This window comes from Lepus europaeus, unplaced genomic scaffold (assembly GCF_033115175.1).
Source record: "Lepus europaeus isolate LE1 unplaced genomic scaffold, mLepTim1.pri SCAFFOLD_129, whole genome shotgun sequence".
Lineage (NCBI taxonomy): Eukaryota > Metazoa > Chordata > Mammalia > Lagomorpha > Leporidae > Lepus > Lepus europaeus.
In genome coordinates, this window is record NW_026909036.1 from 34,800 (window position 1) to 106,888 (window position 72,089).

The following is a 72,089-nucleotide window of genomic DNA, read 5'->3' on the forward strand; positions in this document are numbered from 1 at the left end:
TGTTTACCAATTTAATTTCCTTTGGGTTAATTCCAAGGAGTGGGATGGCTGGGTTGTATGGTAGAGTTATATTCAGGTTTCTGAGCAATCTCAAAACTGACTTCTGTAATGGCTTTACCAGTTTGCATTCCACCAACAGTGGATTAGTGCCCCTTTTACCCCACATCCTCGCCAACATCTGTTGTTGGTAGATTTCTGTATGTGAGCCAATCTACCTGGGGTGAGGTGAAACCTCATTGTGGTTTGATTTGCATTTCCCTGATTGCTAGTGATCCTGAACATTTTTTCATGTGTCTGTTGGCTATTTGGATTTCCTCTTTTGAAAAATGTCTATTGAGGTCCTTGGCCCATTTCTTAAGTGGGTTGTTTGTTTTGTTGTTGTGGAGTTTCTTGATCTCTTTATAGATTCTGGTTATTAATCCTTTATCTGTTACATCGTTTGCAAATATTTTTCCCATTCTGTCGGTTGCCTCTTCACTTTCCTGTTACTTTTGCAGTACAGAAACTTCTCAATTTGATGTAATCCCAATTGTTAATTTGGTTTTGACTGCCTGTGCCTCCGGGGTCTTTTCCAAGAAGTCTTTGCTGCTGTCTATATCTTGCAGGGTTTTTCCAATGTTCTCTAATAATTTGATTGTATCAGGTCATAGATTTGGATCTTTTATCCATGTTTGAGTGGATTTTTGTGTAATGTGTAAGGCAGGGGTCTTGCTTCATGCTTCTGCACGTGGAAATCCAGTTTTCCAAGCACCGTTTATTGAATAGACTGTCCTTGTTCCAGGAGCTGGTTTTAGATCCTTGATCAAATATAAGTTGGCTGTAGATGTTTGGATTCATTTCTGATGTTTCTATTCTGTTCTATTGTGTAATCCATCTGTTTCTGTACCAGTACCATGCTGTTTTAATTACAACTGCCCTGTAGTATGTCCTGAAATCTGGTATTGTGATGCCTCTGGCTTTGTTTTTGTTGTACAAGATTACTGTAGCTATTCAAAGTCTCCTGTGCTTCCATATGAATTTCAGCATCATTTTTTCCAGATCTGAGAAGAATGTCTTTGGTATTTTGATTGGTATTGCATTGAATGTATAAATTGCTTTTGATGATATTGATTCTTCCAATCCATGAGCATGGAAGATTTTTCCAGTTTTTGGTATCCTCTTCTATTTCTTTCTTTAAGGTTTTGTAATTTTCATCATAGAGATCTTTTACGTCCTTGGATAAGTTTATTCCAAGGTATTTGATTGTTTTTGTAGCTTGTGAATGGGATTGATCTTAGAAGTTCTTTCTCAGCCATGGCATTGCCTGTGTATACAAAGGCTGTTGATTTTTGTGCATTGATTTTATATCCTGCTACTTTACCAAACTCCTCTATGAGTTCCAATAGTCTCTTAGTAGAGTTCTTTGGATCCCCTAAATAAAGAATCATATCATCTGCAAAGAGGGATAGTTTGAGTTCTTCCTTCCCAATTTGTATCCCTTTAATTTCTTTTTCTTGTCTAATGGCCCTGGCTCAAAATTCCAGTAATAATTTGAATAGCAGTGGTGAGAGTGGGCATCCCTGTCTGGTACCAGATCTCAGAGGAAATGCTTCCAACTTTTCCCCATTCAATAGGATGTTGGGCGTGGGTTTTTCATAAATTGCTTTGATTGTATTGAGGAATGTTCATTCTATACCCAATTTGCTTAGAGTTTTCATCATGAAAAGGTGTTGATTATATCAAATGCTTTTCTGAGTCTATTGAGATAATCATATTGTTTTTCTTATGCAGTTTGTTAATGTGGTGTATCATATTGATTGATTTGCAAATGTTGAACCATCCCTGCATACCAGGGATAAATTCCACTTGGTCTGGGTGGATGATCTTTCTGAGGTGTTGTTGCCAGAATTTTATTGAGGATTTTTGCATCTATGTTGATCCGGGAAATTGTTTTGTAATTCTCTTTTGATGCTGTATCTTTTTCACGTTTAGGAATTAAGGTGAGCCTGGCTTCATAGAAATAATTTCAGAGGATTCCCTCTTTTTTACTTGTTCTGAATAGTTTGAGAAGAATTGGAGTTAGTTCTTCTTTAAATGTCTGGTAGAATTCAGCAGTGAATCCATCCAATCCTGGACTTTGCTGGGAGGGCCTTTAATACTGATTCAATTTCTGTCTCAGTTATGAGTGTTTAGATTTTCTGTGTCTTCATGGTTCAATTTAGGTAGGTTGTATGTGTCCAGGAATCTATCCATTTCTGATAGATTACCCTGTTTGCTGGCAAGTCCTTGTAGTAATTTATGATGACTCTTTTTATTTCTGTGGTGTCTGTTGTTACATTCCCTTTTTCATCTCTGATTTTATTGATTTGGGTCTTTTTTTTTTAGTTAGTTGGGCCAATGGGGTGTCAATTTTCGTTTATTAAAAAAAAACAGCTCTTCATTTTGCTGATCGTTTGTATGTGTTTTGGGATTCAATTCTGTTGATTCCTTTTCTAATTTTAATTATTTCTCTTCTCCTACTAGTTTTGGGTCTGGTTTGCTGCAGTTTTTCTAGATCTTTGAGAAACATTGATAGCTCATCCACTTGGTGCCTTTCCAGTTTCTTGATGTAGGCTCCTATTGCTATAAAATTCCCTCTTAACACTGCTTTTGCTGTATCCCAGAAGTTTTGATATATTGTGTTGTTATCCTCATTTACTTCCAGAAAGTTTTTGATTTCTCTTTTGATTTCTTCTGTGACTCACTGTTCATTCAGGAGCATGTTGTTCAGTCTCCATTTGTTTGCATATGCTCTGGGGATTCCTGAGTTGCTAATTTCCAGCTTCATTCCACTGTGGTCTGAGAAGATGCATGGTATGATTTCAGTTATTTTGAGTTTGCTGAGACTTGCTTTATGGCCTAGTATGTGGTCAATCCTAGAGAAGGTTCCATTTACTGCTGAGAAAAATGTGTATTCTTCAAGTGTAGGATGAAAAGTTCTGTAGATATCTGTTAGATCCATTTGGGCAATAGTGTCGATTAAATCTGCTGTTTCCTTGTTGATCTTCTGTCAGGTTGATCTGTCTATTGCTGAAAGTGGAGTATTGAAGTCCCCCAGTACTATTGTATTGGAGTCTAAGTCTCCCTTTAAATTCCTTAATATATCTTTTAAATAACCCGGTGCCCTGTAATCAGGTGCATGTACATTTATAATAGTTACATCTTCTGTTGAATTGATCCCTTAATCATTATATAGTGACCCTCTTTATCTCTCTTAACAGTTTTTGTGTTAAAGTTTATTTTGTCTGATATTAATATGGTTATGCCAGCTCTTTTTTTGGTTTCTGTTGGCATGGAATATCTTTTTCCAACCTTTCACTTTCAGTCTGCATGCATCTTTGTTGGAAATACATGTTTCTTGTAAGCAGAAAATATATGGGTTTTGTTTTTTAATCCATTCAGCCAGTCTGTATCTTTTAACTGGAGAGTAGAGGCCATTACATTCAATGTGACTATGGATAAGTAGTGACTTTGCCCTGCAATTTTTCAAAGATATTTCTAATATGTGCTTTGAACTTCCTGTGATCTTTTATTGGAAGATTTTTTTCCTTTACCTTCTGTCATATTGATGGCCTTGTTTCTGTGTGTAACACATCTTTAAGCATCTTTTGCAGGGCTGGACAAGTGGTGACAAATTCTTTCAATTTCTGTTTGCTATGAAAGGTCTTTATTTTATCTTCATTCACAAATGAGAGCTTTGCAGGATATAATATTCTGGGCTGGCAGTTTTTTTCTCTTAGTACCTGGGCTATATCTTGCCATTCCCTCCTAGTCTGTAGGTTTCTGATGATAAGTCAGCTGTGAGTCTAATTGGAGATCCTGTGAGAGTAATCTGACATTTCTCTCTTGAACATTTTAGAATCTTTTCTTTCTGCTTCACTGTGGTTAGTTTAATTACAATGTGTCATGGTGAGGATCCTTTTGGGTCTTGTTTATTGGGGGTTCTATGTGCTTCTTGTACTTGGATGCTTTTTTCCTTCTCCAAACCCAGGGATATTTCTGCTAGTATCTCACTAAAAAGGCCTTCTAATCCTTTCTCTCTCTCCATTCCTTCAGGAACTCCTAGAACCAAAATGTTGGGTTTTTTAATAGTACCCTGTAGACTCCCAACAATATTTTTTAGATTTCTAATTTCCTCTTCTTTTCTTTGGTTTAACTGTATTCCTTCCTGTGCTCTGTCTTCTAGGTCTGATATTTTCTCTTCTACCTCACTGATTCTGTTTCTAAGGCTCTCAAATGTGTTTTTCATTTGTTCTATTGAATTCTTCATTTCATTTTGATTTCTCTTCAGTATCTCAATTTCATGTTCTATTAAATTCCTCATTTCATTTTGATTCCTCCTTAAGATTTCATTTTCATGAGAGAGATTTTCTGTCCTGTCCTGAATGAATTTCTGTAGTTCATGCATTTGTTTTTCATTTTTTTGACAGGCAGTGTGGACAGTAAGTGAGAGAGAGCGTCAGGGAGAAAATTCTTCCTTTGCCATTGGTTCACCCTCCAATGGCCACTGTGGCCTGTGAGCTACGGCCAGCACACCACACTGATCTGGCAGGAGCCAGGTGCTTATTCTTGTCTCCCATGGGGTGCAGGGCCCAAGCACTTGGGCCATCCTCTACTGCACTCCCGGGCCACAGCAGAGAGCTGGACTGGAAGAAGGGCAACTGGGACAGAATCCAGCACCCCGACTGGGACTATAACCCAGTGTGCTGGCACTTCAGGCAGAGGATTAGCCTATTGAGCCACAGTGCTGGCCACTGCATTTGTTTTTGATAACTTCTAAATGTTCTCATCATAAATTTTTTGAATTCTGTATATTCCATTTCTTCTATCTCATCATCTTCATATTCTTGTATTGAAGTGTCATGTTTTGGGAGCTTCATGATGTCTTCCTTTTTCTTATTTCCTTGGTTTTTGTGTTTGTTCTTTGGCATTGTGGATATATTCTTTGGTTTCTTCTTTTTTTTCTTGCTGTGGTGGCTTTTTTCATTATACTATGTCTAGTTTAAGTGGACTATCTGCTTTTCATAAATCTCTAGAGGCTTGTGATAGGTGTGGCCAGAGAGCACTGTTCAGTTCTTCAGGCTTAAGGGTGTGCCAAAGGTGACACACCCAGGTTTGGTGTGGTAAATCTTCTCTCCCTCTTTTTTTTTCTTTTTATTCAGAAGGGAAGTGATTCTGCTCAGCTGAGCTCTTCTCCTTGGTAGCAATCAGTGCCTGAGCACTAGCCCCTGTTGGTACAATATTCATCTGCTCTTTCCCAAGGACCACACAAAAGATCTGTGCAGTCCTCACTGTAAGCTCAGATTCCCCTGCAATGTCTTTCACCAGGTAGCCAGTGTGGTCCATGCTTGTGGCATCTCCCACTAAGACTACTCAAGTCTCAGCCACACTGTGAGTTATACCACACACACACAGGTTTTTTTCACTGTCCCAGCTCATAAGCTCCACACATTCACTAGGTCTTAGTCTCCTGTTATTAATCCCCACCAGAGTAAGGTTTTTTCTGTTTGGCTGATTGCTGGGTGCAGCCCCAAGCTGGCACAACTGTTACATATGTCCAACATGGTGCCTGCTCTATCGGCTCCTAGGCTTTTGTAAGGTGATTGGAGAGATAGAATCATGTCCATACTGTCCCTTTTATTTTTTCTCTCCTCTAGTTAAGCTGGTGTTTTTTTTCCCCATGTGGCTTCAAGCCTTGTTCCCTTTAGGCTCTTCCTGCCACTTTTCTGCCAGTGTCTCAGGCTACTGGTTTTATCTCACCTCTCTTTCCAGTGCTGGTGCAGAGCCTCTCAACAGCTAGAGTCCCAAGCTGTGGGTACTTGTGCCCTCCACGTAGGTTCACTGTGTCCCTCTAATTACACAAGTTTCCTCTGGCCGGCGCCGTGGCTCAACAGGCTAATCCTCCGCCTTGCGGCACCGGCACACCGGGTTCTAGTCCCGGTCGGGGCTCCGGATTCTGTCCCGGTTGCCCCTCTTCCAGGCCAGCTCTCTGCTGTGGCCAGGGAGTGCAGTGGAGGATGGCCCAAGTGCTTGGGCCCTGCACCCCATGGGAGACCAGGAGAAGCACCTGGATCCTGCCATTGGAACAGCGTGGTGCACCGGCCGCAGCGCGCCAACCGCGGCAGCTATTGGAGGGTGAACCAATGGCAAAGGAAGACCTTTCTCTCTGTCTCTCTCTTTCACTGTCCACTCTGCCTGTCAAAAAAATAAAGAAATAAAATTAAAAAAAAGAGTTTCCTCTGTTGTTTTTTTCCTAATTCTTCCCTGAGACTACACTATCTTCACTTTTATTAATCTGCCTTCTCCTGGACTGTCAGTAAGCTCCCTTCTTATTATGCCATCTTGGCTCCTACTGATTTTTTAATATTGAACCATCCATGCATACCAGAGATAAATACCACTTGGTTGGGGTAAATGATTTTTCTGATGTGTTGTTGGACTTGTTTGGCTAGAGTTTTGTACAGAATTTTTGCATTTGTGTTCATGGCAAATTGGTCTGTAGTTCTCTTTCTCAGTTGCGTCTTTTTCAGGTTTAGGGATTAAGGTGATGTTGGCTTCATAGAAAGAACTTGGGAGAATTCCCTCCTTTTCAATTATTTTGAATAGCTTGAGAAGAATTGGAATTATTTCTTTAAATGTCTGGTAGAATTCAGCAGTAAAGCCATCCAGTCCTAGGTTTTTCTTTTTTTGGAGAGCCTTTATTAATGATTCAATTTCTGTCTTCGTTATGGGTCTGATTAGGTTTTCTGTGTGTTCATGGCTCAATTTCAGTTGGTTGCATATGTCTAGGAATCTATCCATTTCTTCTAGGCTTCCTAGTTTGTTGGCATACAGCTCTTTGTAGTAATTTCTTAAGATTCCTTTTATTTCTATGGTATTTGTTACATTCCCTCTTTCATGTCTAATTTTATTAGTTAGGGTCTTCTTTTTTTTGCTAGTGCAGCCAATGATGTATCAGTTTTATTTTTTCAAAAAAACATCTCTTCATTTTGCTGATATTTTGTATTTTTGTTTCAATTTTGTTAATTTCTTCTCTAATTTTAATTATTTCTTTCTCCTACTGGTTTTGGGTTTGGTTTGCTGTGGGTTTTTTTTTTTAATCCTTGAGATGCATTGATAGCTCATTTATTTTTTGTCTTCCCAATTTCTTTATGTAGGCACCATTTGCAATGCCACAATGCTGGCCCCGGAAATGGAATTTTGAAATCCATGTATACAACAAATTTTTGAATTTCGTATGAAATATTTATGCTATTAAAATTATAAATGGATTTCAAAACACATCTTTAATTCCATTCTTCCATGAATTATCCAAAGTACAATCATATATATGTATTCTATTTTTTGCCATAATTTCAATATTGCATGCTGATCAGTGATTATAACATGCACAAAATTTGTTTTGAGGAACAACAGATTTTTTTCTTAGTACTTGAAGGTTAACTAGTAGAATCTTATTTTATAAAACTTTTTACCATGTTTGATCTGTTCATTCACAGTAAGAACATTCCACATTTATCTGTCATAGTATTGTTTTTGTAATATCAACTTGTTTTCATCAGATTAGTTCTTGTGAATATGAGACTGCTGTGAAAGTATATAAAAAATCACAGCTATTTTATCTTATTTGTGGACTGTAACTTTATGAATAAGGTATCACTCTTTTATTAAAGATTTATTTTATTTGTTTGAAAGACAGAGTTACAGAGAGAGGTAGAGACATAGAGAGAGGTCTTCCATCTGCTGGTTCACTCCCTAGATGGCTGCAACTGCTGGAGCTGAGCTGATCCAAAGCTAGGAGCCAGGAACTTCTTCTGGGTCTCCCACATGGGCACAGGGGCCCAAGCACTTGGGCCATCTTCTACTGATTTCCCAGGCCACAGCAGAGAGCTGGATCAGAAGAGGAGCAGCCGAAACTAGAATTGGCAACCATATGGGATGCCAGCACTTCAGGCCAGGGCTTTAAACTGCTGCACCACAGTGCCAGCCCCAGGTATCACTCTTTATACCTTTTGTCTCAGTTGAATTGAATTACATTTTATTTGAGATTTATAGCAATATAGTAGCATTTTTCTTTTTGTAGTGATCAGCTGACATAATGAATGACACAGTACTATTTGTACCAGGAAGTTCATGACTAACCAACCACTTCAGAGGGAACAAATGGTCATTGACATGCTCCACTCTGGGAAGGCATCTGTTCCACAGAGATTTGGGAAAAACTAGCCAAAATGTGCTAGACAACTCCTGATTTCATCTTTGTATTTGGTTTTAGAACCCATTTTGGCGGTGGCAAGACAATGGTCTTTGGTATGATTTATGATTCCTTGGATTATGTTAAAAAAATGAAATCAAACATTGACTTGCAAGACGTAGCCTGTATGAGAAGAAAAAGACTCAACACAACAGCAACAGGAGTGTAACAACACATTGAAGAAGTTCAGGGGAACTGCCAAATCCAATGTTAGTGCTGGCAAAAAGCTGAAGGAGTAAAGATTTTGTATTGACTTTATGGTGATTTTGTGAATTTTTCATAAGAATTAATAAACTGTACAACTTTAAAAAATAAATGTATGGAGTGAACTGTGGGATACTAGTGCTTTACTCAGTTAAATGATGCAGGAGAAACTACAAAGAAGAAATGATGACAGTCTACAGTGACTACTTTGTGCTGCAAATACTTGAGTGTGGGGCAATTATTAGCTCAATCTCAGGCACAGCCATGTTCTAGCTTTTCCTTTTCCTGCACTGTTTATTCTAGCAAATTGCACTTGGATGATGAAGTCCAACCAGTGGTTGGAATACTTTTTTTCTGTAACCCAATCATCCCCTCACAGCAGCAGTGCTTTAAAGAAAGTTTTCCAGGTTCTCTGCCGAGCATACCTTGAAGGATCTCATCAAATAATAAAACTTTTATACATTTCTTGTCAAAGTTGAGTCACTGATACCATTATTCTCATAAAAATATTACTAATCTTATCTTTGAATTTTATTTTGTATTTCTTCTTTTGGCACCACACTTTTTATTTGAATCTTCAAAGAATATAAAGACATGATGACATCTGATGCCAAACCATGCCAGTGATAATAAAGGAACAGCAAAACAATTAACAACAAAAAGAAAATTATTTAAAAAACAAATATTTCACATTTTGCAGTAGCGCTCTGACAGCATTGGCAAGTATTTCTGGCCAACTTCTTCAAAAATGAGGGATTTGAACAACTCCCTGATCTGAGCAAAGGTACTACCACATTTGCCCCTGAGAGTTTACATTCTGAGTCACTACATGTCACACTGCTCCACTCAGCAGACTTTGTAAACTTGATCTTCATAAGTAACTGTATTGTGCATGATTACAATGAGAACAGACTAAAAACACAACAGATAATGGCAGAAAAGTAAACAAAGCATCCTGTTAGGCATCAGGAGATCACTGCTGGCCAGGTCCTTCATGTTATCAGCTTCAAGAAAAACTCTGATATTCATTTCTCAGCAAACCCAATATTCAGAAGCTTACCCAGCAGGCTCAAGTCAAAGGTTTTAGAGATAGTCTTCCCCCTTTTTGCCCTATTATTTTTATTTTTATTTTTTGGTAAATATTTCAGACAAACCATGAAATCAAACTCTGCTTTATATAAAAACTGAATTTTTTTAGACTTTTATTTAATGAATATAAATTTCCAAAGTACAGCTTATGGATTACAATGGCTCCCCCATCCATAACTTCCCTCCCACCCGCAACCCTCCCCTTTCCCACTCCCTCTCCCCTTCCATTCACATCAAGATTCATTTTCAATTCTCTTTATATACAGAAGATCAGTTTAGTATATATTAAGTAAAGATTTCAACAATTTGCCCCCACATAGCAACACAAAGTGAAACATACTGTTGGAGTACTAGTTATAGCATTAAATCAAAATGTACAGCACATTAAGGACAGAGATCCTACATGATTTTTTTTAAAAAATTGATTAATTTTCTATGCAATTTCCAATTTAACACCAAGTTTTTTATTTCATTTTCAATTATCTTTATATAAAGAAGATTGATTCAGTATATACTAAGTAAAGATTTCATCAGTTTGCACGCACACAGAAACACAAGGTGTAATAATACTGTTTCAGTACTAGTTATAGCATTACTTCACATTGGACAACACATTAAGGACAGATCCCATATGAGACGTAAGTACACAGTGACTCCTGTTGTTGATTTAACAATTTGACACTCTTGTTTATGGCGTCAGTAATCTCCCTAGACTCTAGTCATGAGTTGCCAAGGCTATGGAAGCCTTTAGGGTTAGCTGACATCAATCTTATTTCAACAGGGTCATAGTCAAAGTGGAAGTTCTCTCCTCCCTTCAGAGAAAGGTACCTCCTTCTTTGATGGCCCTGTTCTTTCCACTGGGATCTCACTCATAGAGATCTTTCATTTAGGTCTTTTTTTTTTTTCAAAGTGCCTTGGCTTTCCATGCCTAAAATACTCTCATGGGCTCTTGAGCCAGATCCAAATGCCTTAAGGGCTGATTCTGAGGCCAGAGTGCTATTTAGGACATCTGCCATTCTATGAGTCTGCTGTGTCTCCCACTAAAACTGAATATTTTTAATAGTTAAATATGTATCTTTAAATTTCTGTTTATAAAGACATATAGTAACAGTACTACAGAAGATTGGATTTAGTCCCTCCACCCACACAAAGGCTCCAGGAAAGGCATGTCCATCCTGAATGTGGGCTGGAGATCGAGGTGAACACATCTGCTCCTCATGGGGTCAACAGAAGGGTTTCTCCCACACATTCACTTAGCCTCCTGCTTCCCAAAGAAGACTTTTTCAGCCATGTTGATGAACAGACCTGTGTCCACCATGCCTGGGATCATTTTGATAGCCATGTTCACTTGTTATGTTTGTGTACACAAACTTCCAGTCCAGGATAAAGTTTCTATTATCTGTCACCATAGGACCTGCCTGTGGACAGCTATTCTTAGTTGAACCCCACCCCAAACTTCTAGGTCACTGCTAGCCTCACATTTATAAATTGTCGAGGTTTAAAGTTATTTTACAGCCATATGCAATTCTAGAAATTACATGTCTGATAAGATTATTACATATAGCAATAAACATGTACTGTTACAGAACAGTGATATAAACTTGTAGACAAATACATATGAAGGTGTTAAATCTCCCATCTAAGACTACAAAAGTTATCAGTCATTAATTTACATTAAAAATATTATTTATGCACACAAAATCAGAACATTTACAAGTAAAAATTTCTGTTTTATAATAATTTGAGAAATATAGCACATCTACAACCACTGTCTAATCAAAATTTTATTTTCATTGACTCAATATTTGTTATTTACAGATTTAAAATAACATTTGATGGCAAAATGTTTATTCTGTGCAAAATAAATTGGTACAATACAGTTCTGGCTCAGAAGCTGACAGAAAAATCAATCAGATTGATGATAGAACAGCCTGGTAAGTGTTGTCAAAAAGATCTGCCCAGGGAATCACTGGTACAATGGAGAGAACAAAGGGGTCAATCCACTGAACTCTGGGCAAGGAATCCCTGGTTACATCCTAGCTCAAGGAAGTCACCAAACCATGTTTTAACTGAGTTCATCTGTACACATTGGAACAATTAAATATCGCTCATCATACAATGTCCTTGGGAAAAGCATTCATATCCGCTTCACACTCACTCTGCACCAGGTACTGTATTAAGGGTTCAGAGAAACAAAGCACATCCCATAGGGTTCCAGTATGGTTTGAGGGTAAAAGGGCTGAGGATTGTTGGATGTATCATCACTTAGCACTGACCTCTCTATCAATACATAATTTCCAAAAAGGATCAAAGATTTTAAAAGTTCCTCAGATGCATTTCAGAAGGTGAAACATCCAAAGTTTTGCTATCTTTTGTCATGGATGTTTGGAATGAGATCAGTGTGCATCAGAATTACCTGTGATGCTAAGAAGTGCACATGCACTGCCTCACCCAATGCTTACTGCTTTAGAAACCTCTAGGAGCCTGGCAGTTCTGAAGTAACTCCCTAGTCAAACTCTTTCATTTCAAAGACTGCTAACAAAAACTTGGATGATTCTTAGCAGGAACACACACATTGCCATACCACTTGTATTTTTTTTACCATAAAACAATAAGTGTCACAAACCTTTTTAAAGTTCTCATTAAAAAGACTTCTAATCAAAACACAAGAGCAACAACAAATGGCCCACAGCAGTGCTGACTTCAGCTGACACTATGCATAATCTGTGTGCATGCATACATGTGTATCTTCTTCCAGGGAAACAAGAGTTGGGCAAGCAAATAAAGGTTATGAATCCTTGACAATATTTTCAATATTAAACAACTAGTTTTTAAAAGAAAATCCGAACACTGTTACAAATGGGGTAAATTGATACAGCTGGTTGCCTGAACAGACATTTCCAAAGGGTTAGATCACAACCATGTTTTCACTTATTACACCTGTAACATGGGCACATTTCTCATCTGGGTCAGTTGCAGCACCTCAGTAAAATGGAAGTAACAGGACTTCATTCCCAGCTAGTATTGCATGAAAGAAATCAGAAACTTATAAGTAACACAAAAACATTATCTACTTAAAATCTAGTACAAGTGCAGTCTCAAAACCCCTTCATTCATATGTAAGTTTTACATTACGTCTGGAAGAATTACTTAATATTAAAAACTTAATTCTTTTGAATAAACAAGCACAATGCAATGCTGTTTTTAAGGATTCATGATACAAATATTGTGTTACCTTAGGCACCTTGCATATAAATTAGGGAAAACAATCTTACCAGAAAATGATTTGACAGTAACATCTGTTGACTCTCTTCAGTCTCAGGATATATGGTTCACCCTGAAGTTACACAAATCTAGTTTTTTTCCCTACTCTGCAAGGTTAGAAAAAGCAGGAAGAGAAAACAGGTGTGTTTCAAGCATTTCCTATCAAACAGAAATATTATAAGTTTATGGACAGGTTGGGTGGGGAAAGCTGATAAAAAGCTCCAATGGGAAGTGTTGAAGGAAAAAAAGTTAGTTCATCCGTCTTGGAGTCAGTACTTGTTCCTAATGTGGAAGAAAATACAGAGGGGAAATAATCTATTGGTATAGATTCTGTGACATACAAAGCATGAGGATGAAGGCAGGTGCGGCCTGCATGTCTAAGATCAAAACCTGCTGCACCTTTCCAGACAAGAGACAATCCTAATGAAGAGGGCAGAGATGTATAAGGAATACCTGTAACACAATATCGGGTCTTCGAAGATGAAATAAAAACCAGCAGCCAGGAAATGGGGCCAGCCCAGCATTGTGGTATAGTGGGTAAAGCCCCTGCAGTGCCAGCATTCCATATGGGCCCCAGTTCAAGACCCAGCTGCTCCACTTCTGATCCAGCTCTCTGCTATGGCCTGGGAAAGCATAGAAGATGGCCCAGGTCCTTGGGCTGCTGCACCCATGTGGGAGACCTGGAAGAAGCTCCTGGCTCCTGGCTTCATGTTGGTGAAGCTCAGGCTGTTGTGCCAAACTGGGGAGTGAATCAGCAGATGGAAGACCTCTCTCTCTCTCTCTCTGCCTCTCCTTCTCTCTGTGTGTAACTCTTTCAAACAATATAAATAAATCTTTAAAAAAAAAAAAAAAAAAAAACCTCGGCATTCAGGAACTAACAAAAAGTCCCCATACCTACCCAGGACGGCAACCACTGCCGATCTCAGGCGTTCTGTTCTGTGGCAAGGCTGCACAAATCAGCATGCGGGCGAGGGTCCCCGCTTCTTTTCTCAAGGCTTCCTTAGCGCCTGAGAAATCCATGCGATGGGAGGCCCAGTAGAGGCTCCCGGAGCCCAGCAGTCCCTCCTCGCTGCCCTCGGCTCAGAGCTTGGATCACAGCCACAGTGTCTGCTAGGCTTTATGACGCTCCAAGGCCTCGGTTGGGTCACTTCCAGCCCAGGCGTACCAGGGGCCACACCGTCCGAACCCTGGCCCACACTCAGGGGCCCAGATGGACCAAGTCACTCCCATGAGCCAATGGTGTACTCACCCGCCCTTCTCCGGGGCGACACTGAGCCGGGAAGAGGAACGTTGGCCTCTTCCCTGTTACAGGGGCAGCGATGGCACCAGGGTCAGAGACGCTGACAGTTAACAGGCCTCCGTCCCTATGACTCCGGTGGCACTCCGGGGCAGTCCTCCTCTCCAGTATCTTCCCTGCACCTGCCTACTACAAGAGTGGGGCCTCGCTGCTTGCTGCTTCCCAGTCATGGACCCTGTCTGAAGGCCGCTTTGGCACCAAGTCCTGAGGTAAAGTTAGAAGACAGTGGGGCGAGCCTGACGCGGAGCCCAGGCAGAGGCTGAACCCGCGCCTTTTTTTTGTGCTATGGGGGCGGCCATGGCAGTGCTGGGTGCTGCACAGTAGGCCGGGCCACTCTCCTCACCACCTGGAGCCTGGGGGAGTGAGGGGCGCCCTCACCGGCAGTGACTGTGTCCTCCTCAGATGCCACCATTCCCTATGCCAGCCCCTCTCGCGTAGCCATTTTTTTTTTCTCCGAGGAGACTGTTCGGCTGGGCCGGGCTTCCCTCCTGCTTCTCCACTTTCTCCTTTTGAGCCTCTCCATATTCGCTCTTTCAGTTGCTCCCCAGCTTCTTGCCCCACCAGTTCTTCCTGGCCCAACAGCCACATTGTCTGAAGGGGAGCTTGAAGATAAAGTGTTTGTAACTTCTAATTAGAAGTCTTACAAAAAAAAGTCACTGTAAGTTAAACCAATGATTATTTGTTGTCCTTGTCATTGGTAGCCTTTTTTAGATCATTAGCAAATGTATAATATTATATTATTGATTGTTTTCTATTAGTGTGCATTTTGAATGAACAATAATCGTTTAAACACATTAGACCCAGTAAGAGGGAATAGTTAAGGATAAATAACTTCTGGCACCTTCAATGATAACAAGAAGTAAGAGACATGAAATAAGCCTTCAGCACTCTCTGCTGGTGGGTCCTGGCCCCGCAGCCTGGGAGGAAGTGGGAATACAGACAAGATTTAGTTGCTCCTGTTTCACTCTCAGCTGTGGAGACAAAAGCATATCTGAGGTGTTTCACTCTCCTCACTTTTCTTCTTGTCACCGGTATATTTGCTCAAACCCTGCAGAAGGGAAAGATTTGTCTCCCAGGGACATGCTGCTGTATGGTTTAACCCTCAGTGACCTGGATCAACACCCAGAGAGGCTGCCTGACTCAGGGAAAGATCGTGGCAGGCTATGCCAGTCACTTCATTGTGATCGCTGATTTCAGGAAAGATTCAGAGTGTCAGGGATTAGTGGCATAAGGGAATCCCCATTGAGGTCATCCCAATAATTCCATGGTCTACTTTCTTACCTTAACAAGATTTGATCCTGATTGGAATTTAAGGTCAAGAATATAGGGCATAGGCACATAATGTGATTTATATGAGAATATGTTATTTTCAAATAAAAATTCTTATGATGTTAGAAACTTAAAAATATTTTTGTGGGGCTGTCGTTGTGACATAGTGGATAAAGCTACTACCTGAAATGCCAGAATCGCATATGGGCACTGGTTCATGTCCCAGCTATTATGCTTCCAATACAGCCCCCTGTTACTGACCTGGGAAAAGCAACAGAAAATGGCTCATTTGGCCATGACCCACCCATGTGGGAGACCTAGATGAAGCTCTTAGCTCTTGACTTCAGCCTGGCCTAGTGCTGGCCATAGTGTCTATCTAGGGAGTTAACCAGCAAATGGAAGAACTACCGCTTTGTCTCTCCCTCACTCTCTAACTTTCAAAACAAATAAATCTTTAAACATATATATATATATATATATATGTGTGTGTGTGTGTGTGTGTGCCTATACATATATATATGCATATATATATATATATAAGCCTCATTTTCATATCTAAAATGCAAATATCAGAACTTGGAATTATGGTTGAATTGTTTAAAACATTAATTTCTTCATCACAAGATCACTGTCTTTGTTTTACAAAGTCAGTAACTCTTCTTACTCTTTGGTCTCTTTTTTAACTACATCTTTGATCCTCACCAAAATGTAGTACACTGACATAATTCCAGATTGTTTGAGATGTTTCTGTGTACTCTTTGCCCATTATGATCATTTTCTTCATCTTTACATCAGATTACCTTGGCATATACTAGCCTTTTGCTCTTTAGAACTAAAATTAAAGTTTCTGTTTAATCCCACACAATGTGCTCATGAGATTTTTTTCCTAATTACCTCTGGTTATTAGAGTGTAGGTGTCCAGTTAATAGAGGAACGTTAGGAAGAAAGATCATTCCTAAGTGTTAGAATGAACAGCACAATTACAACTCTAATGGGAAGTTAACAGTCATTGATGAAGTTCCAGCAGAGTAATCTGATTTGGCTTCACATACTTTTTTCTTTTTTCCATTTTAATTAATTAATTTTTAAAGATTTATTTATTTACTTAACAGGTAGAGTTACAGACAGTGAGAGGGAGAGACACAGAGAGAGTTCTTCCATCCACTGGCTAATTCAATGGCAGGAGTTGGGCTGATCAGAAGCCAGGAACCAGGAGCTTCTTCCTGGTCTTTCACACAGGTACAGGGGCATAAGCACTTGGACCATCTGTTGCTTTCCCAGGACATAGCAGAGAGCTGGATTAGAAGAGGAGCAACTGGGACTAGAACTGCCGTCCATATGGGATGCCAGCACTGCAAGTGGAGAATTAACCTACTGCACCACAGTGCCAGTCCCTTTTAATTTATTTTTTTAAGGTAAACAGAATTCATATATACAAATTTGGGCATGCAGGGATACTTCCTACCCATGCTGTCACCCTTCCTCCTCCTTCCTTATGCTATAATTTTCATAATCTATTAAACTCATAAGATTAACTCTAAACTAAGTAAAGAATTCAACAAAGAGTAAGCAGGAAATAGCACTGTTCCTCAAAAGCAGAGACAAGGCTATAAACAAATATTGAATCTCAAAATGTCATTTTTGCTCATATAAAAACTTTTTGTGTATACTATTAGTTATCATAGATCAAGGAAATAATATGGTATTTGTCTTTCTGAGACTGGCATATATCTCTAAATATAATGGTTTTAAGTTGCATCCATTTTATTGTAAAATACAGGATTTCTTTTTTCCAACTGAATAGTATTCCATAGTGTGTGTGTGTATCACATTTCCTATATCCAGTCATTGGTTGATGGACATCTGGGTTGTCTTCCACAATGGCTGTACTAGTTTACAACCCCAACAATAGTGGTTAGGGTACCCTTTTCCACACATCCTCATCAGCATTAATTTTTTTATTGATTTCTGTGTGGGGTGAGGTGAAACCTCATTTTGGTATTTATTTGCATTTTCCTGATGGCAAGTGATCCTGAGTATTTTTTCATGTGCTGACCATTTGAATTTCCTCATGTGAAAAACATCTGTTCAAGTTCTTTGCCTGTTTCTTAAGCATATAAATCTGATTTGAATTGCAGTTATTTTATTTCCTCTATGAAAACTTATAAGGAAATCAAATGCTCTATAGACCTATTTACCTTACTTTTGTTGCAATTACTATTTCTGAGTTGCTGTAGATATATTCCAGGCAATATATGAGTGCAGTAATAATGCAACATATGAAGTAATTTATCTTTTAAAAAACACAGGTTTCATGAAATTTTACAGCCCTGCAACTTTTGCATTTTAATCTGTTGCCAAAAGACCTGTGTGTGTGTGTGTGGGGGGGTGTGGATGGGTGGGGATATCTGTTTCTCTCAGAGGTTTTTAAGAGCACAGCAAGTGAATATTAGAAAGTATACACTTGGGGCCAGTGCCATGGCTCACTAGGATAATCCTCTGCTTGCGGCGCCGGCATTCCATATGGGTGCCAGGTTCTAGTACCGGTTGTTCCTCTTCCAGTCCAGCTCTCTGCTGTGGCCTGGGAAGGCAGTGGAGGATGGCCCAAGTGTGTAGGAGACAAGGAGGAAGCACCTGGATCCTGGCTTCAGATCGGTGTAGTTCCGGCTGTGGCAGCCATTTGAGGAGTAAACCAATGGAAGGAAGATCTTTTTCTCTAACTCTATCTGTTAAAAAAAAAGTATACACTTAATACAATCCTCAGTTTTTATTGCTCCTTTATATTTTCAGTATTTAAAGTTAATGAGGTTATCTTGACTCTGGCAATTTTCAAGGTCTATTAAGGATCATTTTTCTATAGTTCACTGTAAAAAGTATTTGGTTTAAGAGTTCCAGCATTGTGGGTGACTCTTATACAGCAGCATTTTCCCAAGGTTTAAAAAAAATAGATTTTATAAAAGGGATTCTTTTTAATGTCTCAGTACATTATTTTTGTTACTAACAGAAACAAGTTATACTTTTTCCTCCCTAAAATTCACTCTGATGAAAGAAATAGTTATTTTAACTCCTAACAAATGCTACATGCTCAAGACTACAGGAATTATCAGTAGGCATTTTTTATTCTCAATCTGATTTTTTGTCTGTAAAACATGTCAATTAAGCTTTTTTTTTTTTGACAGGCAGAGTGGACAGTGAGAGAGAGAGTCAGAGAGAATGGTCTTCCTTCTCCATTGGTTCACCCCCCAATGGCCGCTGCAGTTCAAAGCACTGCGCTGATCCAAAGCCAGGAGCCAGGTGCTTCTCCTGGTCTCCCATGTGGGTGCAGGGCCCAAGCACTTGGGCCATCATCTACTGCACTCCCAGGCCACAGCAGAGAGCTGGACTGGAAGAGGAGCAACCGGGACAGAGTCCAGTGCCCCAACCAGGACTAGAATCTGGGGTGCCGGTGCCACAGGGTGAAGATTAGCCTTGTGAGCCATGGTGCCAGCCCTTTTTTTTTTTCTTTTTAAGAAATTTTTAAAAATTTGACAGGTAGAGTTATAGACAGTGAGAGAGAGAGACAGAGAGAAAAGTCTTCCTTCCATTGGTTCACTCCCTAAATGGTTGCCACAGCTGGTGGGCTGCAGCAATCTGAAACCAGGAGCCAGGTGCTTCCTCCTGGTCTCCTAAACACTTGGGCCATCCTCCACTACACTCCTGGGCCACAGCTGGACTGGAAGAGGAGCAACGGGGACAGAATCCAGTGCCCCATCTAGAACCCGGTGTGCTGGCACTGCAGGCAGAGGATTAGCCTACTGAGCCACGGTGCCAGACAATTAAGCTTTTAAAGACTCAGGGAGGGCAGCTGATGATTTTCTTTCTCCATGAATTCTGAGGCAGCTTTTCTGGCTTCATAGCTTCACTGTGATCTTTCTCCTCTTCTTTGGGATCTTCCATTTTCTCTTCCTCCTCACTAAGAGGCTGAGGCATAAGCTGATTACCTACAAGGATGTGCCTGTTAATTCTGTTTCACTCTCTTTCTTTTCCTTTTGGGTGGAACCTTTTGGGAAAACCTTTGGCCTGCATTTCATTGTTTATGAAATTTCTAAGTGGGATGTGAATATAAATACAAGCCAAGTCCTGCAGGTTCCTGACAGCACAGGGGGGAGTCCCACAGAAGCAGGCTTGCCATAACCATTCTTACTTGGCTGCACAAGTGGAGAAAATGAAACAGCAAGGATATTTTTACTTTCCCAAGTGTTTTGTCCCGGTCACATAATCTGTGTTAACTGATCTTCTATAGGCATGACTAGCATGCCTCCCACATTCAGTAAAATTTTCACATAGTTTTCATGGCCTTTTTGGACCCTAGCACCACAGTAAATTCGATCATACTGATAACTGTAGGACATTTCTAGAGGTGATTACCAACTACAAATGCAGGTTCACAGAACTCAAATTTATCAAAGCTATTATTTTTGACAAAGCTCTCCAGTTTTTCCTTGGCATATTCCACTACATCTGAATGAAGCTCAATCCCATGATTTATTCTAAAAGGACCTGTGGCACAGCAGTTCAGCCCAGCTCACTGTAGCAATGTGCAGGGCCAGGCTCTTAATAATTGGTGAGCTTCCTGGAAGCCAGCTGCTGCCACAATACCGCCAACTTTTAAAAATGTATTATTTTAAAATTGTGTTCACTGGGGCTGGCATTTGGCATAGCAGATAAAGCTGCTGCCTGCAGTGCTGGCTTTCCATATGGGCTCCAGTTCATGTCCTGGCTGGTCCACTTCTGATCCAGCTGTCGGCTGTGGCCTGGGAAAGCAGTCAAAGATTGCTCAAGTGCTTGGGCCCCTGCACTAGTGCAGGAGACATGGAAGAAGCTCCTGACTCCTGGCTTTGGATTGGCGCAGCTGCAGCAGCTGCAGCCATTTGGGGAATGAACCAGCAGATGGAAGACCTCTCTTTCTTGCCTCTGCCTTTCAAATAAAATAAATCTTTTCAAAAAACTATTCATGCCAGTGCCATGGCTCACTAGGCTAATACTCTGCCTGCGGTGCCAGAACCCTGGGTTCTAGTCCTGGTTGGGGGCTGGATTCTGTCCTGGTTGCTCCTCTTCCAGTCCAGCTCTCTGCTGTGGCCCAGGAAGGCAGTGGAGTATGACCCAAGTGCTTGGGCCCTGCACCCGCATGGGAGACCAGGAGGAAGCACCTGACTCCTGGCTTTGGATCGCTGCAGCATGCCGGCCATAGCAGCCATTTGGGGGTGAACCAACAGAAGGAAGACCTTTCTCTCTGTATCTCTCTCTCACTGTCTAACTCTGCCTGTCAAAAAAAAAAAAGTATTCATTTATTTTTTTTTGAAAGGGCAGAATTGTAGAGATGGAGGTAGGGAGAGAGGGAGAGGGAGAGAGGGAGAGAGGGAGAGAGGGAGAGAGGGAAAGAGAGGGAGAGAGGGAGAGAGAGGGAGAGAGAGGGAGAGAGAGGGAGAGAGAGGGAGAGGGGGAGAGAGAAGAGAATGAATCTTCTTTTTAGTTCCATTCCCAAGTGCCCTAAATAGCTTCAGCTGGGCCAGGCCAAAGCCAGGAGGCAGAAACTCAATCCAGGTCTCCTGTGTCTGTGGGGGGAACCCATCTAGTTGAGCCACTATCTGCTTCCTTACAAGTGAATTATCAGGAAGGCGGATTGTTATGTACACTCTAAGTGTCAGATTAACCTGATGTGCTATGATTACAATTATTTTGTGGATAAAAATAAGTGATAACAAAATGAGCCAGGCATTACTAGCAAGAATTGAATGTGTATAATTAACAGGCAAGTATTAGTATGTCCCCAATAGGTATTTATTTAAATTATAATACCTTTTCTTAATTTCTCTAGCTTTCTGACTGCCATCTATTTATTAATTTAAAGGGAAAATTTTAAGAAATGTCTTGAAAATTGCTTTCTCTACATGTTTGCTTATTGTAGGAAAAAAACTACAATAGTGAAGTCATATTGAAGTAAAAATAATACTGTTGTTTTGATTAAATTAATTATAATCAGCTGTCTCTCTTTTTTTAATTTTTTATTTCATAAATGTGGATTTACAAAGTGCAACTTTTGTATTGTTGTGGCTTCCCCCCCAACCTCCCTCCCTCCCGTGGCCCTCCCCTCTCCCACTCCCATCCCACCCTTTATCGAGTTTCATTTTCAATTACCTTCATATACTGAAGATCAACTTAGTATATACTAAGCAAGGATTTCAACAGGCTGCATTCACACAACCGCACAAGGTATAGGGTATTGTTCGATTAGTAGTGTTTTAAAGTTTCATAGTAAAACACATTAAGGACAGAGATCCTGTGTGGGGAGCATGTACCCAGTGACTCCCGTTGTTGATTTAACAATTGGCACTCTTATTTGTGATGTCAGAAATCACCCAAGACTCTTGCTATGAGCTGTCTAGGCTATGGAAGTCCCTTGAGTTCACTGACTCTGAACTTTTTTAGTCAAGGCCGTGTCACAGTGGAGGTTCCTTCCTCCCTTCAGAGAAAGGTGCCTCTCTCCTTGATGGCTGTTTCTTCTGCTGGGGTCTTGTTAACCAGGGTCTTTCATTTAGATTGTTTTTTGCCATCGTGTCATGGCTTTCCATGCCTGTGAGACTCTCATGGACCTTTTAGCCAGATCCGAATGTCCCAAGGGTTGATTCTGAGACAGGAGTGCTGTTTTGGGCATTTGCCATTCTATGAGTCTGCTGTGTGTCCTGCTTCCCCAGCTGTCTCTTTTAATAGAAAAGAGGAAAAACAAGCATCGTTTTAGACTCTAAAAATATTATAGTGTACAATATATCTATATGATTTGGTAAATCTTTCACAGTTATGCTCCTGAAGTAATGCTAGGATTGTGTTGAAGCTGAGGGGGACAGACACTGGGAAGTCTTTTCCCTAATACCAGAGGGGCTTCATGCATCATTTGTGGGAGACTAAATTACCATAATGGACAACCTGGGTAAGAGATAAGGAGGGCGATTGATAATGATTATAAATAAATAACTAAATAAAATATTGTTTCCATTCAGTTAAGAATAAACCTGATTGAGTATAATAGATAATTGAACTCATGGGCTTTTCTAAATAATTTGTATTTTTCTAACAAGCTCCCCAAATTATATGATCTGGGGATAATACAGTAGTCTGAGAGTGTAACATTAACATGATCATGATCATGTGGCTTATAGTCTCCATACTCTTATCTCATGGCTACATATATGACCAACACACTGTGTTCTAGGAAGGAATAAAGAAAATGATTTTGCAGGTAAAACTTCCTCCTTTATAATCAACATTCCAACAAAAGTATCTCAATGACTTCCACTTTCATCTTAGTTATCAAGAAAATACATCACAACAGATATTTTTGCTCATGTGTTGTGAATTACAGTAGCAGCTATTAAGCAAGATAAGCTAACAGATTTTATGCAAGTCTTGTTGATACACATGAAAAAATATAAGAAAATGTTCAGTTAGCTCTTTGTTCTTTATTCAAAAATAAAATTAAGAAAGCAAAAATGAATTGAAAAATAACAATACAATTTTAATACATTTGAAGGTATTACATGGAAAATTAACATTAAAAGCATAGGGCCTAAAAATCTGATTATGGATGGAAAATAAATTATTCAGAAACAGACAAACTGAAACAAAGCAGAAGATCAAAATAAACATTGAAAATAAAAATGATTATCCTATAGTGTGCATATTTTTAGGTAAAAATCATTTTCCTGGCTGGCGCCATGGCTCAACAGGCTAATCCTCCACCTAGTGGCGCCGGCACACTGGATTCTAGTCCCATTTGGGGCGCCGGATTCTGTCCTGGTTTCCCCTCTTCCAGGCCAGCTCTCTGCTATGGCCCGGGAGTGCAGTGGATGATGGCCCAAGTCCTTGGGCCCTGTACCCCATGGGAGACCAGGAGAAGCACCTGGCTCCTGGCTTCAGATCAGCATGGTGCACTGGCTGCTGCGTGCTGGCTGCGGTGGCCATTGGAGGGTGAACCAACAGCAAAGGAAGACCTTTCTCTTTGTCTCTCTCTCACTGTCCACTCTGCCTGTCAAAAAAAAAATCATTTTCCTAATATACAGAGATGGTGAATTTGGGAGGTTGACAAGGAGTGTGGTGTGATGGGGTTGATAAGATGCTCTAAGTTTAATGAGTTAGACATTTTAATTTGAGACATCAACCTAGTGAAAAACAATCTTCCTTGTTGTTCAGTTATGTGTGTATTCACCCTTAAAGGCAGTGTATGGTATCATTTCAATTTCCACTCTTTCAGAGACATTCCTCCCATCAAATAAATGAGTCTATCTTCATTGTCTGTTTCAGAATCAATAACAGTAATAAAGTTACTGGTTTCCATTGTGTTACTGTATCCAACTGATATATATTGATTATAATTCTATAAAAGCGCTTTTGTAACATTTTTAAATGTCATGCAGTGTTACATTCTAGATACCATATTTATTGTTCAAAACATATATTTCCTCTATTTATTTTTCCTGTACTTGGAGTATGAGGTCTCTGCCTGGCCCCTCCCATGGGTGGGAGGGAGCAAAATGCTGTCATGGCAGTAGGGACTGTAGCAGCCATGTATATGGAGGGAAATGGGCTTAACATTAGCTGTGAATGAAGAGGATGGGACACCTTCTATGGCAGATATTGACGTTTCTGTGTCTACCCCAAGTGGCCCATGGTGTCTGTCCTTCCCTCCAGGCCACCTGTTCCAGCTCTTAGTGTGCGGTGGGAGAGGGACCTGCAGGCCTGAGAGACAGCATAACAGCAGAAAGCAAGGCCTAAGGGTGGAGGCCTTCTGACAGTTGGAATGGGTTGTACATTCAAATGTGAAGGAAAGTCTGGTTGAGAGGGCCCCCCAGGGCTTGCCTTCAATCTCCCCTGGCTACTCATCAGGGCTACCCCTCACCACTGAGCCTCTGAGTCTAAGGAGAGAAGGGGTTGCTGGCTGAGCCCACCTGGCTGGTTTTTTTCAGGAAGTCTGTCAACTGACACTGGTTCATTTCCAAAAATACATAATTTACTAAAAAACAGCTTGCCAAACCCATGGTAACCAAGGTTTGGTAGTTGAAATGGAGTTTCCAGCCAGCCTGGCTCATTAGCAGCTGTTCCTCTCCTCCCATCCCACCCAGGTGCAGTTGTCAGGCCAACAGGGCTGTGACTGCAGATGTCAAATCAAGGTCAGGATGATGGTTCCCCTGATGTGATCTTATGTAAAATATGACAATGACATGTGCTGAGGTCCAGGACATGGGCAGCAACTGCTATCCATATGGTATAGAAAGTTCCAAGTGCACAAAGCTGATATGTTCCTGAAAGCATTCCTCTAGCCTTGGCAAATGGTGGTGATTGGAGCAGGTACCAGATCTGGTAACAGTGTGACAGGGTATCTGTCATGCCCAGGCATAGCCACATGGTCTTTATGGAGCCAATAAGAGCAACACCAAACCAGAAGGCCAGACCATGGGCCCTCCCTGATTACAGCATGTGGAGTTTGAATGAGAGTTATATTCCATGCAAATCTTCCTCTTTGGTATCTACGATGTCCCTGCTGCCACCTGAAATCCTGTCATAGCCTTCCTCACCACCTGTCCTTGCCACATTGGACATCCTGGCACTGACCCTGCCATCCCTGCCACAATGTTACTTCCCACCACTACTTGGGTTGACCACATTCTATATCAGAGTAGCTGGGTTTGAGTCCAGGCTCTATTTCCAACTCTACTTTTGACCAGTGCATACCCTGGGAGGCAGCAGGTATGTGGTCCACATTTAGGGAAACCTAAATTCAATTCTAGATTCCTGGCTTCAGTCTACCTCGCCCCAAGTGTTGTGAGCACTTCAGAAGTGGATCAGCAGATGGAAGACTTATTCTCTCTCTCTCTCTCTCTCTCTCTCTCTCTCTCTCTCTCATATTTGGAAATGACAGGGACATAAAGGTCATTGAAATTTGAAATTTGACATATAAAAAAGCTATAGAATTTTGGCATAGAAAAACCAAAATAATGTTTTATCTGGTTTTGTCCCTATACATATTCTCTCCTTCATGTGACTATAATTTTATTTATATATATATCACATTAACACATGATATGCAGTTTTGCTACATTCCTTTTCCATTTTCTTTTTAAAATTTTATTGGTTTATTTATTTACTTGAAAGACAGTGTGACATAGAGGGAGAGATAGAGAGAGAAATCATCCTTATTTTTGTCAATTTAAATAATTATGGGATAGATTTTCTGTATGTGGGATCATTGCATCAAAACATAATGAACAGATAGTTTCCTAAAAATCTTCATGTTCACTTCCACAGAAGCTGTGACAATTTGAATTCCACACAGAATTCTGTGAGGGAGCTAATTCCTCATGAAAACATTTTCAATTTGGGGGACTTTTGCTCATGCGTTAGGTGACAAGTGTATATCTCTATAGTTTTCCAAAAATACCAAATTTATGCACCATTTAGTTTATGCCTTATTTTTAGCACTTGTGTAAATATAATTTATGATAATGAAATGTATCCCTTCAAAGTACAATGTTGGGTGAGTTTTAATAAATATAAACATTAGTGTAACCACCACACTTGAGATTTCTAATAATTCCATCATTCCAGAAAGCTCCCTTTGGATTCACTCCCTCAAATAGCCCTTATCTAAGACAACCATCTTACCACATTTTCTCCAGGATGGTGTTTTTAACATTTTTCAATGATGAGAATATCTGTGGTTCTATAAATTTACTCTAGGTGATACAAAATTTTAATCCCTAATTAATGACCCTTATGAATAGATCTTCGTTGAAATTCTTGTAAAAATATTGGTGTGTATTTTTTTTTTCTTTTCTCTTGGGAAAATACATAGAAGTGCAGTTGGTAACTCATGGAATACGTGTTTTAATTGTGTAAATTTGTCAAGCCACCAAATGTTGTTCCATTTATATTCTGAACAGCAATATATGAAAGTTTCAGTGATTCCACATCCTAACCAATGTTTGGTATCCTCAGTCTTCTTAAATTTAGTCAGTCTGCTGGTATTTAGTGATATGTGAAAGTGTTTTAATTTGAACTTCCATTAATAGGACTTATGTTGAGTTTCTTTTCTTGACACTAGTAGGCATACACAAAGCTCCTTTAAAACATCTTTTGAAGTATTTTTCATGTATCATAGGACTTACTGTTTTATTATTATTGAATTATTAGAGTTCTTCATATGTCTGATTTATAAAAGTTTGGCTTGGCTGTGGGCATTTCATGTAGCAAGTAAGATGCTGCTTGGGATACTTACATTCATATCCAAATGCCTGCTTGCAACTTTTGGCTGCACTTTGGATCCTACTATCCATACAGGAGCTTGGAATGAGTCCAGGGCTATGATTTTTAATTAGGCACTGTGAGGCTGTTACAATCATTTGGGGAATGAAGCAGCATAGGGAAGATCTTCTTCTGTCACTGTATCTCCCTCTCCACTCCTCTCTTTTTAAAAAGATTTATTTATTTTTTTGGAAGGCAGAATTACAGAGAAGCAGAGACAGAGAAATCTCCCATCTGTTGGTTCATTCCCCAAATGGCCACAAAGGCTGGAGCTGGGCCAATCTGAAGCCCAGAGCCAGGAGATTTTTCTGGCTCACTCACATGGGTGCAGGGGCCCAAGGCCCTTCCACTGCTTTCCCAGGTCATAGCAGAGAGCTGGATCAGAACTGAAGCAGCCAGGACTTGAACTGGAGCCCATATGGGAATGCCAGCACTGCAGGGGTTGGCTTTACCCTCTACATCACACTGCTGGCCCCTCCATTTCTCTTTCTATATCTTTCTCTCTGTGTGTATCTCTCTCTGCTTTTCAAATCAAATGAATATAAATACATAATTCAAATCTTGGTGAATTTATTCCCCAAGTAAGTGGCTTCCATGTAATAGTCATGTATTACAATGAGAATACATTTTGGGAAGTTCATCATTAGGCAATTTTGTTACTGATGAACATCACAAAACATATCTACACAAGTCAAGATCTATGCCATTACTTGTCAATGTAATCTTATGGGATAACTTGGGGTTCTGTGTGGTATGTCATTCACTGAAGCTTTAACTAACCTTTAACACTTTGATTACATGAGTGCATTAGTTGAATATCATCAAATGAAATCAGGTCAGTTTTTGGACTCTAGTAGTCACATATTTGAAAAACAGAGTTCCAGAGAGAGAAGGAGACACCCCCCACAAACACACAGGAGAGAGAGAGAAAGAGAGAGAGAGAGAGAGAGAGAGAGAGAAAGAAAGAGAGAGAGAGAGAGAGAGACATCTTCCACATGCTGATTTACTCCCCAAGTGGCCACAACAGCCAGGGCTGGACCAGGCTGAAGCCAGGGGTCAGGAGGTTCTTCTGGGTCTCTCATGTGGATGCAGAGGCCCAAGCACTTGGGCCATATTCCACAGCTATCCTAAGTGCATTAGCAGAGAGCTGGATTGGAAGTGGAGCAGCCAGAACATGAACTGGCACCCTTATGGGATGTCAGCACCACAGGCAGCAGCTTTATGCACTATGCCAAAATGTCATTCTCCCATTTTAACTCTTGGTATGAGGTAGTTGAAAATCACAATATTTGATCTTTCTTAAAATTAGCTTTACTGTTTTATGTCCTTTTCATTTTAAAGTATGTTTTTCATTTAGAAGGTGGTTTTTCATGAGGATACACACACACACACACACAGAGTTGTTGGAATTGTGATGGCATTTCTTCATATTTTAAAATAAATTTGGGGAAATTCATGTCTCAAATTACTGAATTTTCTTAGCTTTATTTGTCTGAAAGTCAGGGTGACAGAGGGAAAAATAGAAATGAATCTTCTATCTGTAGTTTTAATCTCCAAATACTTGTAATAGACAGAGCTATGTGAAGCCAAAAACAAAACAAAGATAAAAACAAAACAAAACTCAAAAACACAATAATCTATCTAGGTCTGCCACATGAGTGGCAGGGGCCCAAGCACTCAGTATATCATTTCTGTCCCCCAGACACAGTAGTCAGATGTGGAGGTGGGATTTGATCAGAAGTAGACTAATATGGGACATTAGCACCCCAAATGGCAACTTAACCCACTGCATGACAATGACCACACCGACATTGAGTTTTATAGTCAATGCAGGTATTATGACTTTCCACTTCATTTGGATCTTCTTTATATACTATCATGAATATTTTGTTTTTCATAGCATGGGGTATTACATAATATTTGTTATTTGTTCCCAAGTAGAGAAAGTTTTCCACTGCTGGTTCATTCCCCAAATGGCCACAATGGCCAGAGCTGGGCCAATCCAAAGCCAAAAGCCTGGAACTTCTTCTGGATCTTCCATGTGGATACAGTGGCCCATGGACTTAGGGCATCATCTACTGCTTTCCCAAGGAATAGCAGAGAGCTGGATCAGAAATGGGACAGCTGGGACTTAAACTGGCACCCATATGGGATACTAGTACTGCAGGCAGTGGCTTTACCTGCTATGCCACAGTGTCGTCCCCAAATATATCTTATGGTGAAAATACCCTAAGTTCTTTCTATTAATTTTCATTTGTTTTAAAATTTCTTATGGTAAACAAATTTCATTTATTTCATAAATGCAGATTTAGGAGCATAGTATCTAAATAAACATTTAACATTTACTTAAAATAAAATAAGCATTATCATTATGTATTGTCACTCTACTGTGCAATGCAACAACAGAACTTTCATCCCCAATGTGTAGTGTAGGATTTTACTATCACTTGTACCATTTACATTTTCCTATCCTCTCTCACCATAGTCGCTTCAGACTCTGGTAACTATCCAAATACCCCAACTTCTGAGATCAGCTTTATTATATTTCACATATGAGTAGAATTTTGTGACTTATTTTTCTGTTCCTACCATACTACCTAGATCCCCCTAGTAACAGGTGTGTTTCCTAATAGGGCTTCAGACTCTGCCAACTCCCACATACTTCCCCATGATGGCCCCTGGAGTATGCTGGGAAAACTGGGAGGCACCTGCTGCAACTCTGATGGAAGTCTCATTCAAGAGGTGACAGTGACAATGAGTTTTGTACATTGAGCATGAATCAGCAAGGCCCTGCTAGAGTGGTAGAACATACACACCCACAGGATACTCATGGACTTATTCACATGCACAGTGGCACAACCATGAACTACACAGGGGAATGCAGTCCAGGGTGGGGAGAGCAAGAAACAGCTGGAGTACAGCAGGAGCTAGTTTTTCAACCTACAGAAAACTGACCAGTCTCTTGCTGCCTCTGCAGGGCCAGAAGAGAACAGGAGGAGAGTAGGACTTGGAGAGATGGGGCTGCTCTTTGTGACAGGGATGTCTGCCACTCTGAGTCAGGGTCCTCCTAGTGTGCAGATATCCTAGGTACTCTCAACATCAGCCTTAGTGTTGGGCACATGAGTGTCAGGAAAAGTAAGAGTGATCCACCCCTTAACCCCTCACCTGCATCAAGAAAAGTGTCCCTGTTCTTCATACAGATTGTACAGCTCAAGATCCCAGGCAGGCTGTGCTCAGTTACACTCTCCCCTTTCCACCATTCCAGGAGGACTCCCTGGAGCCCAATGTTGACAGCACGAGAGATGGGGCAGTACTAGAGCAGAAGGCATCAGATTGGATCAGCAGGGCTTGTGTGAAGACTCTTATGTGGAGGAGGTTTTACCATTGTATTACTCAGTTCTTATTGAAGGAATGGAAACAGAGTATGGGAACCTTAGGAAGATGTAGTAGGTTTGTGTGGGGACTCATTGCAAAAATTTTGATTCAAAATTAAAAGGGCTTAAAAAACTGTTACAAAATATAATTGCATTGGGGGAAGGAGGATGGGTTTGAGGTAGAGGCTTGCAGGAACCTGGGACCTTGTATAGCAAGTGTAGAAGGCACTGGTATAGCTGGTCACATGGAATACCTACCGCAGATCTTACTTTTTGCCCGTTTCCTAGAGAGACCCCAAGATCTATCCCTGGAGATTTTGGTTATTCAGTGTGTTGAGGAGGCTGACTTTGGCCCTAGTATCTGTGGAGTGTACCATTGTGACAGGGCTGGTTCCATGATGTCACTGTTGCCTAGCACCCCTCTATGTTCTACTGCAGTTAGAGGCTTACTGACTTGGAGTTGTTTTTTTTAATTTAGGAAGCTCATTCATCACAGGAGAACACAGGTGGCTGGGACCTGCTTTCTTCATTTCCTGCTGAGTTGGGGACAGTCCCTACAAGGTATGTGGCCCTGACTTCTCCTGGCTAATGAGGAAGGTGATATTTGCTGTACCCCCAGTGGTGTCCACTGTATACTGCATATGAATATAGTTGTTTCTGACCCTGTGGGATGGGTGCAAATTTCCCTTTGATATGGATCTGTGGAGGGACATGAATCCCTAGGGAGCCATTATAGTCAACAGTGATCTCAGAGCTGTGGGTGCACCAGACTCAGAGACTTCATGACCTATAATGTGATGGGAATGGCCCTTTATGATGGAAAATGTGGCTGCTGGATGATACTCATAACCCAATCTGTGTGAGGAGCTGTCTTCCTGTGTGTCAAAGAAGTTGGACAAAGACTCTAAGTCTGATGCTCCCTCTGTCCCTGTACTTCAAAGAAGTCACCTTTCTGGAAACTAGACTCCAGGTGTCATACACCTGTCTGTGGACCTGAATCTTCCTTTGATGAAATGGACAAGAGCTCTGTGAAGGGTAGTTCCCTGCAGTTATCCAGTATTGTTTTATGAAAATGTTTTTGTCTTGTAGCTTCTTGCAGATATGGGCCCTGAAGGTGTAGTAGGCAAACGGGTGAGCAGACACCATGGCCAAGGATGAGCAGTTACAGACCTGGATACTCCACAAAGGAGGAAGAATCCAACCTTGTTCTGTGCCTGTGGTCACAGGGCCCTGGGATCCCTCAGGACAGACAGGCTGCCCTGCTGCCCCTAGACTCCAAGTGCCTCTGGTCATTCACCTGAGTCTCCTTGTTGGTTGCAGCATTACAAAGGAGGGAAGCAGGTGGGGCCTAGGGAGGAGAAGGATGTGAGCTGCTGCCTAGTCATAGATGGGTTGGGGTTCCTGCAGTGAGTCATTGGTCTGCATCTCATCCTAGTTGTGAGACCATTTTTAGAAACACCTGCCTTGAGATAAGACAGGTCTCCATAGGGTTGGGACCCTGTTTCTGGCTGCCATCACAGTGCTCATCCTGGTGAACATTAGATTAGAGCTGACTGACCCGGTGAGTGATCCAGGGTAACTGGCAGGGATGGAGCTGGATGTGAGGTAGTTGTGGTTTATGCAGTGCTGAGGCCTCTTCTGCACAAGGGGAGGGCCATTCTGAGGTCTCACTCTGTGCCTGATTGAGCTTGCCTTTTTCTGCACCATTATATAGGTTGTGTCCCAGGGTTAAAGACATCTATTCCTTAATTGTGGCCAATGGTCAGAAAGGAGCCAGTGGGTCCCTGAGTCTCAGGGGGTCAGGCTAAAATCTCTTAAAGAAGGCCCAAGGGGAGCCACCATCTTAGAAAAAATACGATCCAGAAAATAAGAATTTCAGGGTAGGCCTTGTAAGTGTGCTTAAGACGCAAACAAACATGAAACTGTTCTTCCTATCTGAGACTACAGTCAAATTATGCAGATTTCCAAAGTCTGGTGTAGTCGATGGAATCATTACAATGTAAGATGGAGGTGTCTTCTAACTTGATGTAGGCTTATGGGCAGCTTTGGTTTTTTTCCTTGATGGATATGCAGAGATGTGCCTGTGTTATGTTCCTACTTATCTCAAAATCTTCAGTAAGTTCTTGGTAATTGTAAAACTTGCTCTGAGGTGTTTTGTGGGAAGTTAGAAAGTCAACTATAACAGTTTAGTTGGCTGGGAGAGCAATGCAACTTCCTATCTGAGACAGACTGTGGTCATCCTGAAAACCATCCAGCACAGTTTGAAGCCAACTCTATACTCATGAGGGAAACTGTGGGCACTGAGGTGGCAATGTCTTAGGGTTCTGTGTCCCAACTCAATGTTGTAAAGGAGAAAAAGCAAGAATCAGAAAGATTCCTGGGAAACTCAGATCTAGCTGAGGTAACCAGCAAGAGGGGCTAAATTCCAGCAATTGTAGTGGACGATATTGACAAGTAATGGTTCAAAGATCATAATAAATAAGAAAAGCTATATTTTAGCAGATATGGGGTGCACAATAACCTATGAGTCTTTCTAGTTTAATGACTAGATGTGTTGACATGTCTTCGGATATGTAAGTTTTTATCACTTGAACTAATGGTTCCATAAAACATAGACACTGTTAAGAATTCAATAAAAATGCTAATATACATGTGCATATTTCCAACCTGAAGTAATTTTTCCCATTTGTTCTCAAGCCTCATAGTGAGCATCAAGATAAAATTGCCTCAAATACACAAATATCAAACAAACTTGAATTTATTTGTTTTAAATCTTAAGTTGTTATCTAATTTTTATTTTCTTGAAAGGCACATACAGATACAGAGAAATAGTCGTTCATTTCTCCAAATGTCCACAATAACAAGTGCTAAGTCAGATAAATCATGAGAGAGGAATTCAATGAGTACCTCTCATGAAAGTGAAGGACCCTTATGGGGGAGAGGGACAAGAAACTAGGCCTGGGCAAATATCAGGGGCTTCTTAAGAGGTTAGATGTTCCCCAGAGTCTAGCGGGCAGGACATTCTCTGGGAAGGAAAAGTCAATCCCCTTCAGAGAACCTCTAGGCATGCCCAGAGCAGAACTGCCCCTCCCCTCCGGGAAACCTCTGGGCGCACCCAGAGCAGAGCTGCCCCTCCCCTTCGGAGAGTCTCTAGGCGCGCACTTATGATGTCACTGCGACCGGCCAATCCTGTAACACCTCAGCACTCTCCCTCAGCATTCTCCGGTATGCTAATTGTCCCTCCGAACCAGCCAATCCCGTGCCACCTCTGCATTTTCCACCAGCACTCTCCACCAGCTTTCTTCGCCAGCATTCTCCCATATGCTAATGGTCCCTCTGAACTGACCAATCCTACGCATGCACATTAGGAATATGCTAATTCGTTGCCTATATAACCTGTGTGAAACTGCTGCTCAGGGCTCCTCACTACCTGAGGTGGGGGCCCGTTTGCGCAAACGTTCAATAAAAACCTCGTGCTTTTTGCATCAACTGGTCTGGAGTCTGGATCTTTGGGCGTCCTCCCGAGCAAGTGGGCATCTCTGCAACTGAGAGGTCCAACAAAAGGAGCAAGGAGCCATTCACTTGAGTTATCATTTGCTGCATCCCAGAGTGTACAGCAGCACAAACCAGAATTAGTTGGGATATAAACCCAGGCATTCATGTATCAGATGAAGGAACACCAAATAGTGATTTAACATCTGTGCCAAACATCCACTCAATGGTGAGCAAATTGACATAAAAATATAAGGCCATCCTATAATAGCATACTGGGATGTTATAGAAGATCAGGCAAGATTAGCCAGAGCTGGCCCAGATCAGCAACACTGTCCACCAGACCTCCAGTACAAAATTCACACCTAAAATAATTATTTTTAAATTTCATGGCACCAGGTAATGTCATTTCAAGCAATTAAGATTGCCAGCTTTATCAAATAAAAAGTGCAGAATGTTTGGTCTAATTGGATACATACAGTACATTGAAATACCATACATTTTGAATACCATAGTGGGCAAATTCCCAACATTATCATTTTAGTCTGATATAATGAATATACACTGGAGTAACATTAATAACTTTGAGAATTAATTTTCTTCCTTTTTTTTTTGAAAGGCAGAGTGGACAGTGAGAGAGAGAGAGGGAGAAAGGTCTTCCTTTACCGTTGGTTCACCCTCCAATGGCCGCTGTGGCCAGTGCACTGTGGCCAGTGCACTGTGGCTGGCGCACCGTGCTGATCCGAAGCCAGAAGCCAGGTGCTTCTCCTGGTCTCTCATGCGGGTGCAGGGCCCAAGCACTTGGGCCATCCTCCACTGCACTCTTGGGCCACAGCAGAGAGCTGGACTGGAAGAGGGGCAACCGGGATAGAATCTGGCACCCCAACTGGAACTAGAACCTGGTGTGTGGGCACCACAGGTGGAGGATTAGCCTAGTGAGCCGTGGTGCCAGCCAATTTTCTTTTTTAAAGATTTATTTATATATTTGAAAGTCAGTGTTATACAGAGAAAAAAGGAGAAGCAGAGAGAGAGAGAGAGAGAGAGAGAGAGAGAGAGAGAGAGAGGAAATTCACTCCTTACTGAAGCTGTTTATTGAGCCAATAGGGCTGGTGAGCACTTTACTCAGAAAGTAGCCCAGTACAGGCAAGACTCCCACAATGCTAGCAGGAAGCCCTTGCAGACAGGTACTGCCCAAACCACACTGAAGCCCCTGTCCCCATCTCACGTGCAGAGCACCCCAATTTCATCTGGGATACCCTCTTCCTTTCTATACTGCAATTGTCAAGCATGACTCAAGGTATCCTGCTGCTAACTGGCTTAACTAATCTTCAAGTTGATCAGAAAAACTCTGGTTAAAAACCAAGGAAAAATGTGGCCAAGTTACCTCATCCAGGCTGCTCATTCAAGCAGCTCCCAGAACAGGCATTGGTTCACTCCCCAATTGGCTGCAATGGCCAGAGCTGGGATGATTTGATGCCAGGAGCCAGGAGCTTCATCCAGGTATTCCCACACAGGTGCAGTGGCCCAAGGACTTGGGCCATTTTTTTGCTTTCCTAGGCCATAGCAGAGAGCTGCATTGGAAGTAGAGCAGCTGTGACTTGAACTAGCACCAATGTGGGATGCTGGCACTGCAGGCACTGGCTTTATCTGCTACACCACAACACCAACCTTGAGAATTAATTTTTAAATTTGATTTTGTGGAAGCATATAATATCATTTTCATGTCATAATTGACTTTTTCATTCTTTAACATTATGCTACATATCTTGATCAACATCTTTTTTTCTTACAAAAAGAGCTTTATTATATGTTTTTATTATGTGCTTCAATACTGCATATCATGATTTCACTTATTCTCATACTGGAAGAATGTTTACCAACATTTATTTACCAAAATTTATATATTTATTTGAAAGACAGAGTTACACAGAGAGAGGGGAGGAGAGAGAGAGAGAAAGAGTGAGAGAGAGAGAGAGAGAGAGATCTTCCATCCACTGGTTCACTCCCCAGTTGGCTGCAACAGCTGGTGCTGTGCTGATCCGAAGCCAGGATCCAGGAGCTTCTTTTGGGTCTCCCACTTGGGTGCAGGGGTCCAAGGACTTGGGCCATCTTCTACTGCTTTCCCACTCCATAGCAGAGAGCTGGATTGGAAGTGGAGCAGCCAGGTCTCAAACTGGCACCCATATGGGGTGCTGGCACTGCAGGCAAGGGCATTAACCCACTGTGCCACAGCGCTGGCCCCCAAAATTTATTTTTTTTCAAGTTTTAAACTTCATTTCAAAGACAGTCATGACAAACATCTAAATAATTATACACTTCAAATCAAAATTTATTTTGCCAGGGATTCCAAGGTAGCAGAATAGAGAAAGATCAGACTACACTAGGCTAGAAGAAAATAATAAAAAAAGGTAAAGAAAGTGCACTTTCAGGAGTGAGTTGGAGGGAAAACTGCAGTGAAGGTTCTGTGGAAGGAGGAGAGACATTGTGGATCTGTATGGAAGGTGCAGATGTGCAGCAATGTGCACAGACACACCACATAACCCCAGAAGCCAAGAGCTGGAGAAAGTACCAGCTTTGGAGGGTGAGGTGTGATCAGACTGCAGCATCCTGTAACACTGGTGATATAGTCAGAATGAGAGCCTAGTAGACTACACTTTGAATCTGGCCAGGAGACCTGAGGGGAACAGGGTGCATGCTCACCCAGGAAAAAAAGGGGCATAATTCTTTCTACCTATCTATCTCCCTCACACACACAACAGTGCCTGGAAACCAACTGAAAGAGGGTGGGTGCCATTTTGCATATAAGTACTTAGCAGCTATAGCAGCTCTTGTGCACTTGCCCAGAAACTAGCAAGGACAGATGCCATCTTGGCAGCTCCATGCAATGGGGGCAGATAAGGTGCCATGCTGACATTAGCAACAGTTGAAGAGACTCTTGTATGTGCCCAGTAACTGGTGGGAAGAAGGGGTGATTTTGAAATGAGTAAGGCTGCAGCCAGTGTGTATTGTGCACATGTGGGATCCAGGGATTTTACCAGAGGGAAAAAAATCCATGTTTCCCACTGTCTTTAAGTCTGCTGGTTTGATGGGGGCTGGGCACCCATGTACAACTGTGAGGTGCCCCCAGCTTCTCAATGTATTGCTGCCATGAGGTTCAAACCGTCTATGCAGTATACTCACATGCAGCTGGCTCTGGGAACATCTCTGCCTCTCTGTGAATGGGGCCAGGCTAGTGGGGCAGAGTGGATCCTATATACAACATGACTGTGATTGTGCCTTGTGGGATAACACTATGGGAACTCTGTGACTGAGAGAGTACAGGGTGTTGCTGGTTTTCTGGGTAATTAATGTTTATATCTCCACACACTCTGAGCTCCCTAATTAAGGTGGGACATTTCAGCAGGATCTGTGCTCATCCTTTGTGCAATTCATATACCAGCATAGGTGAAAGTTACACCCACTGGGGCCTAACACTCAGGCATTGGACACCTTAGAAGAGCAGAGGGAAAGGTGTGATGATGCCAACGTAGGTGGTCATTCCCTCCTTTCTGTTGACAATTAAGAAGACATACCATGTCCAAAATGGGTGTGACCCTGTATACTCACTATATCCTGGAGCACAGACTAGAGCCCCCAGGACACACTCAGCTCAAGCATCTGGGTAGTCACTGAAAGAGCAGATGCTCCACTAAGCCACAGAGGCATAGTTCAAAAATAATCCATCAAAGGAAAAATCCAATAAATGTTTCCACAAATGCCTAAAAATAAATGCAGAAATTCAAGATAAAGAAAAAAGAAAACAACATAATTCCACCAAAGGAATGCAAACACTTCAATATTAGACTTTGAAGATGAAGAGGTTGATGAAATACCTGAAATGTAATTCAAAAAATTAATCAAAGTGGCCGGCTCTGTGGCTTAACAGGCTAATCCTCCGCCTTGCGGTGCCGGCACACCGGGTTCTAGTCCCGGTTGGGGCGCCGGATTCTATCCTGGTTGCCCCTCTTCCAGGCCAGCTCTCTGCTATGGCCCGGGAAGGCAGTGGAGGATGGCCCAAGTGCTTGGGCCCTGCACCCGCATGGGAGACCAGGAGAAGCACCTGGCTCCTGGCTTCAGATCAGCGTGATGTGCCGGCCACAGTGGCCATTGGAGGGTGAACCAACGGCAAAAAGGAAGACCTTCCTCTCTGTCTCTCTCTCTCTCACTATCCACTCTGCCTGTCAAAAAAAAAATTAAAGGATTAAGAAGCAATGAGAAGGCCGGTACCGTGGCTGAACAGGCTTATCCTCTGCCTTGCGGCACCAGCACACCGGGTTCTAGTCATGGTCGGGGTGCTGGATTCTATCCCAGTTGCTCCTCTTCCAGGCCAGCTCTCTGCTATGGCCCGGGAAGGCAGTGGAGGATGGCCCAAGTCCTTTGGCCCTGCACCCGCATGGGAGACCAGGAGAAGCACCTGGCTCCTGGCTTCAGATCAGCGAGATGTGCCGGCCACAGTGGCCATTGGAGGGTGAACCAACGGCAAAAAGGAAGACCTTTCTCTCTGTCTCTCTCTCTCACTGTCCACTCTGCCTGTTTAAAAAAAAAAAGAAGCAATTAGAAAAAATTCAAAAATGAAAGAAATTCATAAATGACATGAAAGAAAACTTGTTCCATACAGTTGAAATTTTTAGAGAATCCAAAATAAATTATTAGAAATGAAAAGTTAAATATGTCAAATAAAAAGGCAGTGGAAAGTCCTAACAACAGACTGGTTGAGGCGGAAGAAAGAATATCTGAGCTAGAACACAATCACTGGGAATTTTTCAGTAAGAACAACAAAAAAAAGAAGAAGAAATGAGAAAAATTTAAAACAGTGTTGGAAACTGTTGGTATACTATCAAAGGACCCAGCATATGGGTCTTAGGAGTTCCTGAAGGTGTGGAAAAAGAAAATGGATTAGAAAACATATTCAGTGAAATAATTACAAAAAACTTCCCTAATTTGGAAAAAAAAAAAAAAGAGAAGTCAAAGTACACGAGGCACACAGAACTCCTTATAGCCAAGACAAGAAAAGTCTTCATCACAACACATTACAATCAAATTTTCAACAATAAAACACAAAGAAAAGATTCTAAAATGAGCATAAAATACCAAATTGCTCTCACAGGGTCTACAACTGCACTCACATCTGAATTCTCATCAGAAACTCTGCAGGCTAGGAGAGAATGGAGAGACATAATACAAGTCTTTGAAAAAACAGTCAACCCCACATACTGTACCATGTAAAGCTATCATTTATGAATTAAGGTGAAATAAAGAGCTTCCATAACAAACAGAAATTGAGTGTCACCACTCGCTTACCCTTACAAAAGTTCCTTAAGAATGTGCTACACACAGAAACACAGAAAGTTAGACTTCATTATGAAAGAATGTGAAGGCAGTAAAAGTACAAAAGAAATATAAAGCAAACAATATGAATATATATAGAAAAAAATGACAGGGCCAAGCCATTACTTATTGATCATAACCTTGATGTAAATGGCCTGAACTCTCCAGTTAAAAGATACAGACTTGTTGAATGGATTGAAAATCGAGACCTGTCTATTTGCTGCCTACAAGAAACACACCTCAACAGCAAGGAGAAATGCAAATTGAAAGTGAAAGAATGGGAAAAGTTATTCCACACCAATGGAAAGCAAAAAAGGGGCTGGCACCATGGCTCACTTGGTTAATCCTCTGCCTGTGGTGCTAGCATCCCATATGGGCACTGGGTTCTAGTCCTGGTTGCTCCTCTTCCAGTCTAGCTCTCTGCTGTGGCCCAAGGGGGCACTAGAGGATGGCCCAAGTGCTTGGACCCCTGCACTCACTTAGGAGACCAAGAGAAGGCACCTGGCTCCTGGTTTCTTATTGGTGCAGCACCAGTGGCCATTTGGAGAGTGAACCAATGGAAGGAAAACCTTTCTCTCTGTCTCTCTCTCTCACTGTCTATAACTCTACCTGTCAAATAAATTAACAACAACAACAACAAAAAAAAAAAAAACCAAGTGTAGTCATCCTAATATCAGACAACATAGACTTTAACCAAAATATTGTTAAAAGATTCAAAGAAGGGCACTATGTGGAGATTAAGTGATCAATTCAACATAAGATGAGACAATAATAAATGTTTAAAATCCAATGCCAGGGCATTTGGTTATTTACAAGAAATATTAACAGATCTAATGGGAGACATAGATTCCAATACAATAGTAATGAGAGACATCAACACTGATTTTCCTCAATGGACAGATCAACTAGACAGAAAATCAACAAAGAAACAACAGAGCTAATTGATATTATGGATTAAGTAAACCTACATGATATTGACAGAGCTTTTCATTCCACAGTTGTAAGACACATTATTTTCATCATTGTATGGAACATTCTATATTATAGACCATATGCTAGGCCATAAAGCAAGTCTTAGAAATCTTAAAAAATCTGAATCATGCCATGCATCTTCTCTGACCATAATGGAATTAAACAGGAAATTAACAACTCAAGAATTTATAAAACATATGCAAACACATGGAGACTGATGAATAGTGGGTCATAGAAGAAATAGAAATAAAAAAAAGTTCTGGAAATGAATGAAGATAACACAACACATCAAAACTTATAGAATACAGCCAAAGTAGTGTAAGAGGGAAGTTTATAACAATTGAATGCCTACATCAAAAAATTGGAAAGGCACCAAATAAACAAACTTTCAATACATCTAAGGTGTGGGGTTTCAAAAATGAATGAGACAGAACACAGACATTTTCACATACAGAGTGCTCCCCAGATTGCTCTGGCCAGCACTTTTTATTAGAGGATACCAGCAAGCCTACAAGCTAGCAAGCACATAGGCACAGTGGTGTACAACTTTAGGTGGAAAAGGAATCCAGTCTGGTGATCCATGACAGAGAACAGAGCAGTGGTGTAAATCTTCAAAGACAGGTCCATTCAAATACTTGGAAGTCTACAAATTCTGGAAAACATGCCAGGTACCAATTAATGTCCATTAGCCCCCTGCTGTCTCTGCTGCCACATTCCTTTGAGGGTAAGTGTGCCCATTCCGCAGCCTCTTTTGGTGGATATCAGAAACTGTGGCTATGCCTCTAACTTCAGGGGAGTGTGCTCACTTAGGCAGCATCCTCTACTTCCCCCTTTTCTTTATTTTAAGCATAGATCTAGATTAGGTATGCATGAGATGATGCATGTATCAAACACAGGATGAGGACCATAATAACTGGTACCACAAAGTGCAGCAGCCAATGCAGCCAGAATCCCAATTGCCACCATTCAGGCTTAATATTTAAATGAGAAATTTCATTTCTGATGTTATCAATTTCCTTTTGAATTAAATTAGAATTATCTGTGATGTTGAAACAACACAATCCTGGAAATTATTGTCATCCAATTTGATGTTTAAGTGGTAAATAATCAATAGCAGCACAATTTTTTAATTTAATGAATTCATTTTTACATAGATACAACTTTAGCAGAACAGTGGTTCTTTCCCCCTAACCCTCCATCCCCCTCCCATCCCACCTCCCATTCCCTCTCCCATCTCCTTCCTCATTATGGATCATTTTTAGTAGGACTTTATATACAGAGGACCAACTCTATGCTAATCATAGATTTCAACAACTTGCCCCCATGCCAACACACAACATGTAGGGTACAGTTTAGGGAGAGAATTTGCAGTTGATTCTCATATTACAATTCAATAGGGACAGAGGTCCTACCTGGGGAGCAAGTGCACAGTGACTACTGTTGTTCCTTTAACAATTAACACTCTTTTTATGATGTCAGTGATCATCTGATGCCCTTGTCATGGGCTGCCAGGGCTATGGAAGCCTTTTGTGACCATAGACGCCATTGGTATTTGGACACGGCCATAAGCAAAGAGGATGTTCTCTTCTTCCTTCAGAGAACAGTGTCTCCTTTGATGACCTTTTCTTTCCTCTGAGGTCTCACAGAGATACTCCGTGTAGGATTTTTTTGTCAGAGTTTTGTCTTTCCATGCCTGAAATGCTCTTGCAGGCCTTTCAGCTTGACCAGGAAGCCTTAAGGGTTGATTCTGAGGTCAGAATGTTATTTACTGCAAAAGTCATTCTAGGAGTCTGCTGTGTGAACTGCTTCCCATGGTTGGTCCTTCCTTCCTTTTTAATTCTATTTTTTACCAGGTACTTGATGTTATTTATATTATCACTTTTAAACTTAGACTGGTCTATCTGTTACAGCATAATTTTGTAAAACACCTTCATGAATTTGAATTAACTCTAAATGCAGCGATGGCCTTAGCAGTTTTTTTTTTTTTTTTAAATAGGCAAGCTCTTCTAGGAAGATGGGTGATAACAATTCCAAAAACAGGATAACAACACAGGGTTTCCTACAGGTATCTTTACTTCAGGAGTAACAGTTGTTAAACAATAAGAGCCAACAGGGAGAGAAAAGCATAACATAATGATTAACAAGATCAAAGTAGAACTGTATGTAAGTTGAGCAAAAATAGTGGTAAATAAAGTCTCAGGAGTTTCTATGTGTTTCTGTTGTGCAGAAGCAATCAGCAATCAATGACTTCATATCTCCCCAGGTGGTCGATTTGTCCTGGGGGACTTGCAATGAAGTGGCTTTGTTTTTGATTCTTTGAAAGAGGGTGAAACAGTGGCACTGAGTTTTTGTCTTCTTTAGCTGTAAAGGAGGAATTGTATCCTGTAACTGCTGGTGCCAACTCATCGTGTCTGTAGGTCAGACACAGTGGGCTGGAATCCACACAGGACCTGTAAAGGCATAAAACAGAAACAAACCCTCTTCCCCATGTTTTGAGTGGTTTAGAGCCCTTTGAGTTAGGATGGGGGGGCTACTTATAAACTAACAGTCATGGTTCTTCATGAGCTGGATGGGAATGCTTTTGTGATAGGGTTTCAGAATCAAGAGAGGTAGAATTGAATTTTGAAAAATAAGTTAAATTATTAAGTGTAAATAAAAGAATGGCCATTTTATGATTAATCTCCCCAGGGGTGTTTCCCCCTTTTCTTTTGTTTTTAAAGAAGGGTTTTAAGCATATGATGGGCGTGCTCAACAATGACTTGACCTGCAGGATTATGGGAATGCCATGAGTAAGTTTAATATCTTATAATTGACAAAAATGATTGAATGCAGAAGAGGTATAGGTGGGCCCACTATCAGTCTTTAATTGAATAAGTTTGTCCATGACAACCATGATTTTTCATTTGGAGAAATAGTTTCTTTATAGCAGAGATAAAAGGAAATTTTTATATATATTTTATATAATTCATATATTCTTTTTGCCACATTACAAACTTATACACTTTAAAAAAACAGAAGTAGGGGGCACAAGTAACAAATCTTAGATTATGGATAATGCTTTACTTGTCAAGATAAAACTAATGTAAATGGTTTATACCATCATCCTTCCTCCAAATAGATTTTTATAAACAAATGTCTGGGCTTGATTTATTAAAAAAAAATTGAACACAATGACATAGCAAGTAGATTCTCCTTTAAGTGGAGTTGTCCAAATGTAACCTGAATGGGTATTAATAATAACATGTCAATAAGAGAAGGATTTTGATAAAGGACAATGAGTTATGTCCATTTGTCAAAGCTCATTGGCATGATGGCCTTGAGGGTTGAAAGCAGCAAAAGGAAAATAATGAGGAGTTTGATCACATTGGGAACAATTACAGATTGTTTCAGGAACATCAGGAAGAGGAATTTTAAACTGTTTATGGAGAGATTTAGCTGATTAATGAAAAATTCATGACTGAAGAGGATCAATAAGTAGGACACTGACATGTGAAGCTTCATCCACATGTCTGTTGCCTTCTGAAAGAAAACCTGGTAAAGAGGAGTGACTGTGAATATAGCAGCATGCAAAGGGATTGGCATAGCAGAGTGTAAGGTTAATAAAAAATGACTAAGTAAATTAAGATCATTGGTAGTGTTATGGGAAAACAGCAGCAAAGAAATTATTATTACCCTAGATTTTTGTCTCACATGGAAGAAGAATTTCCAAGCTGATAAGGTAAAGAGAAAAGCAATATTTAAAGGTTTAAAAGCAAGATTTACTAGAGTCAAAGACCTCCAGCCAGAATGGCATGAAAGGGAACTGTAAGAAAAGCAAAACCCAAGAGATTCCATGGCACCCGCACCTGAGGTTTTTTAAGTACAATTTCTTAAGTACAATTTTAAAGGAAAAAAACTTGACAGATTGGCATTCAGCTAAGAGGCAGGGACAAAACCCATCAAAAGACCCAATTTGCAATCCTTTTCTTATCTGGCTTGCTTATGTTAAAAAAAAAATCACAAGGGTAGGATGCCTAATTTGTTTTCACAATAAACTGGGAGCTCAGGAGCTCACTACTTGCCTGCTATTCTCATGGTAAATTTGTGAGATTCTAAAGACTGGGCAGGCAGGCACTTCTGACCTTGCTAAGGACAACTTTTTGGAGAAAGGAAGCATTTTACACCCCCAATTCCATTCCGACTACCCTGATTGCCTATTAACCCATCTGACTTCTCACAGCCTAATTTGAGCATGTGGTAAATGAAACAATAAATTATAACATATCAAGAATCAGCAATAAGATTAAAGGGTTGATCTTTAAAGAACCCTAAGGCCAAAATAACTGCTTTTATTTAGATCTCCTGGGTTTTAATTTGGGAGGTCATCCATTCTACCTTGCTGAGGGAACAGGGGGATATTACTTCCTTTTGCAACAGGACAACAAGGTTAATGAAAGGCATCCCAGGATTTCTTTGGACCTGGAGAACAGTCATGTGGGTCCTTTCTTGAACAATGAGCACTTCTTTGCCAGGACCTTTACATATGTTTGGAAATATCTCTTAAATATATAACACAGTGTAGCTTGCTTAGCCAGCAAACTTGAGCACACACATATGAAGCATTTTTAGTTTCTTTCTACCAATAGATTTAAAACATCTTACAAAGAGATTTAGGTCACATGAATCAAATGTGTCTTTGATTTAATTTTAGCAGTTTAAATTTATGAGCAATCTTTCATTTATAGGCTAATTAAGACAGAGCTCTAACTAAATTTTCCTATGTAGGTGTACAATATATACACACATATAACACAACATACAAGACAGAACAATGAAGCAGTTTTGTTAATAGTTTCCTAAAATCTTTAGCTGTTTTTTATTATCATCAACCATTTTTAATTTTTTTTAATTTTTTTAAAAAATTTTTGACAGGCAGAGTGGACAGTGAGAGAGAGAGAGACAGAGAGAAAAGTCTTCCATTGCTGTTGGTTCACTCTCCAATGGCTGCCACAGCCAGCGTGCTGCAGCTGGCACACTGCACTGATCCGAAGGCAGGAGCCAGGTGCTTATTGTAGTCTCCCATGGGGTGCAGGGCCCAAGCACTTGGGCCATCCTCCACTGCATTCCTGGGCCATAGCAGAGAGCTGGCCTGGAAGAGGGGTAACCAGGACAGAATCCAGCGCCCCAACCAGGACTAGAACCCTGTGTGCCGGCACCGCAGGCGGAGGATTCGCCTATTGAGTAGTGGCGCCGGCCTATCAACAACCATTTAGAATTACATGCTGCTCTTAATAACCTAAATTAACCAAACTTTGGTGAAGTTGGAACCTGTAGTACGTGATTGGCTTTATCTGTTTACAGAACTGTTCCAGAGTATTGAACACAATAGAGGTCAGGGAAAAAGACATCCTTTTAAACCTAAAATGACACATTTAAACATAGAACCAACAAGGTTTTAGTTTCATGACCAGCAGATATGGTATATAAAACTGTGGATGACAAAAATTTTAAATAGCCATGTTTAAAATTACAAACCTATTAACCAACAAGAGGTGCTTGCTTACTCCATACAATATCTTTTAAAAAAATCACTTGTAGGATTTTGTAAGAGAAATAACCCTTTTAGGCCTCTGGGCCTTCCTCGTTAAAATAACCATCATATCTAGTAACACAAGATCATTAGACTTTAATCTTTAGACATTTGTATTGGCAGCATTTTATATTATAAAGACTTAAAATTTAGCACCACTTCATATCTTGATAGTACTTCTAATACAACCCAAATAGCCTGATGATTTGGTGTATCTACAAGATGAGAGACATGTCCTTTGATATTTCCAGGGGCCTATCTGGAAATACCAAAGTCCAAAATTTTTGGAACTGAATTTTTGAATGCCTGCCAAGGATGCCAAAAAGGCTCAAAATCCAAAACATCGGGTCGAAATAGGATCCCTTTACATCATGACATCATATAGATAAAATTTGATCATTGTTATAAGGTGATTATATGCATTTGAGAATAAGCATATATTTTAAACAAAGCATAACCCAAATAAAAACTCAGCTGTTTTAAACAATTAGAACCTAGCAGAGACATTAAGATAACATAATAGGTTAAGTTAACACAACATCTGCATCTCTTTGGTTGTTCCAAAAGTGATAAATAAAACCTTAAATTTAAGAGCTGGTATATTGAATCAAATCCCATAATTTGGATGTCTTAACAGGGTCAGAACTAGGGAAGAGAGAATAGCTTACTGGAGCTGGCTAGAAAACTGAGCAGAGTCACTGATTAAACAAAGCTATCAAAAGGAGATGCTGCAGGTTTTTAAATAGATTTTTAGCAATATTTTGGAATATTTACTAACACATGCATTGTAAAGTCTTCATTGCTGTAACAGAGGATCAGATTTTAGTTCTATGTCAAATAGATGAATAGATTTACATTTTGAAATAACCCTCTAGGATTCTCCACATTAAGACAACACTTTTTTTTTTTTTAAAGAACTTTAAAATGTGCCTGTTGGGTCACATTCATTGAATAAAGTTATTAAAAAGTTGGAAATGTGTTCCCTTTGAATACTAATGAAGATAATTATGACATTTAACATAAGTGAGTCAAATTCAGTATTTTACAAAATTAAAAAATATTTTAAAATGTCTGAAACTTAAAAGAAAGATGACAATTATTTCTAACCATGTTTGAAGGGTGCAGCATGCTGTGGTAGGAAGGCTGTGGTCTTGTTGAAGTCCCTGCATTTTCTTGTGAGATAAAAGGTCTACGGCCCAGTAAATTATTACTAAAAGTTCCAACATGAGATGGCTCCAGAGGAGGCCGCGTGGTAAAAGTGCTTGGTAAAGACAGTCTCCGTTGTTTCTCTAGGTATCGTTCAGCTAACTTCTCATAGTGCACATTGAATTAAGACAACACTTTTTAAAATATGGTAATACATCAAATTTCAAGCCTAGTTATTTCCAAGTGGTGTTGAACTATTTTCATATGGACAATTTAGGAAAACATGTTAGCAAGCCCAAGTGGTTTTTCTATATAGACACATTCATCTCATTAGCGTTACCCAATTTTACATTTAGCACTTAATACCTAAATGACTTATGATGCTGATATTATATTATATTATATTGTATTATGTCTCTATCTGAACTTAATCAAAATCAAAACTGCATTTATCTATAACTAGTACTGATTACCCATTGCTGTTTTCATCTAGTACTGATTGATTACCCATTTCTTTAGCACTGGAAACCTGTTAAAATATATATTGCAAAATAAGTTTGACATGTTACAAAGCAATAATTTTGAAGGCAGCAATTCTGCTGGATTCAAAGAGAGAGATTTTCTCAGTATTCAGTTACAAGGTGGGGACAACCTGTGACAGTAACTATAGGGTTAAATTGAAAAATCTTTCTCATCTGTGTCTGTATTTGGGAGCAGCAAGTTGACATATGAGCCTGAAGAGCCATGGGAGCCCAGGGTGGGCCTGCTGGAGCGGGCACTGCCATCATGCCTCATGGTGGCCTGGGGCTGCAGTGCATGTCTGAACCACCAGAATGCAGGTGGCCGTGGTGTGGGTGAACACCACCACCGCCGTGAACGAGGTGCCTTCCCCGCTGTGGAGTTCTTGCATTGGCAGAAGCCAATACAGGTCTCAGGCAGGTCTGTGCGAACATGCTCTACAGTGCGAGCACACCCAAGCCCCACCTTCCCCATCCCTGCCCACAGCCTGGGCAGAGGGCAGAGACGAATTAGTGTAGGAGGAGGAGCAGAGCAAAAAGGCTTGGGCAGCCATTTCTCACCATGTTGCTGGGTCCCCTTTCCACATGGGGAGCTTGTGGCTATGGCAGATGGAAATCTTTGGGGCCAGTCACGGGCGTAATCTGTGCAACGAGACATGATTTCCTCTCTCCGGGCAGAGACGCCCAGAAGCCTGTGCGGTGGGGAGAGGGGGAATCTCTATAATGAGATGTATAGGAGTTTCACCTAGCAGGAGGGAGGGTTTCGGGGGCCCGACCAGTGAGCAAAAGAGGACCCTGCTCTTCACCTACCTTACATATTCGGGTCCCTGTTCAGGTCACCAACTGTAGCTTGTCCTGCAAAGCCATACCATTGTGGAAGAGTAGGGCAGCAGTGTCCTTTCCCACAAAGAACACCAGAGACAAGTTTTGGGGAACACATCCATTTATTAACAGCCACATATGCTTTTTAAAGAGCAGGGAGAAGGAACATAACTAACTCAGGGGAACACTGACTATAGGACAGAACTGATAGTGATACCAATATGTCTCTCCACTCAGCTTTTCTGGGGGGCCTAAAGGGCCAGGGCCACACCTGGGATCAGTTTACCTGATTGGCAGAAAGTGAGGGTGGGGAGAAATGTGCCTGGGCTCAGGCTAACTGCTGGGATAACCCAGAGAGATCTATTTTCAACTGACTTTATACACATGTGATTAACTCTATGTTAAGTAAAGAGTTTGACAAATGGTATGAAGAAGAGAAAAAAAAAAAAAAACTGTTCCTCAGCAGTCAAGACAAGGGATGTTCAAGTCGTTGCTTCTCAAAGTGTCAATTTCACTTCTACATATTTCCTTTTAGGTGTTCTATTATATATCACAGATCAGGGAGAACATATGGTATTTGACCCTTTCAGATTGGCTTATTTCATGAAGATGTTTTCCAGATTGATTCATTTTGTTGCAAATGACTGGATTTCATTTTTTTTTTACCACTGTGTAGTATTTCATAGAGTACCTATGAATATATAACCTATATATTATATAGGTTTATATGCATATAATATATATAGGTTTGTATATATAATATTATTATATATTATTATGTATGATATAATATATAATAATAATTATATAAGCTATAATTTCTTTATCCAGTCTTTAGTTGACCAGCATTTAGGTTGATTTAATGTCTTAGCTATTGTGAATTAAACTGCAATAAACATGGAGGTGCAGATAACTATTTTTTTGCTGATTTCATTTCCCTTTGATAAATTCCCAGGAGTGGGATGGAAGGGTTATATGGTAGGTCTATATTCAGATTTCTGAGGTATCTCCAAATTGTCTTCCATTTTGGTTGTATCAGTTTACATTCCCATCATCAGTGGATTAGGGTATCTTTTTACCCACATCCTCACCAGCATTTGTTCTTTGTTGATTTCTGTATGAAAGCCACCCTAACTGGGGTGAGGTCAAACTGATTGTGGTTTTAATTTGCATTTCCCTGATGCCAGTAATCTTGAACACATTTTCATGTGTATGTTGGCTATTTGGATTTCCTCTTTTGAAAAATGTCTGTTTAAGTTTTTTGCCCATTTCTTTTTTTAAAGATTTCTTTATTTATCAGGTTTGGCACTGTGATGTAGCAGGTAAAGCTGCTGCCTACAGTGCTGGCATCCCATATGGGCACCGGTTCAAGTCCTAGCTGCTCTACTTCTGATTCAGCTCTCTTCTATAGACTGGGAAAGCAGTAGATGATCCAAGTCCTTGGGCCCCTGCACTCACATGGGAGACCCAGAAGAAGCTCCTGACTCCTGGTTTCAGTTCAGAACAACTCCAGCCATTGCAGCCAACTGGGGAGTGAACCAATGGATGGAGAGCTTCTCTCTCTCTGCCTCTCCTTCTTTCTCTATGTAACTCTCTCAAATAACATAAATAATTCTTTAAAAAATTTCTTTACTTGAAAGAGTTACATAGAGAAGGAGAGGCAGAGAGAGAAGGAGAGGTCTTCCATCTGGTGGTTCACTACCCAATTGGCATCAACAGCCGGGACTATGTTAATCTGAAGCCAGGAACTATGGGCTTCCTCCAGGTCTTCTCACGTGAGTGCAGAGGCTCAAGGAATTTGGCCAACTTCTACTGCTTTCCTAGGTCAATCCAGAGAGCTGGGTTGTATTTCCTAGGTCCAATCCAGAGAGCTGGATTGGAATCAAGCAGCCAGGACTTGAACTGGAGTTCAAATGGGATGCTGACACTGCAGGCGGTATCTTTACCCACTACACCACAGTGCTGGCCCCATTTGCCCATTTCTTAACTGGGTTGTTTATTTTGTTGTTATGGGGTTTCTTGATCTCTACGTATTCTGGTTATTAATTCTTTATCAATTGTATTGTTTGCAAATAATTTCTCCCAATCTGTTGATTTTCTCTTCACTTTCCTGAGTGTTTCTTTTGCTGTATGGAAGCTTCTCAATTTGATGTAATCCTATTTGTTAATTTTGGCTTTGATTGCCTGTGCCTCTGGGGTCTTTTCCAAGAACTCTTTGCCTGTGCCAATATATTGCAGGTTTTCCCCAATGTTTTCTAATAATTTGGTGGTATCAGGTCATAGATTTAGGTCTTTAATCCATTTTGAATGGAATTTTGTCTAAGGTAGGGGTCCTGCTTCGTACTCTGGCATGTGGAAATCCAATTTTCACAGCACCGTTTGTTAAAGAGGCTGTCCTACTCCAGGGATTGGTTTTAGCTTTTTGGTCAAATATAAGTTGGTTGTAGATGCTTGGATTGATTTCTAGCATTTCTATTCTGTTCCATTGTTCTATCCATCTGTTTTTCTACCAGTACCAGGCTTTTTTGAATATAACTGCCTTGCAGTATGTCTTGAAATCTGGTATTGTGATGCTTTTGGCTTTGTTTATATTGTCTAATATTGCTTTAGCTATTTGAGATCTCCTGTATTTCCATATAAATTTCAGCTTCATTTTTTTCCTAGATCTGAGGAGAATGTCTCTGTTATATTGATTGATATCACATTGAATGTAAATTGCTTTTAGAAGAATGGATATTTTGATGATACTAATTCTTTCAATTCATGAACATGGAAGATTTTTCCATTTTTATTGTACCTTCTATTTCTTTCTTTAATGTTTTGTAATTCTCATCATAGTGATCTTTGACATTCTTGGTTAAATTTATTCCAAGGTATTTGATTATTTTTGTAGCTATTGTGAAAGGGATTGATCTTAGAAATTCTTTCTCAACTGTAACATTGTCTGTGTATACCCAGGATGTTTATTTTTGTTTTGCTGTTGTTTTCTCTTTAAATTTCCCCTGAGACTGCACTCCTTCCACTTTTTTTTTTTTACAGGCAGAGTGGACAGTGAGAGAGAGAAACAGAGAGAAAGGTCTTCCTTTGCTGTTGGTTCACCCTCCAATGGTTGCTGCAGCCAGCGCACTGCGGCCGGTGCACTGCGCTGATCTGATGGCAAGAGCCAGGTGCTTATCCTGGTCTCCCATTGGGTGCAGGGCCCAAGTACTTGGGCCATCCTCCACTGCACTCCCAGGCCACAGCAGAGAGCTGGCCTGGAAGAGGGGCAACTGGGACAGAATCTGGTGCCCTGACCAGGACTAAAACCCAGTGTGCCGGCACCGCAAGGCAGAGGATTAGCCTATTGAGCTGCAGCACTGGCCCACTTTTTTAAAACTATCTTCTACTAGAGTAAAGCAGCAAGCTCCCTCCCTACTCTGTCACCCAGAGTAATCACATTGCTTTTATGATCCTCAAATTAACCTGTATTTATTGTATTTTTTAATTTAATAAGTCAGGCAGAAATGAGAGTTTCATTGTGATCAAATAAGAGTGCGTCAAACAATTAGACAAAAAGCTTGTCATTGTAGTCTGGTATCGTGACATAACACATAATATTGTTACCTGCAACACTGGTATAACACATGGGTGCTGGTTTGTGTCCTTCCTGTTCCACTTCAGATAGATCCCTGCTGATAGACTGAGAAAAGCACAATCTTCTGAATAGTACAGATGAAATCAGAGGAAAAATGATCCCACTACAAGACAGGCCTGAACAATGCCTCCTCTGCAGTTATGTGCTCCAGTAGATGCTATGAGAAGGCATTGTGGCCTGCATGCCCTGTGGGCCATACATTTTCTGTAGGCTGAAGAGAGCTAACTTATATTTGGTACCTCCTATGTGCAAAGAAGTTCAGACATCTCTGACTTGCCACTCTACCTAATTAGCTTCACCTGCAGCTCTGGGCTCTCCTGTCTTAATTGGGTGCCTGGATACCCAACACATTCTGTGTCTAACTCCATCTTTGGAGACATATTTGTACATGGGAGGGTGAATACCTTCTGTGTAGCATGAAAATAGCCATGGATGCATATGGGCATGTGTGAGCACCTTTGTGTACCAGGCACACATTTGTGCATGTAATTTCTATGTGTAAAAACATTTTGTACCAGGCACATGTCTGTGCATTCACATGCACACAGCAGTACCTTCTGTATACCAGGCACACATCCATGAATGCACATGTGCTTGTGTGAACACCTTTGTATATGAGGCATACATCTGTGTGCTCATGTGCAGGTGTGAGCACATTTGTGTACCAGGCTCACATCTGTGCTTGTGCATGTCTGTGTGCGAATACATTTGTGTACCAGGCACATGTATGCATGCATACACATGTATGTGTGTGTATGTTAGCACCTTTGTGTACTTGGCACATATCCATGCATGCACATGTGCTTTTGTGAACATTTCCATGTACCAGGCACACATCTATGCATATAAGTTTGCCTATAAGAACCCCTATGTGTGCCAAGTGTCTTTACATGCAGCAGCCTCCCAACCTCCCTCTGAGGGTGATACTACTATTTTTTCCATTTTTAGATGAGCAAAAAGAAGAGAGTAAGCCACCTTGACTAAGATCCCTCAGCTGCAGTGAGGAACCCAACACTTCATTGTCCAAGCACTTAAGCCCAAGTACTTGAGCCCCAGTGTAGACCACTCTACTCACATAGTAAGTGACATATCAAATAGCCCTTGCCCCCAACTCATCTGTATCCCCAACACTGATATCTAAACTCTCAGGAAAGAATTCCCTCTTGTTAACTATGTCACTTTCATCAGTGACAAATATTTGTCAAAATGAGAAATAAATTGACAAGTTTTCTCATCAGCCATTTTGTTCAGTTCACAAAAGTTTGATTACTGCCTCACTTCACTCAGGAAACCTCTGGCCCAACAATCTCTCATGACTCCTGCCTGCCCAAATGAGAGCTTCACCCAAGTGCTGATTCCACAAGTTGCCTGCAGCATCAGACCTCACCCTCCTGCCTATTCAGGCCCTTTTCACTCTTGACTTTTACTGTTGCCAGTCTGTTCTCATCACATAAGGTCAAGAGGCTGTCTCCTAACACAAGACCATAGAGCACAGATTCTGAACTTTCTCCCACTGTCCATGGGCCACACCACACTTCTTAAAACCTAAACTTCTTTCATGATATCCCTCTCTTCTCATTATAAACAAGATGAAGTCCAAATTCTTGGCTCTGAATCCTAGCCACCTTCACTCAGTCCCACTCACTTTCCTTCCAAACATCCTTCCCTCAGCTTAGCTCCACACTTGGCTGTGCCCTGGACAATGCTACTGCCTCTCTGACTTCTGCTAGCATCCAACACAGGCCTCCACTCCCTTAAACCATTCCCTGCAAGGGATTGCTCAGGCATCTCAGATCTTGTACTCACTCTTTTGCACATGAATTTAATTCTTATAAAGTATGTGTTGAATTATTTAATAACTTCAATTGCTTTCTAAAGTAATTGAGATCATTCTAGGTTTTATTATCTTTGTGTAAACTTGCATATAATTGTTATTGCCATTTTGTAGCATTTAATGTAGTTTTAAGATAATAACTTCACAATACATATTTGCAATTCAAAATTCAGGAGGAAGGCATTGTCATATTCACTTTTTATATAAGACACATGAGCTCATGAGGTCTGCACCATGACGCAATAGGTTAATCCTCTGCCTGCAGTGCTGGTGTCGCATATGGCACTGGTTCTAGTCCTGGCTGCTCTTTTTCCAATCCAGCTCTCTGCTGTGGCCTGGAAAATCAGTAGAAGTTGGTCCAAGTCCTTGGGCCCCTGCACCCATGTGGGAGACTGGGAAGAAGCACCTGGCTCCTGGCTTGGATTGGCAGAGTTCTGGCCATTGTGGCCATTTGGGGAGTGAACCAATGGAAGGAAGACCTTTCTCTCTGTCTCTTCATCTCACTGTCTATAACTCTACCTCTCAAAGTAAATAAATAAAATCTTTAAAACTAGACACATGAGCTTTCAAAGAGGTTAAGTTACTATCCAAGATCACACAGCTAGTAGATTGTAAACCCAGGAATTGAACATCAAAGACAGTGTTAAGATGGAAATTTATAGCAACCAGTGGCTACATCAAGAAACTTGAAAGACATCAAATAAATGATCTAAAGATGTATCTCAAGGACCCAGAAAAACAAGAACACACCAAATCCATACTTGGAGGAAAGAAATAATTAAAATTAGAGAAGAAATAAACAAAATTGAGGCCAAAAATATAGAAAAGATCAGTGAAATGAAGAGCTGCTTTTTGGAAAAAATAAAAAATATTTACCATTGGCCCAACTAACCCAAGAAAAGGAAGAAAACCCATATTGAAAATTGGGGATGAAAAAAGAGATGTTATAATGAATATCACATATAAAAAAAGAATCATCAGGGCCAGCACTGTGGCATAGAAGGTAAAGCTGCCACCTGCAGTGCCGGCATCTGATATGGGTGCTGGTAAGAGAGTGATAAAATAATATCACTTATGAACATAGATGAAAAATTCTCAACAAAATACTAGGTAATTGACACATCAGAAAGATCACTCATCCAGACCAACTGGGATTTATCTCTGGTATGTAGGGATGGTTCAATATACACAAATCAATAACTGTAATACATCACATTAACAAATTGAAGAATCAAAGCTATATGATTATCTCAGTAGATGCAGAGAAAGCATTTGATAAAATACAATATCCCCCAAATAACTGGAAGTTATATGAGGGCAGAAGCCATTTTCTCCCTTTCATGTCTTACATCACCCCTCATTCCATCCCAACATCAATGGTGGTTGTTCAGTATATATGCTCTCTAATATGTACCATAGCAAGTAAATTAAATGTGTTCCTAAAATTTATTGAAATTTTCCTGCATACTTGCTTCCATTTTAAGCACTTTAGAAAGATTAACTCCTCTATTTCTCACATAAATCTTAAGAATTATAGAATTTTATTATCCACATTTTACACATGAGAAAACAGATTAAGTAAGCTGGTTAAGGAAGAGGAAACTAACAGAGCCAGAATAAAATCCCAGGTGGCTGAGTCCATGTTCCATGCTACTACTCAACATTGGCTCTGAAGGGGCCTATTTACTGAGCTTTGTAACTGTGTGGCCACTGCATTTACCCAGAACTAGCTCTCTAAAGAGAAGTGAAATGTAAGCAGTGATTTCTGGCCTTCAGTCTCTCCACATTGCAACTGTTTCTGCAATGTCCTCACCACATTTTCTCCAAAGACATCCAGAAATTATCAAGTTTCTTTGCCCATCACACATATATGTAATCATATAAAGTTATATGAATATTTATTTAGAATAAAGTATAAAAGTCTTAGAATGGAAAGAGAGAGCAGCAACATGGCGGAATAGGAAGGGAGCACACTGATAGTCCGGGAAGAGACAGTTTAATAAAAGTGGAGATACTGCAGGTTCAAGGAATAGTAGGGGAAGAAACAGCAGAGGAATCTATCCTGGAACTAGTGATTCACAGTGAACCTGCGTGGAGAGCATGGGAGCCCAAGTTCAGGACACCAGTGGCAGACTCAACACACCAGCACTGGAACGTGAGGTGAGCCGAACCTCAATAGCCCGAGACACTGGTGGGCAAGTGGAAAAAGGAGACTAGAGGGAATGAGGCTTGAAACTCCTTGGGGAAAAGCTCACCAGGCTAACTAGAAGAGAGACAGAGAGACAAAAAAAGTGACCGATATGGACATGAGTTTCTCTCTCTCTGCTCACCTCTCAAAGGCATGCAAGACAAAGAGCAGGTGCCATTTTGGACATATGTCATAAGCAAGGCAACCTCAGGTCTGCACCGGCCCTGAGCCTAGCAGGAACACCTGACTCTGGGGGGGGGGGGTGAAATAACAGGAGATTAGGATCTAAGTTGGCAACCCAGTGGGAGACTGCAGGAGAATTGGAGCCCACACTGAGGGCAGCACATATTCCCTGTGTGGTCCTTGGGAAAGAGCTTCTGATCTCTGGCTCCTGTGGGTATATCATTCGCCTGCTAACTACCTCAAATTCCACTCAGCTGTGTGGAATTACTTCCCTATTGAATGAAAGAAAGAAAGAAAGAAAGAAAGAAAGAAAGAAAGAAAGAAAGAAAGAAAGAAAGAAAGATTTACCACGCCTAACCTGGGAGTGTCACCTTTGGCACACCCTCAACCCTGAGGAACCAAACAGAGCTCTCAGGCCACACTCATCTCAAGCCTCTAAGGCTCCACCAAAAGCAGACAGTCTACCTAATCTAGAGCCATAGTATAACAAGAAAAACACCACAGTGAAGAAATCAAATATCCCCAACATGCCAAGCAACAAACACAAAAACTGAGGTAACAAGAACAAGGAAGACACTATGATGCCCCCAAATGAAAAAGACACCCCAATTCAAGATTATGAAGATGATGAGAAAGAACAAATGCAAGAAGCAGATCTCAAAAAATTGATAAGAACATTAAGAAATTCTCAAAAACAAATTCTTGAGCTACAGAAATCCTTAATGGACAAGATAGAACATCTCTCTCGTGAAAATGAAATATTAAGGAGGAATCAAAATGAAATGAAACAACTAGTAGAATGAGAAACTGTGATAGTGATGAGAAATCATAATGAAATGAAGAATTCAATAGATCAAATGACAAACACATTGGAGAGCCTTAAAAACAGAATGGGCGAAGCAGAAGAGAGAATATCGGAATTAGAAGACAGAGAACAGGAAAAGAAACAGGCAAACCAAAGAAAAGAAGAGGAAATTAGAAACCTAAAAAATATTGTCAGGAATCTACGGGATACTATTAAAAAACCCAACATTTGGGTTCTAGGAGTTCCTGAAGGCATGGAGAGAGAGAAAGGATTAGAAGGCCTTCTCAGTGAGATACTAGCAGAAAATTTCCCAGGTTTGGAGGACAGAGGCATGTTAGTACATGAAGCGTATAGAACTCCTAATAAACATGACCAAAAGAGATCCTCACCACAATATGTTGTAATCAAACTCACCACAGTGAAACATAAAGAAATGATTCTAAAATGTGCAGAGAGAAATGTCAGATTACTCTCAGAGGATCTCCAATTAGACTCACAGCAGACTTCTCATCAGAAACCCTACAAGCTAGAAGGGAATGGCGAGACATAGCCCAGGTACTAAGAGAGAAAAACTGCCAGCCCAGAATATTATATCCTGCAAAGCTCTCATTTATGAATGAAGATGAAATAAAGACTTTTCATAGCAAACAGAAATTGAAAGAATTTGTTGCCACTCGTCCTGCCCTGCAAAAGATGCTTAAAGATGTGTTACACACAGAAACACAGAAACATGGTCACCAATATGAAAGAAGGTAAAGGAAGGAAACCTCACAGCAAAAGATCACAGGAAGCTCAATTTCTCTTTGACATAGAATTAAAATCTGATTCTCTGTTAAAGCAATGTGTTAAAGTAATCTATTATATTCTCTTGATGTCTGTTAAATTCTAATTGTTCAAAAACAGCTGAATTTTTATTAAGAGCTATGGGTTATTTAAATATGTGCTTATTTTCAAAGATTTGAATAACCACCTTGTAACAATGATCAAATTTGGTCTATGTTATGTCATGATTTTAAGGAATCTTATTTCAACCAGATATTTCGGATTTGGAGCCTTCTTGGCATTCTTGACAGGCATTCGAAAAATCAAAGTTTCAAACAATCTGGTCTCTAAAATTTCCCGTAAATCCTGGACTTTGGTTTTTCCAGTTTGGGCCCAACTGAAAAAATCGAAGGACCTATGTCTCTCATCTTATAGAGACACCAACTAATCAGGCTATTTGGATTATATTAGAAGTACTTTCAAGATGTGACATGGTACTAAATTTTAAGTTTCTATAATGGAAAATGCTATTAATACAAATGTTTGAGAATTAAAAAGTCTAATGATCTTATGTTACTAGACATGATAGTTATCTTAATGAGAAAGCCCCAGAGGCCTAAAAGGTTAAATACTTGTAAAATCCTACAGGTGCTTTCAAAAATACTGTGAAGTAAGCAAGTGCCTCTTGTTGGTTGATGAGTTTATAATTTTAAACATGGCGACTTAAAGTCTTTTGTCATCCACAGTTATATATGATTTGCTGCTCATGAAACTAAAGTGTTGTTGGTTCTGTGTTTAGTTGTCCTCCTATAGGTTCCTATGGACTTTTTCTAGCCAATTCTATTGTATTCAGTACTTTGGGATGGCTCTGTAAACAGCTGAAGCCAATAATGTATTAACAGTACCAACTGAGAGAAAGTATGGTTAACTGAGGGTACTAAAAACAAAAAGCAATTCAAATCAATTGACAATTTACAAAAAGAGATAAAGACTTTAAAAGCTAGTATTAAAATTGCTATATTAGTCTATTATGTTATGTTATTTGTGTGTACATATTGTATGTCCACATCGGGAAATTTTATTAAGAGTTTTATTTTAAATGGCTTATAGATAAGATTGTCCATAAATTTAAGCTGCTAAAATTAATCAAAGATACATTTTAATTCATGTGACCTGAATCTCTGTATCATATGTTTTAAACTTGTTGGTAGAAAGAAACTAAAAACATTTTATATGTTTGTGCTTAAGTTTACTGGTTAAACAAACTACACCATGTTAGATATTTAAGAGTTGTTTCCAAATACATGATTCTTAAAATTTATAGAAGGCATTGGACCTTCTGGTAAATGTTTTCTTAAGTTGTTATCTAATGGTTGAAATGGTTTGCTAAGTATTCTGTGATATTGCTATTGTCAGCAAGCGATCTAGGACTTGCTCCCTCATTTCTCTATTCTAAGCCCAACTTGTTCTTTCATTTCTCTATTCTCTTCAAGGTAGGAAACTAATTCTATTATGAAGGAATCTGTAGGATGCACAATTTAATCTTTCGACCTTATAAAAGAGATGGCTAACATTTTTCTGTAATAGAATATCCAAAATAAGAGCTTAAATTATAATTTCATAGCTAGATTTACTTCGCCATCAGCAAAGTAAACAGTAAGCAGAAAAAACCTCCCTTTCAGACCAAAGGGAAAGAAAGTTTTAAAGTGAGAATATAATTTTCCTCATGGGCATTGTCTACCTTAGAAAAACTACTTCAGAACATGCCTGTGACTATAGGCTTGTAGTTTAGGCCACCAAAGATTAGAGATTGGACTTGGGCACTCCCTTGACTTGTATCCTCTGGTCTGCTTGAACAAAAACCAGGAGGAAAAGAAAGCTAGGCTTCAGAAGCAATGGGTGGCAGGCCTATTAATGGCTGATCTGTACAGTGATCTGCCCTCAAGGAGACCCAACAGACCAGTCCACTGCAGTGGCTTTCAATGTGGTAAGCCTGGGCTTCAGCAGAAGTCAGCTTGTGAAGAGCCCTGGCAGCTCTGCCAAGAGTTGGATCACTGGAAATGGACCTGCCCTGGAGTTGAAGGATGCCCAGGTCAGAGCCACAGATCTTATTGGCTCTAAGCTGAAAAGCCCTTCACTCAGCCCAACTTCCAAAGTGACCACTGCAGCTGAGGGGACGGCCAAGTAGGGTCAGCAACATTGCAGGCAGAACTGTAAATTTCTTGTTAGAGATGCCACCTGCCTTTACCTGGCCAGCTCTCCTCCCAGGCCAGCCAAGTAATGAAAGTCAACAGAGTGCCTTCCCCTAGGAGGTTCACACCTCCCTTAGGATGTACCCCATGTGAAGAGATAGATAGGTCTGGGCCTCTTAACTTACAAGGCCTAAAGCCCAACACATTATTATCAAGCCCCTTCTGTCAGGTTCTATTTGCCTCTCAATCAGAAAACTTGATTGTAGCTTAGACAGCACCTTTCTTAGCTCCTCTACTAATGACTCTGTCCTTTGTTCTAGACCCTGTCTAGCGCACTTGGGCCTCATTCCTTTGTAATAATAACCTCTACTCTACCACCAATGGCTCTACTCCCAACCTGTGTGTACTGATGGTCCTCTTCCCCACTTAATGCTGTATAATTGTTCAGACCTGGTTAATGCCACTCTTAGGATCATTGGTTACTATCCTCATCCTGTTTTTTTATGACCTTGTCTAAATGTGATAAGAGTTGGCAAACTTAGAAGGCTTCCATAGCCTTGGCAACCCATGACAAGAGCCTAGGGTGGTTACTGGCGCCATAAACCTGAGTGTCAATTTGTTGGGTCAACAACAGGAGCCACTGTGAACTTGCTCCTCATGTGGGATCTCTGTCCTTAATGTGCTGTACATTTTTATTTAATGCTATAACTAGTACTCAAATAGTATGTTTCGCTTTGTGTTGCTATGTGCATGCAAACTGTTGAAATCTTTACTTAATATATACTAAATTGATCTTCTGTATATAAAGAGAATTGAAAATGAGTCTTGATGTGAATGGAAGAGGAGAAGGAGCGGGAGAGGGGAGGGTTGTGGGTGGGAGGGAAGTTATGGGAGGGGGAAGCCATTGTAATCCATAAGGTGTACATTGGAAATTTATATTCATTAAATAAAAGTTTAAAAAAAGTCTTAATGACTCAAAATGTGACATTATCAGGAAATGTGCATTTTGACAAGGCTTACACATTTAAATAAAATGATTGAGTCTCACAAGGAAATATGAGACATCAATCAATGTATAGGGTGAATTTGGGAAGAGGCTCTAAGGCTTTCCCAGCATCCATGGAACTGCCTAAGTGGGAAATTATCATCTCTGCCAAGTGTGTAAGACAGCTCTATTTATTGTCCAACATGAGTCACGCCACTTTGCCTTCCTTCTGTGAGTCAGAGTGTTTCTCTACAACCCATTCTGTCAGCTACCTTGAACTTCACTATTCTTGTGTCATCACAAAAAACTATTGAGGACATAGACCAAAATGGGAAGAGCTGAAGTTCAAACACTCCAGTTCTAATGAAGTTGGTACTATGGATTCTATTGGTCATGATATCTGGCTGGCATCAGTGTTACTACTTCATAGAAATTCACCATGGTCCTTCAATCCATGGAACTGAACGTATCGGGATTCCTCCCACTTCATTCCCCCAGGATAACAGTAGCAACTACCAGCAGTCAATTATGAACCAAGCACTGTTCTATCTCCTTTACATATATCTTATTTAATTTACCCCCAAATTCTAATTATTCCCATCTCACATAGGTAGAAAATAAGGCATAGGTTAATTAAGTAATGAACTCAATTACAAGCTGAAAACTACAGAGGAAATTTTGGTTTTTGAATATGGTTGTCTGACTCCAGAGCCCATTCTTTCAGCTATCCAATGACACATACTCATATATTGATATTTAATTATAATGCTTGTAGTCTGTTGTTTTAGGTATCATACACTACTTGGCACAGAGTGACATATCTGAAGACTTTGTCATCTTCCTTTTTTAATATTTGTTTTATTTATTTGAAAGGTGAAGAGAGATGGAGAGATAGAACTCTTTCATCCACAGATTCACTCCCCAAAGGCCAGAGCTGGGCAAGACTGAAGCCAAGATTCATGAGTTTCTTCCAGGACTCCCACATGGGTGTAGGAGACCAAAGTCTTCCACATGGGTGCTGCTTTTTTAGGTGCATTAGCAGAAAGTTAGATTGGAACTGGAGCAGCTGGGATTTGAATCATTGGTCATATGGGATGTTGACATTGCAGGTGGCAGCTTAACCCAATAGGCCACAATGCTGACCCCTCCTCATCTTCTGACATGCTGTCAACATCTCTGCAGGGCAACTTCCTTTCCTGGTGATGGATGGGATAAGAGAGCTCAAATTTTTCGTTTTGTTGATGCATGGAATCTTTGTGCACACTTTTATTTAAGATTTTTATTTATTTCTTTGAAAGTCAGAGTTATGTAGGGAGAGAGAGACAGAGGTCTTCCATCTGCTTATTCTCTTCCCAGATGGTCACAATGTCCAGGGTGGGGCTAGGCTGAAGACAGGAGCCAAGAGCTTCATCCAAGTCTCTCACATGGGTTCCAAGGGCACAAACACTTGGGCCATCTTCCACTGCTTTCCCAGACCATTTTCAGGGAGTTATATTGGAAGTGAAGCAGCAAGGACATGAACAGGCACCAATATGGGATGTCAAGATTTTAGGCGGCAACTTACCTGCTGTACCACAATGTCACCCCACACATTGTATTTTTTAAGTGTTTTATAGATGTTTCCAAACATGTAAAAAGATAGACTAAAACCTCTATGAGAACATCACCCAGCTGCAGCAATGCTAAATACACACACATAAAACACACACACACAATTATTCTACAACACTGATCCTATCAAATGTGGCCTCTTTCCACTGGTTGGCCACAGAGTCCTCCCAACAGGAACATACTGATCTATAAAGGATGAAAAATGTGCAAGTTTACAACATTTATTTTGATATATGTTTAACCAAACCTAGTCATTGAGTCTCTATAGGTAACTAAAATTTTATATTAACTAAAGATCATTTTATTGGGCATTTACTATGAATTAAATGCACATGTAGATCCTAGAAACAGAGCAATGCCAAGATGCCAGCCCTAGAAAAACTCCCATCCTCTGGTACTTTCTTTAGTCTACCAAGACAATTCAGAATACCATGCGTAATTCTGGCTGCTTTGCTACCTATGGCGGGTAGCAAATAGGCGGGTTTTTAAAGTATACTTGTTAATTTGAACGGCAGAGTTAAGGGGGGGGGCACTCTCATACACTGATTTACTCCCTCAAATGACTACAACAGCTGGGGCTGGGCCAGGATGGTGCCAGGAGCCTGGAGCTCCATCTGGGTCTCCCACATGGGAGGCACATGGGCCATCCTCTGTTGCCTTCTCAGGCACATTAGTAGGAGTAGGATTGGAAGTGGAGCAGTTGAGAAATGAACTGGGAACTCTGATATGGGATGCCAGTGCCTTAGACTGTGGCTTAATACATTGGACCACAGCATTGGCCCCATGTGTCATGGTTTTAAATCTCTTTCTCTGAATTACACAAGATAGAGTGCAGTGGAGGATGGCCCAAGTACTTGGTCTCTGCACCCCATGGGAGACCAGGAGAAACACTTGGCTCCTGCCTTCAGATCAGCGCAGTGCGCCGGCCGCAGCACAACAGCTGCAGTGGCCATTGCGGGGTGAACCAATGGCAAAAGGAAGACCTTTCTGTCTGTCTCTCTCTCTCTCACTGTCCACTCTGCCTGTCAAAAACAAACAAACAAACAAAAAAAAAAAACCCAAAAAAACCACAATTCTTTACAGAGAATATAGCATTGTCAAGATGCTAGAAAAAATTTGTAAAACTCTTATGAGTACAAATTTTACTAGAGATCAAAATCCACAACACTTCGAAAATCAAATTCCAAAAACACAAATATAAATTTCCAAAATCCAATATAACAAATGTAAAATAGGAAAACTCCAAGTTAAACCAAGAAAGTTGAATCCTAATCTGAAGACTACTAACCAATAAAAGTTACAGGAGTAAAACTTCAATTATAGAAACAAAATATTCCAAACAATTTAAGGAATAAAAAACCATGCCTATATTTCCCATATGTACTGAAATATAAATAAGCAGAGAACATTTTCAGATTTTTTTAGAAAGTCAGCATTACATTGATCATGATGCAAGTTGACCAGAACCTGAAATATGAATTAAGCATAAGCCTCTCTTTCTTAAACAGATGCAAATATCCTTAGTATTTTTATAATAAATAAAACCACATATGAAAATATAATGAATAAAACATACTACATAAGGCCGGTGCTGCGGCTCACTAGGCTAATCCTCTGCCTTGTGGCGCTGGCATACCAGGTTCTAGTCCCGGTCGGGGCACCGATCCTGTCCCGGTTGCCCCTTTTCCAGGCCAGCTCTCTGCTGTGGCCAGGGAGTGCAGTGGAGGATGGCCCAAGTGCTTGGGCCCTGCACCCCATGGGAGACCAGGATAAGCATCTGGCTCCTGCCATCGGATCAGCGTGGTGCGCCTGTCGCAGCACGCCAACCGTGGCGGCCATTGGAGGGTGAACCAATGGCAAAGGAAGACCTTTCTCTCTGTCTCTCTCTCACTGCCCACTCTGCCTGTCAAAAATAAAAAAAAATTTAAAAAAAAGTACCACATAAGAAAAAACGCAAAAGGTGGTTAACATTTCTAAATGAGCCATATATATTTTCTAGGTAGGTGAAAAAACTCGAGAGAAACACATGGCCATTTAGATTAAATGTTGAGAAGCATTTAGAAATTAGCATGTAATTAAAAATCTGCTAGTGGCATAGTAAAAAATCAGTGGCTTTCTTATTTGGATTAATATTGTTTAAAAAGATTCTATAACAAACAACACAATTAATACAGGATCATTGATAGCTTCTTCCCTGTAAGTAAACCTAGACCAGGATGCTTCCACTGTTTCCAACTTCTTACTGGGGAGTAGTCAAGGGAAGGGGAAAGAGAAAAAATAAAAATAAGGAGTAAAGATCAATTTCTAAACAATAAATTGCCAATAAATTGGAGATATTTATTTAGAGAGAATCCATAAAATCTAAAAACAGATACAATTGAAAATGATTTTAATGAGACTGTGGGAAAGATTAATATTTTTAAAATCTACTAGATTACCATGTACCAGCAAGAAACAAATAAAAAATATTAAAGGTCAATAGGCAGAGTGGAAAACAAATATTGACAGAAGAAAAGGAAAAAAAGATTAAATCATGTGGTGTCTTTAAGCATTCTTCAAATCAACATCAAAAAGTATTACAAAAGACCCATCAGAAAAATGAGCAGAAATATGAGGAAAAAGAAAGGCCCAGAAGCTGATAAACAGACCTGAAGCATGTTACTTACCACAAGCTCTAGGCAGGACCCGCCAAGGAGAAGGCCTGGGTGACACTGGGTGTCCCTGTGAGCAGCAGGAGTGCAGAGGTGAGAGGCCCTCCAGCTGATCCCATCCAGCACCACCTGAGGTTGCAGGTCCATGCTCTGGGGGAATGCTGATCGGCTCTTCTTCTGTGAAGCTGCTTCGCTCAAGGCCATGCAAGCTGTCCATTCAGGCATGGTGACGTCCATGAAAAGTCATCCCGCGGGGTCTTGACATCACAATCTGAGGTGGAGCGTGGAGAGGGAGAGGTCTCTGCTGCCGCGAGGCTCCCGAGGCTCGCAAGGGAAGTCGGACTCTGTGGCTCTCCACCTTTGCTCAACCGAGATGCTGGACATCTAGGGAGCCGAGAGCCGACATGGTGAGTGTGTGGACCGCAGTGTACAGAGTGGGAAGGCAGAGCCGAAGGCCAGGAGGATAAGCGCCTCCAGAATCTGTGGGCGCTGGTACACGGCCTCGCTCAGTCCTCTCAGATCCATGGGTTGGGGGCTGCACCAGCACCCGCTACCCCCAACGCCCTGCTCCTTCCCTGCTAACGAGACTTCTCGGACCCAGGAGCCATAGATGAGTAGCTGTGTGGCAGCAGCTCTGCGTCACCCCAGATTTTGCTGTGAGGACGGGGGTGCTCACTAGGGAGAATGTGGGCTCTGGGTATGGGGTTCATGTGGAGCAGGAGCTGTCATTTATGCAGCCCTTGGTTCCTCCTTCCTTCCCCATGGGGACCTGGTTCTCCCAAGTTTTCTAAACACGTTGGTTTCAGGGTCTCTTCCAGGATGCTGACCTCTTCGCACAGCTTTTTCTAGGGGGTATCACTTTAGTTCTCTTAACAACAACACAGCAACATGGATTGGGTAAGGAAACAACAGAAGTTTTTATTTATCCAGGTTTTAGAAGGGCAGAAGGACCCTGTAATTTGGGAATTATCATCTTAACCCTTACAGGCTCCCCTGACAGGCTGCCATCTGTATTGTCACTTTCAAAATAGAAATTTTGGCTACTCAAATTTATGTGTGTTTAAAAAAAAATATTTCCGTTCCATGAAAGTCTTCCAAATCCCAAAGATATGTCTAGTTTATTAAGTTATTTTGGATTTATATTTTAATAAAGGAGTCAGTTTCTTTTTGCTTGTTTTAATTTTTACAAGATTGACAAAATTTGTGTATATTCAAGATATGAAACCTAATGTTTTGATATGTGAGGGGACTTTTAAAAGTTATGGACAATTTACATTATCTTTATCAACATTTTTTCATAAACTTTTTGGAGTCCTCTTGTACCTATACATCATGAAATGATTAGCAATTAACAATTTAATACATCCATCACCTTACATTGTTGTGTTTTTAAAAGAATACCTAAGACATTTGTAAGTAGTGAGTATATAACAGTGTAATCATCTAGTTATTGTGCTGAATATGAAGATCTTGAGTTAATTTTATCTCATACCTGCAAATGTGTGTTCAGCTAGCATTTTCCCATTTCCTTCACTCTCAGCCCCGACAACCACCATTCTGTTCTGTGATTAAGTGTGACTTTCTTAGATAACACATATGAGTGAGATTGTGTGGCATTTATCTTTCTGTGCATTATTTAATAGCCTAATGTCCACATTTTTGTTTAATAGCCTAATGTTCACATTTTTGGATCCATATTTTGACAAAATGACAGGATTTCCTTTTTAAGATTGACTATGATTCTTATGTGTGTGTATCACATTTTCTTTATTCATCTGTTGACAATGTTGTTTCTATATCTTGTTTTTGTAGATAGTGCTGACATGAAAGTGTAGATAAAGATGTCTATTTGAGATACTAATTTGATTTCCTTTGGATACATATGTAGTAGTGAGATTGCTTTGTCATATGTTCTATATTTAACTGTGACTGAAGATCTACATAATGTTTTCTGTATTGATGTATCAATTTACATTCTCACCAACAATTTATTCCCTTTTTTCCACATCCAACAACCCTTTTTTCCACATCTAGTCCAATGTTATCTTTACTTTTGGATAATAGTCATTTTTAACATATATGAGGTGATAACCATTATGGTCTTGATTAGCAATGTAGTCTAGCAGTTGTTGAGCCCCTTTTCAGTTATCTGTTGGCTACTTGTGTATCTTCAGCAGAAAAACTGAACAATCCTTTGTGTGTTTTTATTGTAATATTTGCTTTTGAGTTGCCTGTATTCATTATATTACTCCCTTAATCAGACTGAGGTTTTGCAATATTTTTTTCCATTTCTTGTTTTATCTGTTCAGTTTTTCCTTTAGTATGCAGAATGTTTTTTAGATTTTTTTGTAGTCTAATCTTTGCTTTTGTCACCTGTGCTTTTAGTGTCACATCTGAACAGTCATTGTTGAGAATAATGTCAATGAATTTGCTTCCATTTGTAAGGAGTTTTAAATTCTCAGGTCTTCTTTGTAAGCCTTCAACTCATTTTAAGTTGAAATTCATGGCTGGTGTAATATAATATTATATATCAATTTTTGTCATGTGGATGTTCAATTTGCCTCTACTTCAGATGTGGTCATTGAGCACTGAGTGGCCACTTGGTAACTGTGGTGTCACTTGCTGGACCCAACACCCACCATGATATGCCTCTAGCTGGGCAGGAAGCAGGCAGAAACTGTCAGATCCCAGTTTTTCCCTAATCTACCCATCCCCCAGATGCATTCTGCTGTGTTTTACTGCTCTTCCCTGTCTGCATGAAGAGACCTCAGAAGTGAGCATACACAGAGAGACACATGTGAAGCAGTGTGGAATGTTGGGGAGAAGCAGGGACTATCTAGTAAAGGGGCTGGATCCAGGAGGCTCTGTCTCATTTCTCTGAAAGCCTTGGATATATGGAAGCACTTCAGAAATTCATGGAGGGATCCACATTTGGCATTGTGTTACAACCCTGCTTAGTATGCCCACATCCCATATTGGAGTACTTCCAATTACAACTTTCTGCTAATATGCACTTTTAGAGGGAGTGATAGCTGAAGTATGTGGATTCCTGTAACCCACATGAGAGACTCATATCATCTGGGAAGCACAGTTGACGGGGTCCTCAGTGCAGAGTGGTTGGACATAAGGTATTATTTTGCTGCAGTGTGTATTCGTGAACATAGCAAATTCCATCATGAATTTCTTTATGTCAAACAGTGATGCCTAAGTAGAGGCATTTGGCAACTGCCATCTCCACGGGAAAGGGGCTCAACTGGAATAGTCCCAGTCTTACCACATGGATGTAGGAGGTTTTCTTAAACTTTGAAAATTCATTTTATTCACATTAAAGGCACAGCGATCTCTCATCCACTCTTCTTTCTCCAACTGTTCACAGTATTTGAGATTGAGTGAGGCTGTGATGTGAAAACGTCAGGTTTTGTGATGTGGAGATCCCAGAACTCAGTATGGACGATAGGAACCTAAGGTACCTCCTAAGGTACACTTTAGTAGGAAGCTGGATTGGAAGTGTAGTGGAACTCAAACCCACACACTCTAATATAGGATGTGGGTCTCCAAAGAGCCATCTTACATGCTGTTCCCCAATGCTCACCCCTCTATTATTTTAAGAGGACTCCTACCACAGGCCAAAGCAACTCTCTTGGCCCTGATGGCCATAGTCCCTGAAGTTAAGCTATGCAGACCCTCAACACCCCAGAAAATACCCAAACACAACCACCCAATGAAGTGTTCACAGCAGCAGCTTCATACTGTGCTTTCTTGCCACCCAAAACTATGCAACTAGCATTGTACCACCAGGAGCTTTCTCCCTGAAATCTCTTCATCCATTTTTCCATATGATGGTACCCAATCTGGCCATTCACATCAAAGTGATCACTACTGGATGCTGTTCTGAAGGGGTACCCCAAGTTGGCTCATTTCAGGTAAACCTCATGTGTTGCTCCAGACACCCCTTGGCACTGATGTGGCTCCCCTGGCACAGTCATTCATACACCCCACAGGCTCCCCTGTAGGTGACAATCACCCATTTACTAGACTCATAGCATAGATAATTGTGACCTTATTGGGAACTGAATCAGGCATCACTTCATCAGTGTGGTGATGCAACCCTGCTGGGTCATTGGCAAAGAGGATGACAAGCCCTTAGGAAACTTGCATGGTCAACATATTAAGGCATGACTCTTCCTTTTACTATGGACCCCCATGTTGCTCCTTCCTACCTCTCATTTACCATTTCTGATTCTTGCTTGGCATGAACAGTCTGGAACATCTCTTCTCCACCAAGCCTAATGCTTTGTACTGATGGGGTATGCCCATTAGGAGCCTGCACAGTTCAAGCCCCTCTACAGCATCACCACTCAATCAGGCCATGATAGGAATTGCCTCAGTTAATCACCACACATTGAAAGCATGTGTTTTGAAATTTGTCTCTGTAACTCATCAGTCTTGCCCCTTGTCAAAGCTGGAGAAAAGGAGGCACACTGCTGATTACCACAACCTCAGCAAGGTCATGGCGCCTTTTACCAGACATTGTCAGTATCTTCTAAGATATTCAGATGCCTATGCCTTAAGTTTGCTACTACTGATGTGGAATCCATGTCTTTTTTGGTGTCTGTAACAAGTGCTATTCACTTTTGCATTTGGAGGCCAAGATACAGCTTTATGAAGCTTCTAAGGCATGATTCAGTAGTCTACCACCAGTTCATTGTGTTGACAGTTTCTAGCTGCCCTCTAACTACTACCTGACACCCACCTGTGACAATATGTGGATGACTTCCTTCTGAAAGATAACCAAGAGGAAGGTGCATAATTAGGCCTCACATTTGCAATTGAACTCTTGGCCTTGTCAGGGTGATTATAATATCATAGATGCCACAATGTGAAATTTTAGTCCATTACATGCCCTGCCTTGTACCATATTGTAGAACCTTCACTCCCTCCCCTGTGTATGACCTTTTTTCTCCTCTCCCTCTTGCTTTCAGAGAGAATGAGGAATAATGGAAAATTTAGAGACAGACATAAGAACTCCAATATTGACCTTATTATCAATTCACTGTATGAATTATATGTTACTTAAGCTTTAAACTTTCTAAGGTCATTTGTCACATCTATAAAATAACCATGAGGCCGGCGCCGTGGCTCAACAGGCTAATCCTCCGCCTTGCGGCGCCGGCACACCGGGTTCTAGTCCCGGTCGGGGCACCAATCCTGTCCCGGTTGCCCCTCTTCCAGGCCAGCTCTCTGCTGTGGCCAGGGAGTGCAGTGGAGGATGGCCCAAGTGTTTGGGCTCTGCACCCCATGGGAGACCAGGAGAAGCACCTGGCTCCTGCCATCGGAACAGCGCAGTGCGCCGGCCGCAGCGCGCTACCGCAGCGGCCATTGGAGGGTGAACCAACGGCAAAAGGAAGACCTTTCTCTCTATCTCTCTCTCTCACTGTCCACTCTGCCTGTCAAAAATAAAAAAAATAAAGTAAAATAAAATAAATAAATAAAATAACCATGATAAAATTATTCATTTCATAAGTTTTTTATGAGAATACTCTAATAAAACTTGTTCTGTGGCTTGCTGCCAACATGAGTTTATCAGGAAAAATAAGCTGTCCTTATTTTGCCACATGCCAGTAGTGTTAGCTCTTAATGGTCTTCCTCTGAGTCCCCTCCTAGATATTATCTCCATGTCACTCATAATTCTGTTCTCCTGAGTGGCTACTATTCTTAAGGACTGGCTGAAGTTCAAAGTCTTGCTTTTATCTCAAATTGGTAATTTATCTCTTTTTCTGAAGGGGCATTGCAATCTCACATCTTCTTGTGAGTTCAGTTGAGGCTTCTGTTGTGACTGCATCATGGCTCAGCTTCTCATTTGCTGATCTTGCTTTTTGCTCCAAGCAGCCTTTTCCAATAAATCTCCTGAAAACTGCTGTGTCAAAGTCTTTCTCATCCAAGGGAAGATGGTTAGAAGAATACCAAAATCATTCTAGCTACCCAATAAATTGTTGTTATTCCTTTCTTTGGTTTTTGAAAGTCAGAGGGGAGGGAGGGAGGGAGGGAGAGAGAGAGAGAGAGAGACAAAGAGAGGGAGAGAGAGAGATTTCATATTTACTCTCCAAATGGCTGCAAAGGCCAGTGCTAGACCAGGCTGAAGCCAGGAGCAATGAACTTCATTTTGGTCTCCTATGTGAGTTCAGGGTCCCAAGCACTTGGCTATCTTTTCTGCTTTCCAAGGAGCATTAGAAGGGAGGTAGATCAGAAGTGGAGCAGCCAGAACTTGAACCATTGTGCATATTGAATGCCTGCACTGCATATGGCAGCTTAACATGCTGTGCTCAGGGTCAGCCACTGTTGTAACTCTTTAGAGAATAAAATAACTAATTTCAAAAGATTTCCTAACATGTTTCCCACACACTTACACACACACACAACACACACACAACACACACACACACAGAATTAAAATTTATAGTTGAATCATGAGTAGAGGGATAAAATTATCTCAAATTCTAAGTAAGAAAAATGGTTAGGATTGACTTTTAAAATGTCATTTTATTGAAGTGTGTTCTAATTGGCCTACTCCAGTGAAAACAGAACCTTGATCTTTAATGATTGATTCTCATTTGATTCTCTTGGATTTTCTTTTTTTTGACAGGCAGAGTGGACAGAGAGAGAGAGAGAGAGAGAGAGAGAGAGAGAGAGAGAAAGTTCTTCCCCTTGCCGTTGGTTCACCTTCCAATGGCTGCCACGGCCAGCGCGCCGTGGCTGGTGCATCACGCTGATCTGAAGCCAGGTTCCAGGTGTCTCTCCTTGTCTCCCATGCAGGTGCAGGTCCCAAGGACTTGGGACATCCTCCACTGCACTCCTGGGCCATAGCAAAGAGCTGGCCAGGAAGAGGGGCAACCGGGACAGAATCTGGCACCCTGTCTGGAACTAGAACCTGGTGTGCTGGTGCCACAGGTGGAGGATTAGCCTATTGAGCCATGACACCGGCCTGATTCTCTTGGATTTTATAGTTTTTTGTCTCTGTATGTATTAATCCCAAACTGGTGGAAGTGCTGACAGTTTATATTCCTATAAGGTTAGAAGTTAACTTGGAAAAAGCCAATGTATTATGAATTTATAATCTTAAAGAGACATTAGTGCAGCAGAGGTTAAGACCTTATTAACCTGCAGAAAGTCAATGATTCTTTTTTAATGATTTTTTAAAGGTTTATTTATTTATTTGAAAGGCAGAGTTACAAAGAGGCAGAGGGATGGAGAGAGA

At 40.7% G+C, this 72,089-nt stretch overlaps 2 pseudogenes; one reads left to right on the forward strand and one right to left on the reverse strand.

The window, feature by feature from the left end:
- The first annotated feature begins 8,136 nt into the window (after window positions 1-8,136).
- LOC133754518 (small ribosomal subunit protein eS24-like) lies at window positions 8,137-8,511 on the forward strand (annotated as a pseudogene).
- Window positions 8,512-19,226: 10,715 nt separating this feature from the next.
- LOC133754511 (protein-L-isoaspartate O-methyltransferase domain-containing protein 1-like) lies at window positions 19,227-47,160 on the reverse strand (annotated as a pseudogene).
- Window positions 47,161-72,089: the final 24,929 nt, after the last annotated feature.